This window comes from Artibeus jamaicensis, unplaced genomic scaffold (genome assembly GCF_021234435.1).
Source record: "Artibeus jamaicensis isolate MK-2021 breed Jamaican fruit bat unplaced genomic scaffold, CSHL_Jam_final contig_525, whole genome shotgun sequence".
Classification (NCBI taxonomy): Eukaryota; Metazoa; Chordata; class Mammalia; order Chiroptera; family Phyllostomidae; genus Artibeus; species Artibeus jamaicensis.
The window spans coordinates 4,384,124-4,455,538 of record NW_026521874.1 but is presented as its reverse complement, the minus strand read 5'-3'; the positions used below and the strand labels follow the sequence as shown (position 1 = coordinate 4,455,538).

The following is a 71,415-nucleotide window of genomic DNA, read 5'->3' as shown; positions in this document are numbered from 1 at the left end:
CAAATGGATCAAACTTACCTGAATAAAATGAATTTCAAACTTTTGCTGGAGCGGGAGCACTGCATCGCTGACTGCCCCCAGAAGGAGAGAGAGACCGGCTTTCGTTATCTCACCTGCATCTGTGTAGGTGAGACTGTACTTCACCTGAAAACAAAAGACACTTCAAATGCACCTGCTCCCGTGACCTTTCTGCAGCTCTACCCATAACTCAAATAAAACACACACAGGAGGGAGGCGCTTTCCCGCTTCGCCACTTGTGAAGCTTTTCCTCTCCTGTCCTGCTGGGTTATGGGGGTGCTCCTTCAGCATCACCCCTGCTGACACACAGGGTCCTTTGAGCCCGTCTGTACCCCGTTACGTAAGTTCCAGGAAGCTGGTCTGGGCAGAATAGAATCAGTCTGTCTCTGCAGAGGAAAGACATTACAACAATGGCAACAATAACAAATTTTGATGTCCTCTCGTAAGACGCTAGGTTTCTGGAGAAGCCACAGGATTATTTCGGAGACAAAGAGGTGTCCTCTGATGGGACAGCAGGAAGGCAGGCAGGAGGCCGAGTCAAGAAGAGCAACACCCTGGGTGGCCCAGAACCCCTTTCGGGGGCCTCAGTGAAACTCCTCAAGACCACGCAGTTGAGTCTGCCACGAGCAGATGGAGCTCTCACAGCCGAATTGGGGGCCTACCTCCAGAACCACGTGAGTGCAGATTTTAACAGCCCCAACGTCCACCAGAGCCGGCTTCCACACGTCAGTGCCTTCCAGTCGGGTGAGCGTTTTATTCAGCGACTGAACGATGACGGACTGAACAGTGATAGGGACCTGCGAAGTGCCAAAGTCCTGGGTTACTGGAGACACACACAACGATGGGGGCGAACGGGTTGAGTAACACTTGAAATAAATCTCCACTGACACACTGCCAGACAGGGACGAGCATGCTGCAGAAAAACAGGCACACTCTGTAACTCCACGTTTGCGAACATACAGGTATCTATATGTAAATACACATATTCACTCACAGAGAAAACACTTGAGAAGCACACAGCCGAAACTCGAAATGTTACCTCTGAAAACATGTTCCCACAACAACCTGTACACAAATGTCCACGGAAGCAGTTAGGAAGCCACAAACTGCAAGCATCCCAAATGTACATCAGCGGATGAATGGATACATAAAATGTGGTATATTCATGCAAAAGAATATTATTCATCCATACAACATACATGAACCTTGAAAACACGGTGCTAAGTGAGAGAAGCCTGGCACATATTATGTGATTCCATTTACATGAAATGTCCAGAACAGGCAAATCTACAGAGACAGAAAGTACCCGAGTGGTTGCTGGGGACAAGGGGGGAGGGGACGAATGAAGAGTGACCATTAATGAGCTCGGGGTTTCTTTCTGGGGTAATAAGAATGTTCTGGTGATAATGGTGATAGTTGCACTACTTTGTGAATATGCTAAAAACCACGAAATTGTACACTTTAAAATGGTGGTGAGTTTTATGGTAGGTCACTTGTGTCTCTCACACAAAACTCTCATCGCACCATCAAATGCATGTACACACTCACCTCCACAACACAACTCCTACCGATAAACGCACTCGCTCTGTACACACACGTGCATATCCTCCACAGTCCCGGGGCACATCCCCCGACCCCCACGGACTCCCTGAACATACACTTGGCCCAGTTCATACACAACTTCTGCCCCCGACACACGCACACGCAGCAGTGGGGCCGTGGGCACGAGAGAGCAGACGAGTCTGTCTGGCCCAACCAGGAAGCCCGGTGCGCCCAGTGCTAACGACTGACCCTTTTCATTTACAGCCCTCGCCCAGCAGAGTGGCAAGGCAGCGGGCAATTCTTTCAATGTGTTGAACCTCTAGGTAGCTGGGCCTCTTTGGGAGACAAATCTGACATTGGCTTTAAATCTGACACTGGCTCTTAGAAACCACCCTCTCCAGTGGTTTCTGTGGCTTTGAACTTTGCCCTCAATCATGTGCCATGCTGTTTATAATTCAAAATTACTAAATGTTTAAGCTGTCATTTTATAGATAAATATTTCTTCTGTGTCTGCTCCCATGACCAAGAATACCTGTAACTGTCCTTATCAGTTAAACTGCTCGTATAAGAACAGACACGGTCTGGAAGCGAAAGCAGGCTGTCACAGGACAGACTGACAGAAAGGTGACACCAGTGACCACAAGGCCCTCTGCATGACAAGCCACACCAGTGGGTTTAAGAACTACAGAGGGAGTCCCAAGCTACAAGTTAATTAACTTTTAAGTCAACAAAAGATAGCCCTGGATTCCTCTACGTGAACCGAATGACCCGATTCGGCAATGATTCTGGGTTCCGAGAAGTGCACGTGCTTCCATCCCAGCCTCTGAAGGAGCCGCTCCTGCGGTGTGCGGTGTGGTCGGCAGAAACCGAAGGGTCCGGTTTCAACAAGCTGTGGGAAGACCCACAGGCAGGGCGATGGCTGCACAGCCCATCCACGGCCACTGCAAAGCCACGGACTGAAAATGGCGGGGCTGCTCCAGTTTCCCACGTGTCCCATTCAGGGGTCGTATCCCACCCCGAACTAAAGAACTAACATGCACTTTACAAAGAAACTCCGGGGCCAGGACTTCACCTGTCACTGAGGGCCCCACAGATATTGACAATGACTCTAGAAATCAGAAGGGGAGTCACTTAACGGGGAGACTGGATCCAATATTTATATTCCTGATTCTCTAACAGACCTTGGGAGTTGCTTTTTAAAAAAAATGTAAAGACGTCTCTGATATCAAGTCAATAGTTTGTCTTTCAGAGCACAGACTTGAACTCCACACAGATCTGAGCTGGAAATCCCAGCCTAGCCCTTCCTGGCCGATTGCATGGCCGAGGGGTGCAGACAGGAAGTGCGTGGAGCTGCCCTCGATGCCTGGCACATGGAAGAGCTGGTCCAGCGCCGTGGTCTCTGGAGCTGCACAGCCTGGATTCCCATCCCAGCTCTACCATAGGACATCCCAGCGTCCTGCATAGCCTTGGGCAAGTAATTCATCTGTGACTCACAGGGCAGAGAGGACAATCACAGGACTCAGCTCCGGGGGTTGCTGAGATGACCGCAGGGCTTCAGACATGTGTAATTGGAATTACGAGCCTTACAGTAACACCCCGTTATTTGTCTCACAACAGGTCCTCCCTGCTTGACTGAGCCAACCCCCTCATCACCCATTCACTTAACACATAACCCACTGAGTACCCAACACACACGAGGCACCGCCCTAGTGCTAAGGACATATAAACAGGGCCGCTGCCCCCGCAGAACGGCAGAATCGAAACCCTTTGTAGTGACTCAGATGTATTTGAGAGCTAGTCCAGTGAATTTCAAATTGGGTTCCTGGGAGCCAGAGGTTCCGTAGAGGAAACAAACGGAAGAGATGGAGCGGCCAGGCAGACAGAGGACTTCTGGCCACCACCCTTGCTCCAATGGGGGCCTTCTGATTCAACCCATGTTACACACTAGGGAGACTTCTACTTGAGATTTCCTTTGAAGGAGCCCTGTAACTAAAACACATTCATAAATGCCTTCACAGATGAGGAAAGCCTGGCCCACACACAGTAGTGTGAAGTTCAAAGCCACATGAATATTTCCTTTCAAATAGCGACCTCGAAGGCATTTGTGTCCACGGATTTAATGAAATCAGTCACAGGAGCTGCCGCTGTCCCGAGTGCGTCCTGTGTGCCAGACGCCACACAGAGCACGTCATGTGCATCAAGGCTTTGCATCTGCTTGACACTTGTGGGGGCTGAGGGGCACGCTGCACAAGAAAGTACTGGCAAAGCGAAGTTCTGAACAAGGCAGACCGATCCCACAGGCGCTGGGAGAGTACAATAAGGCCATCGCCTGTATCCCGAGGCAGGCAGAGGGCACAGACCTGGGAATAAGAGCTTGATTCATGTTCCTTCTCTCAGATGTAGCCACACAGAGATGATGGCCCCACCAGAGCCTGACAGAGCCCCTGGGCTGGAGGCGACAAGGCTCGGGACAGAACTTACCGGCAACGCAACCCCTGAAGCTACACTGAGAATGCTCACCTCGCACCCGGGTGTGTGCGTTCGCTGGGGAACAGTCTGTGCCCCCACCCTGGGCGGACAGCACCCCGGGAGCTGGGCAGCTGTGCTGACAGCAGACCAGGAGACGTCAAGGGTGGCCGGGAAGGCACAGATGCCAATTGCGCTGATGTGGGGTTGCAGAAGGCTCATGTACTAAAGAGTTTCCTTATTTCATTTCTGCTCGCTCTTTAACAAGTATTTTCATTGTTGGCAGTAAGGTACCCTTCTCATCATAAGTATAGTCATTTCAAAGGGCTCAGAAATAAGGTAGCGTATCATAAATGAACTTTCTATTAAGAAATTTTCTTACCTTTGTTTGTGAATTAGGTACCTAGACAAAAAAAAAACACAAAATGTGTTCAATACAACAATAGCAAAGCATTTTTATCACTTTTTTTCAGTGTGGGTTGAAGGGCATAGTCTCACCTTATCAAAGATTTCACAGAGAGGAAAAGAAAATATCCTTAATCAAGACCTGCCATCTACACCTTTTTGTATCATCATAATCAAACAGGTAACTTGACATTTTTCCTTCTATATTCATCTCCTTCAGAAGGGGAGCTTAATGAGCCAGCCCAGCAGAGCTGGTCCTAAGGAAGGCTCTGCACTTCAGGGCGATTATTCGGGATTTTCCACATGGTCACCGGTGACACCGCCCTGCGAGGGAGATGTGGCTCCTGTCCTCCGGTCACGTGCACCATACTGTACTCGCTGGAAGGACATCGGCACTTTCACAGCCTCCTCAGAGGCCGTCCGCCCTCTCCACACAGCCAGAGCTCGCATTCCAAGGTCTCACCTCCCTCCTCTGATCACAAGACACCTGCCCTGTGAGGCCCATGGGAGCTTCGGGGAGGGAGGTGAGCAGACATGTCCAGGGAGGCTGTGCTCAAGATGAGGGCCTGCATGCCTGGGCGGAGACTCCCAGAAAACTGAGAATCAGCTCCCCTGGAAGAATTCGCAGGCCTAGGTGGCTTATGAGAAGAGGCAGAAAGGGACAGGGGAGGAAAATGTTAAATTTGATTCTGAGAACTGAAGCCCAGCTGGTGCCACGGGCCATCCTTCCCCATCCCCCAAAAAGGAAAAGCAGGAGATCCGGCTTTCCCAAGAATCATACGGCTCCTAATCATGAAAACACAGTTTCTCCTCTGGCAACCCTCCATGTCATCCACCATCTGGGCCAGTGGCCTCTCTCATCAATTGTTCAAGCTTTGGTCACTTCGACAGGAAGAAGGGAGCTTCGCTGCTCCGCGCTTTGCCTTCTGCATTGGTCCTACTTCCTGTCCTTCCCTGCTTGCTTATTTCATCTGCCAACCAGAAAGGGGATTTCTAATTTTTTCTGGTCTATTTCTGCAATGGACATTTTATAATTTCTAAAGCTTTTGCTTATTCATTTATTTTATTCAGGAGACAAACATCATTGATTGCCATTAAAATGAATGACAGCAAAAAAGAAAAAAAATGAAAGCAAAATATGAGCCAACTGTATAGAAATATAAATTATTAAGTGTGATTTTTTTCCCGGTATCTTTAGTATCAGCATACAAAAGAACTGGAGAAAAATTAAAAATTGCATGCCAACCATGCACTGAAATAATACTATACTTACCATTTTTAAAAAGGGTACAAAGAAGAGAAAACAAATCTCACAAATCTCTCAAACTAATTCTCACCCTCAGAATTTGAGGGCTGCTGTAATAAGCCATGCCCAGCGCTTCGGTGTCTTCGCACTGCTCCAAACTCATCCTTCTGGTGCACGTCACAGCTCGGTTCACCAAAAATGCTGGAAGTCACACCATTCCCAAGGGGGAGAAAATTAAAAAGAGAAGAAAGTGTTCGACCGTCCAATGGTGACTAAAAAACTGTCATCTACATAAAACCACAAAATGAATTATGACACAGATATGCCGCATGTTTAAAATAGGGTTTAAAAAATTATTCTTCAAATAGGTAATACATTCGCATGTTTCAAAATTCAAAAGGCACAAAAAAGCACTGAGAGACGCCCCTTTCAGGCCCCTGTCCCCCAGCCCTCCAGAGGCGATCAGCATGAAATTTCTTGTGTGTCTTTCTGGAAATATTCTATGCAAATGAAAGTTTGAGTATACATATTTTTAGTATTTCTTTCCCCTTTTGGAAACAAATGTACAATATATACCCTGCCCTTTGGTTTTTTTCACTGAACAATATGTCTTGGAGCTCAGCCTGTCTCAGTACATGAAGAGCTTCCTCCTCCCTTTTTGAGGAATAATTAGTATTCCACCATGGATGTGCCATGATTTATTCAGCCAGCTCCCCATTATCGGACGCTTAAAGTCGTCTCCAGCTTTGCTGTCGCAAACAATGCTACAGTCATTATTTTGCATGTGGGCCAGAGTGTCTGTAGTGCCAACTCCTAGAAGCAGAACGGCTCTGTCAAAGGGCATATTCATTTGCAATTTCCATACAAATTGCTACACTGCTCTTGGCTGAGGATGCTCCAGCTTCCAGTCCCACCAGCTATGCAGACGAGTGCCTGCTTCTCCACAGTTGGGCTTTGCCAATCCATTAGATGGAAACACTCTCCGTTTGGTTTTAATTTACGCCGGTCCTGTTGTGAACAAGGTTAAGCACCTTCCCACCAGAATACACTGGCCTAAGCATGGGCACGCCGGTGCCAAGAGGACTGCACCACCGTCCACGGAGCTTCTGAAAGGAGCAGCAGGGCCCATGGGAGGCAGCTGCGTGGGTTGCCTCCCACTCCTCCACCACCCACGCGAGCCTGAGCAAGAAACGGAATGTTCCTTGGTCTCCTCATCTAAATAATGACAGTAACTCTACTTTAGAGGCACTTAACCCACTTAACACACAGTAAGTGCTTAATAAAGGTCAGCTATGGACAAACGTTAGCTCTGGTGAGGAAAGACCTGTCCCACCGACTGGGCTGGTTCAGGTGGGGGCTCCCCACCACTACAACTACTCAAGCAGTGATGCCTTCGTGGCAAAGATTCCAGCTCTGAACTACCCTACCTAACTTTTGGAGCTTCTTTCAACTCTTAAGACTCCTCTGTTTCTAGTGATGAAGCCCCGTTTCATTAGGACTGCTATGAGGTTAAACTGAGCAAACTCTGTTTTAAGGGGAGAGAAAACCGCCCACTCTTACCTGCAGGGTTATTATCGGTGCACAGAGACGACGTGAGGGGAGAAGGAAACCTCAGAAACGAATCCGAAGTCTGCAGGACAACCCCATACTGCAGAGAGAGTCACCAACAGTCGTCGCGCTGCTGTTACGGCATTCACTCAACACTCACTGGACACCGGCTACGTGCCCGGCGGCATTTCAGGCATTGGGAGCACAGGGTTGAGCAAGACACGGATACGGTCCCTGCCGCCATGAAGCTGACCTCTAGCTGCCCCTCCTTTTCTTTTTCGGGGGTGCACATCTGTACCTCCATGTGACTGTGTTTAGGGGCCTCCTCATTAAAGAATTCCTCTGGCTCCAGTGCCTGCCTCCGAAGACAGGAAGTCGGTGGCCCGGGGCAGGGCTGAGAGAGCATTACTTTTCACTAGCAACACTTATTTAAATAACAGACACAGTATACACTAATATCATTATATTCATATATGCCTTCCTTGCTGAAACCAAACCCCATGAAAATTTCTGCCAATACCCAAAACAAAATATATAGCTATTGGGCATTCAGCTAACTTTTTTGATTTTAAAAAGAATATCCAGAGGCCTTGGCACCAGCCAGGGTGTGTGGAAGCAACCCCTCTTCTCCCCTGGAGCTGGGAGTGTAAACTCCTGCCATCTTTCTGCCGGGCAACCTGGTATCGATAGTTTAAATCTCCAGTCCTGTTGACCGAGTTAACACATTCATGGGAACATAATCTAAGGATTTAATCAAAGATACACATATCTATAAAAATGTTCATCTTGCATTACTGATAATAGTAAAAACTGGAGATGAATGTTCTATTATTAGTAGAATAGCTCAGTAACAAAGGCGGATACATAGAGAGAAGGAAGATGTATCAGTAAAATGTGCCCCCAACACTAGTTCTGACAAGTTCCTTGCAGAGCCAGCGTCAGGGATACTGAGTTTTTCGCATCAGGTGAGTAGGGGCAGTGGCGTTTGTAAGGTAATGCCCGCAAAGCTCTGCATTGTGGCTGATACATGGAAAATGCTCAAGAAATGGTAGCTTTTACGCTGACAGGGGAAGATGCATGAGATTTATCACTAAATGGAAGAGGAGGTGCATGGAACAACGTGGGTAACTAACTATACACCCCACTTCGGTACAATACTGTATGTATATTCGATGCACTTAAAATCAGGAGTCACACCAATGGGTTTACAGTGACTTGCAGTGTGCTTTTTAAAAAAGATTTTATTTATTTATCTTTAGAGGGGAAGGGAAGGAGAGAGGGAGAGAAACATTAATGTGTGGTTGCCTCTTGTGCATTCCCTGCTGGGGACTGGCCTGCAACCCAGGCATGTTCCCTGACTGGGAATTGAACCTTGATCCTTTGGTTTGCAGCCTGCACTCAGTTCACTGAGCTACACCAGCCAGGGCTGCAGTATGTGTTTTTAACGGGGATGGGGGCCTTTCCATGTCTGCTTATATACCTCTATACTTTTATCTTTTAGACTAGCCCATGTAGCTTTTACATCTATTTTTAAAAGATGCTTCTGCAAATTCTGAAGTTTAGTGGAAGTTCATGATGATCACACTGAAAGGGTGACCAGGGGAGAGAGATGAAACAGCACTTGTCTTCTCTAAGTCTGTAAAGCTAAACACAGCTTTGAGAAGAGCACGGGCACCCCGCCCCTCCGCTGCACATCCCCGGCAGCATGCCTCCAGCACTTTGCTGCATCTCCTGAAGTGGAGAAGAACAAAGAATTCTGCAAAGACAAATGCAAGCTTACCGCAGAATAAATTATGTTAAACCCCATGTTAGAATTCAACTACTCAATTTTAACTTCCATGATCTTTGATTTATAGGCACAAAATTAAGCTGTTTTGTCTATAATATGAATTCTATGTCTCAGGTAGCTGATTTTACTGGGAACATACTGAAAAATTAACTTGCAAGGACAGGATATTTGCAATAGGATGAACAGGCTTAGGTTCTTGGCTCACCTCATATTTAGGCGTATTTGGAGCATCTGATTCATCTGTGAAAGAAACATCTGCTTCTGCATTCAGTGAAAAACCATCAAATGTTTTCATCAATTTATCAAAATTGTTTTCATCAGGCACTTCTGGATTAATAAAGGACAATGCAGGTTTATCTGTTTTTAGGAAAAAAAGCATTTTAAATCAGTATAAAGCACCCTAACCCTAACCCCAAGATTCCTTGAATCTGATAAACAAACAGGACCCTCAGACCTGGCCTGTTTCTCTCACAGTGTGGAAGCAATGATTTCTAAAGCCACAGAAAAACAGCACCGCAGAAGCCAGTCACTTTCTCCAGCCCAAGGATGGTGGCATCTGTTCCACAAATCTCTAAGGGGAAGCTGTTCCCGGGTGGCCATGGGCATGAAAGACCCTGTTTCTACCCTCACACCACCACCTACGAAGCCCGTGCTGTTTATGGAAAAGGGAGAAGGAATCGGGCTGGTAGGTTCACTGGGCCGGTGTTATTATGTAAGAGACCGTGACAGTGACTGACCAGTCGTCACTCCCGGTTACAAGCCACAGTGCATTCACCTGAGTTTTCACTTACAAGGGAACAAAGCCAAAATGTGAATGTCTTATTTTGAAAAAGTGATAAAGCCTTAACTGATACAGCCATCAGTGTGTCTCTGATCTTTGATACCGATGGCATTTTACACCTTACTGGTGCTTGAGATCTAGACACCTATTTGAGCCAAACACTCAGATAAAAATAAAGATCCTGTTTTCATGCAAATATCCTAGGTAAAAATAAAAGAGAAAAAAGGAAATTGAAACCAAAGCTGAACCTGATTCTCAACCATTAAACCAGGAGGAAATAAAGGGGGGGAAAAAACCTCATATACTGAAATAAATCTATATTCCTATGCATGTGGGCATACCATAAACACTTTGAAATGAAGTATGAGATTTCAAAAGTCAACTTCAGTTTCTTTACTTCTAAAGAAAACATGCAGTTCCCTGTGAAATGACCTCAAAAGACACACCCAAGCCCAACCACAGAATGACTGCTTTACATCTTAACTATAACAGCACATTTTTCCACAACAGATATTTTAAAAGAGAAAAATTGTCAGACTTTCACAAAACATGTCACCACCAAATACTTACAGTTTGTAATGTGAATGCAGAAAATAGATGGATTGATCCGGTCAACAATTTTAAATACTCTCTGAGGTGGGTTTGCTGTGAAATTCAATGAATAAATGGCTGCTCTTTGGCTACAAAACCGACTATCACCCCTGAAAATTAAAAAAATAATAATAATACAAAGTCTTACGGCATGTGAACACAATCTTAGCAAGATTATTTTAAAGCTAGGGCCCTGGCTGGTGTGGCTCAGTGGATTGAGCACAGGCCTGCGAACTAGAGGATTGAGGTTCGATTCCCAGTCAGGGCACATGCCTGGGTTGCAGGCCAGTTCCCAGAAGGGGATGCATGAGAAGCAACCATACATTAACATTTCTCTCCCTCTCTCCTTCCCTTCCCCTCTGAAGATAAATAAATAAAATCTTTTTTTAAAAAAGATTATTTTAGAGCTGTCGGATGCTTGTTCTGTGTACCATGCTAACAACTACGGGGAGGTATTAACAAAAGTGTGGTGCTAGAACTGTACCCATTTTTATTTAGTTTATTTATTCAGTGTTAAAATGTTTGGCACTTGAAAGTTTTTCCTCTAACAGGGAAAACATTAAGACGAGTAGAATAACCTTTAAGGAAATCTTGTCCAGGATGAAATATAAATCAGGGTATAATTTTGATGTACATAAACCCTGTAAACTCAGACAGAATCAATTCTATGAAATCTTACAGGACTTTTATAAGTTATCAGAAGGGATCTAAAATTCCTTTTCTTTAGAATAAAGCGATCTTCAAAGGACAGTGAAAATAAGAAAATGTGACGTCATCTGGAAGTTTTGGGGGCTTAGAAGTTAGGGCACAGCCAGTTCTTCAACCAATCCCAGACTTCATAAAACTTAATCACTTTGACTCAGATGCAGGTATGGTATAGCTAGCGATAGAGATACAACGGAAATGGGATTGTATTCTACATCCTGCTTTAAAGCCTTTTCTCACTTAATATAGAATGCCCAATATTTACACCATCAAATATGTTTTTGCAATATTATACTAAATGACCTCATCATCCCATCTCTGGTCAGAGCCCATAGAAGAATCAACCAATAAGTACATAAACAAGCAGAACAACAAATTGATGTTTCTCTCTCTCTCACCAACTGAGCTACCCAGCCAGGGCAAGCACGATGATTTTCAACAAAGACTGAACCACGCTGTAGTCAGGTAGCCAGAAAAAATATTCTGACTGCAACATCCCATTCTCCAAGCATCTTTACAATATTAGAAGTAGATTTCATTTCCTATTAGTCAATAAAATAGTTTTTCATGGGAGAAACACATTGTACTTCCAAAAAGCATTCAATCTATCAAGTATCAATTGCTACAAATTGCTGCAAGGTTAAATTTAAATTAGGTCTCTCTGAATATGTTAGTCCCATCTGGAAAAAAATAACTTCTTTAAGTGCTGCTGCTTTCTTTCTTTTTTCCCAAAAAAGCTTTGAAATCTGAATTATAAGAAACAGATTATTCAGAAGAGATCATTTCTTTGCCTTGTAATAGACTGGGAACATCATCTTCCATTATTCTCCTATACAATATGAGCTGTGAGAATTCCTGGGAGACTTGCATGTCAGAAAAGTATAAACAAAGCTCTCCTGACTATCTATTTAATTTACTGCTTCAAGTACTATGTCCCAAACAAAAGCTATAAAATTAAACTGTGCCTTTCACCCTAGGCTATAAATAACACTAATTCACTGACACAAAAGTGTGACACATTATCTGTTTACAAATCAAAGTGAAATGTAATTGAATCTCTGAACACAGAGATGTCATTATACTCTTTTGTCTGCACTATCACCTGGCTGGATGCAAATAAGAGATAGATATTCTTCGACTTATGGTTTGGACAGCATGGCTTCCAAAGGATGCAACATTCAGGAAATCAGGTTGGAGTTTTTCAGCCTGGGGATGTTTTCACATTCTGCCTCAAAATTTTATAACCTTGGTCCAATTGTATCAGAACTGCCATGTGTCACAAACTTACGTGACAACTGGAATTGAGCAACAGGAGAAGACACTGAAATCCATGGAACTGCAGTCAGGATCACAACAGCAGTTGACGTCACACTGTGCTGGAGACAGGTCACAGCCACACAAAGAAGCGACTGCAGGAACGAGAGGTGAGTGGCACAGGCATCGCAACCAGCAGGTGGTGACTGCCCCCTGCCACGGGTGATGCACCACAAATCCATTTCACACAAACGTCCGTTTGATTTTTGCTATTGCACTTTGGGGCAAATGTGTGAAGTGAAAATTAGTCAGTTTGAGCATGCCACAATCTGGGGTTTCCCCAAAGTGGCTAATCATCTCACTATTCACTTGGAAAGTTGTTTATGCCCTACCTACAAAGACAGTGATTTGGTAAACTGACTGTGAAACCCAGACATGCATTGTTCAAAAATTTTTTAGATGCTGATAATGGAGACAGGTTTAAGAACCAGCATACTAAGGCACTTGCCTGACCATAAGAACTGCTGGTTTAATATTGCAGATCCCCAAGCTTCTCCTCTGGAGATTCTGACTCAGAGGAAGAACCCACTTAAGGCAAACCAGGAATCAGGGTTCTCAATCTTGCTCTTCTCTGAGATGTCATCTGCAGCTCTGAAGCTGAGCCCATACTCACAGGCTACTCTGGTCAAGAATCAAACTGGCTCAGGTGCTTCGTACTTGGAGTCCTAGAAATATCTTTGGTAATTTAGACAACAAAGCGTGGGTAAGTGTAGAACTCTCCCCACTTAGAAACTTTTCATTTTTAAAACTAATGACTATCTGGATTTTTTATTCCTTATTTCATTCTGGCAAACAGTGGGGGAAAACCCTTAAGCCATGCTTGCACGAGGTAAGTGTTAAAAAATGTCAACCATCATTATTATTACATCCCTACCCAGGCTACCCCTGCAGGGAGATTCAGGGGGATCACTGTGGATCCCCCGGAACTGGCACGTGGTACCCACCGTCCATCACCGGGGTAGGCCTGGGACTGGAGGGTCCGGGAGCCCTGGGGGTACCGGGGGGCCTAGGAGACAGGGCAGGTCGGAGAGTCGTCGGAGCTGGCTCCGCAGAGTTGAGGCCCTCCATCGTCACCGCCAGGGTGGCCCCGGCCTGGGCGCTCACGGAGACCCAGCAGTCCAGGAGCACCAGCAAGAGTGGAGGAAGGCCCGGTGGCCCCATCGCCAGATCGAACCCCGCGCGGCTAGCGACGGTGACCCGGTGTTGCCTGGCAACCGTGGTGGCCATGCAAGGGGCGTTGCCAGAATTGCGCCGCTAGGCCACGCGAGACTGAGGAGGCGGAGGGCGGGGCCTGGGCCGAGAGGGGCGGGGCCGGGCCTGGGCAGACCACTAGGGATTGGGACCAGCGGCAGTGTAGACCAATAGAGGTGGGGGGCGGGGCGGGGTGTGTATCTGGCCTCTGATTCCGGAGACGATGGCAGCTCTAGTTTAAAAAATTCGGATTTTCAGATTCAGAGGATTCAGACTCAGTTGTCTGAGGCCAGGAATCAATATTTTCAACAAATGTACTGACGCAATTGGTGGGGGAACAGAGATTTCGGAACAGCTCTCCCAGTGCTACTAAATAAGGACTTTTGAAGGAGGCAGAGATGATGACATCACCATCCTTGTATTTTCTCTTACCCACACTGTCAACACTTGCTTTGCCTTTTTTTTTTAGCTGTGTCGCGGGAGGGGGCTGGATAACTTTTGTTCAATAAGTCTTAAAAGTAATTTTACTGTAATTGTACAAGATGGCATAGAGACCTCAAGACTTAGGGAAGCTCCTCCATTCTAAACTGACTTATGTATAGCGGTTCCCCGGCCTGGGGATGTTAGCTATACACTTCACACTTAATCCTACAATTCAGAAGTAAATATCAAAATACTTAAACATAAACATATGGTATTTATTCAAGAAACACAGTTACAGAGAAAGACTCTTTGCTCTCCCTTCCCTGCACATCCCTCTGGAAATAAACCCTTTTCCAACCATTAGGAAAGCTAAATGTTAAAGCCAAGTCTTGGTGGGCTGTGTGACTCTCAGTCAGCCAGTGGGAGGGAAGAACCCACCAAAGAACCACCCAACAACAACCAAAATTACAACAAGAGAGCCCACATAAAGGGTATAAAGGGCATCCCGAGAGCATCCAGCCCAGGAGATCAAGGAGACTGCACCACTGAGTCCCACAGGTCTCCTACCACCCCATGAAGACAGGGAGTCAAACCAGATCAAGCTAATATGCAGAAACACATTTACAAATTCAGAAGAAAGAATGCCCACACAGTATATATACCAAGTTTATTAAATTTACACACCAAACCAAAATCATCCAAGGACATCTTTAGCACCTTCCTGTGGCACTCCAAAGTGTATACAAATATAACTGAATCAAATGTGTAATAAGGATATTTCCCTTTTCTTTCTACAAGGGATCGCTTTAGCAACTGTCTGAATTTCTGGATCACTTTATAAAAAAAAGATTTTGTTTGACATCAGCCTGCCAGTTCATTCATGCATGCAATCATTGGTTGATTCCTATATGTGCCCCAGCCAAGGCTACTCAGACGCAGCAGGACAATGCTCCAACCAACTGAGCCACCTAGCCAGGGCCTGGACCACTTTTAATAACTAATAAAATGCTGCCCTTAAAAAAAAACACTATATTTTCCAAACCTTCATCTCATAGCTTCTAAATCTAACACTTACTGTTGTTGTTTTTTTTAAACTTTCGTTCCAGGTACTTTCTTTTCCATTTCTTAGTATCTGTGAATCACTCTGTCCTATTTTCTGTTTTGAAATTTTAGGCCATTAGTTTAAACTTTGGTAAGATGCCCTTCAGCTCTAACATTTTTGTCTTTGTGCTTTATGGTTTAGGAACTAATCTCACCATCCCTTTTGTCTAATGTCAAATACTTAGTAGCTTACAAAATCCAAATGAGGGTTGCGTCAACTCAGATCCATTTTGCAGACCTCAGGAACAGCAAAACTTCGTGTCACAGGAGACTCAAATTTGCCAGGTTTTTTTCCTTCAGTCCAGGTGATCCTGTCTCCCTTCCTTCTTCTCTGGCCTTGGTAGGTTCCCTCATTAGAATGGAAGGACACAAGGAAGGGCTAAGATTTCCATATTCTGTCCAAAACTGCAGCATTTGGGTTGTGTGTAAATGTTTGTGATTAAAAATGCCCATCTGTTTCTCCACGATTATTGGCATTCTCGGTTTCTTATAGTTGGTGCCAAATGTTGGGAGGAATCAAGACAATTCAGCTTTTTGGAATTCTGCACTTGGAAGCTGCTGCCTATGAGGAGCCTGAACACCCAACGAACAGAAGTAGCCAGGAAGACAAATAGCTGAGGCTGACTTTACGAGGCAGTGTTAACCACTGTGTCTTGGTCTTTCCCGCAGTCTGGGGTGAATTGGTTATTGTTGTTACTAAAGGCATGGCTTCTAAACTGCCTAAAATTAAGTACCCAGGTTTTTCTATGATTAAATATATCCATCCATTTTTATTTATTCATCTGAGCCAAGTATTTTACAAATAGGGAGGCAAAATCATCAAGCTACGGGGACTGTTTAGAGCTACAGGTAGTTCAAGGCTGTGTGAGGACATCAAGGATTGATTCCACTGTTTTGACTGAAGTGAGCAGTCCAATAATTGATTTCTAAATCAAACCCAGAAGAAAATAACGCTTAACTTCTCTTCTCATCGCCCATGTGCCTTGTCAACTACCAGGTGCTTCAAATGTTTCCCAAAACATTATGGGGTGCAGAAGGGTTGTTTGAGCAGACTTCACATTCTTGAAAGGTCTCCCATTTACAAGTTGGACCTTTTCTAAAAATGAAGTAATAAATATGGTTGCAGACATACAAACAGAAATTTCAAAAAATCATTCCTTGTTTATCAGACATTTTAAAACTTGCATTTTATTATTGGATCATACTGAAGTTTGAATAAACTAGTTGACTTTTTTTTTTTTTTTTTGGGGAGGGGAAAGGGGGAGAGAAAGAAGTTGCTTCCCCCGGGGGGTTGCCAGCTGTTTGTCAGGGCGGTGGCCCCCTGGGAAAGACAGATTTTGTTTTGCGCCCCGGTCACCCTGAGCTACACCAGCCAGGGCTACTAGTTGACTTTTTAAGACTCATGGGGGTACAAATATCTCTTCAAGATCCTACTGTAAATTCTTTGGATATCTACAGGAAGTAGGATTATTGGATCACATATAATTCTATTTTTAAATTTTTTTAGGAACATCCATACTTTTTTCCATGATAGCTGCACCATTTTATATCCCCACCAAACAGTGCACAAGTTCCAACTTCTCTACATCCTCTCCAACATTTTTCTTTTTCTGCAAAAAAGCTTTATTGTTTCCATTTGGTCCAGTGCAAGGGAGAGGGCTCCAGGGTGGTAGGGTGGTTAAAAGGGTGTCTTGTGGTTTCAGGGAGAGGCTCAGGCAAAAGCCAAATGCCAAGGAAATGCAGAGGGGCCCCTCAAAGGCTTATGGGCTCCAAAGGCTTCCTAGTCTTGCCTGAGGGGGAGCCATTTGAAGACACCATCCAGCCCAGCACAGGGGCTGACCAACACTCAGGTGGTCGCCCATCTTCTAGATGAGTTTCACCTGCCCATCCAGGAAGTGGTTCTACAGGAAGTCACGAAGCTGAGGGCCTGTGCGGGCAGAACCCAGGGCAGGCAGGTCCAAAAGGGTCTGGGTCCAGTTCTTGTCCAGGACTGTGGTGGCTTCAGCCTGTCCTGGAAGACAATGGCACTGGTTTTGCATCTTTAAGAAACGCTGGGCATCCTCACATTTCAGTTCCGCCGGCTCAGGGAAGCAGTGGCCCAGGGCCTCCAGAGCCACATCATTGAGGTGGAGATAGAATCCCAGAGTGAGGTAGGTGTAGGGACCCTGCACATGCTGGGTGACCAGGTGGTTGAGGGCAGCCTCCACCTTGGTGGAATAATTCTGATGAATTTGGAGCTCATGGTTATTTGGTAATGAAGAATTAGAGTTAAAAAAAAAAAAAAAACGGTGTTGGCTGGTCTCAGAGGCTGAGGATGGCTGAGGTTCTGAAGATGGTGCCTGGAAAAGAGGTTGGAGGGTAGTTGGAAAGAAGGGGCGTCCCTGGGTTTGTTCCATCCAAACCCTGTTGAAGCAAGAGAAAGATCCTAGGACCACGGAGGGCACCGTCCAACATTTATTTTCTGTCCTGTTGACAGTAGCATCCTGAAGGGTGTGAGGAGGTAATGATCTCATAGTGGTTTCGATTTGTGTCTCCCTGATGCTTGGTGATGATGAACATCTTTTCCTGTGCTTATTGGCCATTTGTACATCTTCTTTAGTAAATCGTCTATTCGAGTCCTTTGCCCATTTGTAAAGTGGGTTTTTGTTGTTGTTGAGTTTTAGGAATTCCTTATATATTCTGGATATTAACCCCGTATCAGATATTTGATTTGCAGTTATTTTCTCCCATTCCATGGGTTGCCTTTTCACTCCATCGATTGTATATTGTAACCTATGGAAGTTTTTAAAGTTTTATGTAGTCCCATTCGTCTATTTTTTCTTTCGTTGCCTTTGCTTTTGGTGTCATTGTCATTGCCAAATCCAGTGTCCTGAAGTTTCCCCCATGTTCTCCTCTGGGAATTTAACAGTTTTAGGTCTTAATGTTCAGATAGTTAACCCATTTGAGTTAATTTTTGTATATGGCATAAGGTAAGGGTCTAACTTCATCTTTTGCATATGGATACCCGGTTTTCCCGGCACTATTTGTTGAAGAGACTGTCCTTACCCCATTGTGTAGTCTTGGCACCCTTGTTAAAAATTGTTTGGCCGTATATGCAAGCTTTATTTCAATTCACTCCTTCGGCTTGAAGGAGTCAACAACCTTGCTGATAAGTGTTCCATAATGGGTGTACTACAACTTCCTCTTTCATTTACATTTGAAGGAATTTGAGTTTTCTGGTTGTCAGCAATTACAGGTAAAGCCATTATAAACATTCACTCACAGCCCTGGCTGGTGTGTCTCAGTGGATTGAGTACCAGCCTGCGGGCCAGGTGCCCAGTAGGGGGCGCATGAGAAGCAACCACACATTGATGTTTCTCTCCGTCTCCTTCTCCTTCCCTTCCTCTTGCTCTAAAGATAAATAAATAAAATAAAATAAAAATAAAGTCAGTAAATAAGAAATACATTAAAGAACATTCACTTACCGGAATTGTGTGAACATACATTCTCATTTCTCTTGGGTACATACCGAGGAGAGAGATTTCTGACTTGTATACCAAGTGTATGTTTAATTTTACAAAAAAAAAAAACAAAAAACCAGCCCAACTTTTTTCCAAAGTGACTGTACATTTTGCATTTCCACCAACAATGCGTAAGCTTTCTAGTTGCTCCACATACTTGTGCAAACTTGGGATTGTCAGTTTTGTTTTCATTTTCATTTTTAGCTATTCTAGTAAGTGTGTGGTGGTATCTCATTGTAGTTTTATTAGGCAACTTTTCAGAAATTCAGTCATCTTGTAATGATGGTACATTTACACTGCACGTTTACATTGCATTTTAATCTTGGGCTGCCAAAAGCTTTTGTTAAATATTACATGAAGAAATGAATTCTTCCTTTTTTTCTGTAGACAAAGAGCCTCAAAAAAATGGAAGTTAGCTGGCCTCCAGGTACCACTGCGTGGCCCTGCTCCCCACCTTCCTCCTAGTTCTGTATTTGTGCCGTAAACATGTTTTCGTCATTGTGCTCAGGACCCACAGGTAGTTCTGCTTTCATTCACCCCTTCCTGGCAGCCTGTTAGTGAATCCTTTTTTTAAAAAAAATTTATTTATTTATTTATTTTTAGAGAAAGGGGAAGGGAGGGAGAAAGAGAGGGAGAGAAACATCAATGTGTGGTTGCCTCTCACATGGCCCCCACTGGGGACCTGGCCCACAGTCCAGGCATGTGCCCTCACCAGGAATCGAACCAGAGACCCTTCAGTTTGCAGGCTGGTGCTCAGTCCACTGAGCCACCCTAGCCAGGGCAGTGAATTCTTCTTGTGTCTTGAACCTGCTTCATTTTGCCCTGTCATGGAGTCAGGCATTTCTCCTACAGCTTGTTTCAAAGCATGTACCTTTCATTAAACCCAAATTGGTTGGAAAAAATGTGGAGATGAAAGAAAAGCAAATACAAGACTAGGAAAGCGTATGTCAAAATCATCAACCTCACACAGTCGAAGCATGTTTTCCATACCCAAAAAGAAACCCATGGTCTGACAAGAATTCCTATAGTTATGAAGAGAATGCAAAAATTGGAATGTCCTGAAAACTTCAGTGTTATTGTGGCCATAGTACAAAGAGTCTGCATGGACCAAACCTAATTCCAAACCCCCAGGATCCCTGACTCGACATTATTGTCAGTTTATTGGGGGGGGGGGGGGGGGGGGGAGAAATGGCCTGATGAGAAAAGGTGGAGCTTATCTAGTGGACAAAGACTCAAGTCGATAACTCTTGTTTTCTTTTTTAAAGATTTTATTTATTTATTTTTAGAAAGAGAGGAAGGGAGGGAGAAAGAGAGGGAAAGAAACATCAGTGTGTGGTTGCCTCTCACATGGCCCCCACTGGGGACCTGGCCTGCAACCCAGGCATGTGCCCTGACTGGGAATGGAACCAGCGACCCTTTGGTTCTCAACCTGCACTCAGTCTACTAGGCTACACCAGCCAGGACTGATACCTCTTTTTTTTTTTTTTTATGGAGATCATTTGTGAATTCCTTAAAAGAAACACAGTCCTTCTAATCTGAATCCAGCTCTGCTCTCTCTTTCAGAGGGCAGCTGCTTACTATAGTGGAATAATAAAATATTCGTCATATTTTAACTTCTTTCCCCTCCCAACATGAATCAGCCACAAATGTCCTCTTCAAATGTTCTCTTTTCTTCAGGACATAAGAAGCTGGTGATTGCTAATAGTTTGAGGGGGGTGGGGCAGGGCGGAGAAAGGAAGGAGAGTGACTTCAATCTATTGTTCAGCTACTTTTCCATTAAAAACTAATCTTTAAATGAAATAACCACAATAATAAAACAAATTTACAAAGTACATGTTACCTCTCTTAACCGTCTCATTCCTATGGTCCATGGGGGGTGGGGGGCGGCACTGGGAAATAGGGCAAAGTTCCTTCTCCCTCCTGCCAACCTCGCCCTACATCTACTGCTCACACTAGACTTGAAAGCAGATTTTAAGCCTTGGGAACACTTTTTGAGTCTAAAAAAAAAATTAGACTCAGACGAACACTGTAGTCTTCTACAGTTACTATAAAAAGTGTTTGTTTTGAGGAATTAGTGGTACATCTCACTTTCTTAAAATTATTTAAAGGGATGGGATAGGGAGACCAGTGGGCTACCTGGGTAAATTTCTTTTGGTCACTTGTCACAATGATTTGGAGGCTGGCCTTCAGTTTGGACATTTCGGAAACAAAATCTTTCCAGATCAGCCCAAGGTTACTGGGTCATGGTAAGCAGATCCTTCAGAGATTAAGATGGATGCCCAGTTATTGCTTCTACTCATCCTTCAAACTTTGTCTCCTCAAGGAAGCCCTTTTGGCCTGAACCACCTGCATAAATTTTGGAGCAAGACTAGTCTCTATTAATCCTATTTCATCCCTAATGAGCTGGGTGACCTTGAGGAAGTTACCTAACCTCTCTGATAAAATCCAGCATACTGATATCCCCAATGAAAATAAAAACTTTTATAGGTTTTACTTAACCATATTGGTCTTCCATATGTATTTCTTTTCTCCCACACCATGAAGCTTGCTTCTTTTTAAAAGATTTTTTAAATTTATTTTTTAGAGATAGATGAAGGGAAGGAGAAATAGAGGGAGAGAAACGTCAATGCAAATGTCTCACATGCCCCCTACCAGGAACCTGACTGGGAATCAACCCAGCAACCCTTTGGTTCGCAGGCTGGCTTTCAATCCACTGAGCCACACCAGCCAGGGCAAAGCTTGCTTCTCAACAACTTCAACATAATTTTTTTTTTGCTTTGTTCCAAAATGCCCACCTAGCATAGTGCTGAGTCTCAGAATAACAATAAGAATACTATCACCACAAGTATGAAAGACACAGGGATGAGGACTGGGGGGGGGGGGGGGAGGAAATGGGAAGGAGGTGGGGAGCGCAGGGCGGGAGGGGGCTGGGATGGGAGAAATAGACAAAAAAATGTACTTGAAAAATAACTAAATAAAATTTAAAAAAAAAGAATACTATCACCAAGCATGTGATTACTAAAAAACAGGTTAGACATTTTTTCACCTTCACACTTTCACTGAATCCCTTCCTCACCTCCACCCTTTTCTTTGACCGCTCTCTCCAAACCTCGAGCTGCTCTATTTCAAGTTCGCCTGATCTTCTGCAAGTACTAAGGCAAGGAGTCACCTGAGGGGTGTCCAGTGTGAACAGTTCCTAATATACTCGTACATGTAACAATTAATGATCCGTTTTCAATCCCACCTCTCACCTCAGGTACCTGGGATTTTTGATTCCTGTGTCTGGGCTTCAGCAGCTCCTTCTGCAAGACCTAATTAAGGTCTGTCTACTCAGTTAAACCATCCATCCACTTCCTGTCTTCCAAAAAGGATTTGACATCTCTGGTGAGCAGTCGCCTCCTCTCCCATCCTCTGTGGGCTCTCAGGCCCCTTTTCTGTCATTGCAGCAGCGTTTCAGGAGAGAGCAGTGTTAACTGCCCGTTTCTGTTTCACATAGCATTTCCCATACAGGCGTAGAGAGGTGGTGTCGTGAAATGACGAAAAGCATACCTTCTGGAGCCACGGCGTTTAGTGGGAAATTCCTAGTTCTCCTCCTCGCTAGTTGTGTGACCTCAGGCTTTCCGTACATAGACTCCTAATTTATGATACGGGGATAATAGTGGTTGGTATCTGTCACAAAATTATGGGCACCTAAAATGAATAGGTGCCAGGCACTTATTAAGCACGCCAAAGGCTTAAAAATGTTACTCAAGAAAGGGTGCTGGCTTCCTCAACTGGAAAGGGCAAAATGATGTTGACTGATCCTGCCTAAAGCCAAAGGAGAACAATTGGTTCTCGGGTCATCTTGCCTTGAAGTTGACTGGATTTTCCTCAAGTTCGAGTCCTGAATCTTGCAGTTCCACTTTTCCCCTGCAGGTGGCAGCCTTCATCACCGAAAATTCACACATCTGACTCAGGAAGAAAACCCTCTTACTTTCGTCTTTCATTGGTTCTATCATTCACTCAGTAAATGTATGTTGAGCAACTTTTACTGTCAGCAACCAGGGAAACAGCAATAGTCAAGCACACACTGTCATTGCCTTCTTAGAACTTAGCAGTCTGCAACAGATCTGAAATAATTCAAAGAAGCTTAGAGGACCTCCCCAACACCCTCAAAGAACACCTTTCATAAGACTGTTCTAGTAGGAGGCACAGCCCTAACTCGAGTCTTTACTCAGATAGAATGCCCTCTCGAGCAAAAATGAGTCTGGAAAGACCATTACTTAATACTAATAACTCTTCAGGCTTACTTACTCTTGAAGGGAGGTTTTTCACAAGCTCCACCTTCTGAGAGAAGGCTCAGTGGAGGCCAAGAGGCATCGAAATAGTCACCAAGGCAGAAAGGGGGTGTTGGAGTGAGTGGACAGGAGGATTTAGGAATTATAGACCAGAGATGACTCACAAAATGTCTCCCCAAGTTTTAAGCCAAACATCTTGTTTGGGGGAAAAAAACTACTCAAAATTTGGAAATAAGATGAAGAGAGGGCAAAGTTATTCTTTTGATGTTATCTAGGACATAAACAAGCCCACTCAAGAATTAATTTTCTATCCCTGGCTGGTGTAGCTCAGTGGATTGAGCGCCAGCCTGTGAACCAGAGGATTGCAGTTTGATTCCCAGTCAGGGCACATGCCTGGGTTGCAGGCCAGTTCCCAGCAGGGGACACAAGAAAGACAACCATACATTGATATTTCTCTCCCTTTCCCCTTCCCTTCCCCTCGAAAGATAAATAAATAAAATCTTTTAAAAAAGAATTAATTTTCTAGTGGGGGTTGGCAAATTTTTCTGTAAAGGATGGTAAATACTTTAGGCTTTAGGACTATATGCTCTCTGTCACTCTTCAACTCTATTGTCTTAGTACTTTGTCATTGTAGAGCAATGTAGACAATATGTAAACAAATGGGTGTGGCTGTGTTCCAATAAAACTTTATTGTAAATGCCAACATCAGTGCCAGATATGGCCCACTGGCTGTGTGCGTAGGCAGAGAAATGTGCCTTTGTTTGCCTAGCCATTTACTATTGGTGAAAGGCTCAGGTTTTTGTCTGGTAGAGTTTCAAATTATTTCTCGCCAGTACAAAGAAGAACCAGGAATCTTGATCGTTTTTATTACCCTGCAGAGATTAATCAGTTTTATATCTAAGTTTCCTGCTTCCTCAAAACACTCTCTGAATCAGCTTTACTGTTTCCTCTTCAACAAGCTGAATAAATTTTTTGACATGCTCATTCTCTATCTGAATGAGTCATGTTTTAACTTTTGACACTGTTAATACTTTTGTTTTTCCCTAGTAATTAGTAATAAAGCCCGTTAACTAAGAGCCCTACACTGTCAAGGAGGATAGCAAAGAAAGGAGGAACTTTTCAATTGCATCCCATTCTGCTGTCATAGTCAGAGCACTGAAACCCCCCAGTGGTGGGGACAGAGTATTTGTGTGTTTTTCCCCAGAATGCCCCTCCCCTCAGCCCAAACAGGCGTAGTTCTTTATATTTCAAAAAATGGAGCATGGGAGGAATCATTCCATATCCTTGGTAACATTTGTTATTTTCTATTTGTTAAAAAATTATTTTATAGTGATCATACTAATGGGTATGAGGCAGAATCATTTGGGATTTTGATTTGTATTTCCCTAATTATTAGTGATGCTGCCATCTTTTCCTGTTATTGGCCATTTGTATATCTTCTTTGGAGAACTGTCTATTCAAGTCCTTTGCTCATTTTTTAATCTTTTTGTTGTTGTTGTAGGAGTCCTAATACATTCCGCATATTAATCCCTTATGAGAGGTATCATTTTGAATAGAATTTCCTGGAGTGACATTGGTTAATGAACAACTGAGGTCAATGTTTCAAGTGCACACACTGCGTCATGCACTCACCACCCAAAGTCAAGTCTCTTTCAGCCGCCAGGGATCTCCCCTTCGTCCTCTTCCACCTCTCCCACCCCCCTTTCCCTCTGGCAATCACCACACTGTTATCCGTTTTTTGTTTTTTTTTTTCTTTGTTTTTTGCTTAACCCCTTTACCTTTTCACCCGGGGAACTTTTTCTCAGAAGGAAAACCGCTATCCTCATACCATCCAAAAAAGAACTTTACGAATCTGTAATATTACCTCAGTTTCTTCTCCAGTTTCCATATATGTGTGAGTCTCTTTTTCCTGTTAATATCTGCCCCTGTGAGCCTTCCAAAATTCATCTCTTTCCATCTGTCTGGTCTGTCTACTAACATCACAGTTCTAGCTTTTAAAAATCCCTGTCCTCCCTCAGTTCAGTCAACCAGTCTTCGTTTATTTCTTTCATTCTTCCACTGGTTCTCATCTGGTACGATGATGGAAGCATGCTTTAAGACTGGTTGCATGCCTCCTTCCTCCCTGATTTCCTGAGCAAATTTCCTGCTTCCCAGAGACAATCTCTTCCAGACAGAGCTTCATCTTAGCTTGGAACGTTTCATTAGCTTTCTCCACCTCAACCCACACACCAAAAAATACATCTTTTGTATTAAAGACCCTGTTCTTTCTGTATTTTCATTAGTAAACTACAACCCATTCACCAGTCAAGTCAGAGTCTGGACTTCCCGAATCCAAAGCCATGATCAAGGTTTATGCAATTAACGTATCAGAGCCCCTGCTCCAACCCCAGGGATCTCAGCAGTGAAGTGAGCCTTACCAGCCCATGACAAAAGGAGTTGGGATCAGTCCCCTCCATGGGTCCTGTTTGTGGCCCCGAAGGAAGCTCAGAAGAGTCTACAGAAGTACGGATGATGGGCTGCTTACTTTGCAGCATCCACCCCGCACCCTGTGTTCACACTGTAAGAAGGCTACAATCTCAGAGACGTGAGCTCAGTCAAATACGAATGATTTAGATATCTGTGCTGTATAATGTAAAGTCCAGCCTAAAGCTTTGCCAACAGGTGTACTACAAACAAAAACCTTCTGCCTCAATGTCTGAAGGCTAAACTCGCCCTCTTTAAGGTAAGCCTTCCCTGGGACAGAAAGGTTTTTTCCCCCCAGTAACCTAATCCCTGTTCTAGCCGCCTGCTGAGGTCAAAGCTGTGCTCACACGGGTAGGTCAAGGCCAGGCCCAGAGGCCTTTGTACTCAGGCCTCTGCCGGTTAAAAATCCTGCTGACTATACTACCTGTCACAAACTGCCCAGGTGAAGAACCTGCTTGACCAGCACTTACCTTTCAGCCTAAACCTTGACTGCATCAGAAACTTGATTTCCACATGTTATTTCACTTCCCACATGTCTGTCCTCATACCTTCCTCTCAAAGTTGTCTAAAGAGCAAAGTAACATGTTGGGGTGGGGAGCAGTTATGGAGGTAATCAGCCTTCCCACATTCTAAATCCACTGAGAAGTAGCATACAATATGAATCAGGCAGCTAGAGCTTAAACGTATCAGCTTTATTGACAAGGCTGACTGGAGAACATGGCTTCGTCATGCACTCAGTTCCCCTGTGGATCTCACGATCACCCAGTCACGGGCTAGGTGACTGCAAGGCTCCTCCACGGGGACACGCTCCCCACAGTGGAAGAGGAAACAGAAGTATCCAAAGGTCAGGCTGCAGCAAGAAAGAACAAAGAGAAAAGGACTGGGCAACAGGCTTAGCATCTTTCCCCAAACCCACCAGACTGATTACTCCTCATCTCTTGAAAGCATGAAAGGAAGAGGTCAGAAATTTTCCCCCAGTCGTTTTTCCGCTAAAGAGTGGAAGTTCCCTCTTCCTCATGTAAATAAGCGGAGGGTAAGTTCCCTTCTAACAGCTGCCTTTGGTTTGGGGACTTAGTCTTCTCTCAGTCATTGTAGCCATGGTACCTGGGTCACATGATGTTGTTTGTCAGGATTCACTGCATTGTAAGCCAAACTGAGAGCAACTCAGGCAAAACAGAATTAATAGGGGTTCAGGGGCTGATCTTCTTCAGGTAAAGCTGGAAGCAGGGGCGTTTGATGGATGTCACCAGGTCTCTCACCACCTCCAGGCTCTGCTTCTCTGTATTGCCTTCCCTCTCAGGCTGGCTCTTTCCAAGTAGAGGCAAAGACGGCCAGAAGTGGGTCCAAGCCTACATTCTACCATCTTACTAACAACCCTAATGACAATTTCTCCTCCCAATTTTCAGCACAATCCCATAATGGAGTTTCACTGGCCCAGCTTGGATCGGGCCTTCTCTCTGGTCCAATTACTGTGACTGTGATGAAGAGAATGCCATGCTCTGATTGGTCAGACCTGGGTCATCTATCCACTTCTGGTTCAAATCCACCCAATCTTCATGAACCAAGGAGGTGTATGAATTATTCATTTCTCCAAGGAAAATTAAAATACTACTATCAGAGAACAGGGGAACTAGGTTCTAGGTGGGAGAAACATGGCCATCACACATGACGCAAAACAAGAAAGTTCAATGGATGAACAGCCTCTGGCTGGTTCCTTCCGACGGGCTTTCCAGGTCAGTCACCAAGAGCAGCTAAATACCCTTCCAGTTCAGCCCTCTCCACCCACTAACCTTCTGCGAGATGGACACGTCACTCACCACTTTTCCTCAACTGGAAAGATAGGATGCTTGTTCTATGTGATCTCTAACGTTCTTTTATTCAACAGCATTCACTTAGTAGGTATTTGTTTAGCACTAACTATATACCAGGCACTATTCCGGACACTTGAGATAAAGTAGTGAATAAAACAGACAAAATCCTCTGCTCTCGTGGAACTTACATTTTACTCAGGGAGACACCAAAAAATAAACAAAATAAATAAGTCCGGTATGCCACAAAGCAAAACGCAGTGAGACTATTGGGTGGTCATGTGTTTAAATAGGTGGTGGGAGCAGATGGTCAGGTACAGCATGTGCTAAGGCCTCTGTCCATGGTATCTATCATTCTCTCTCTCTTTCCCGTCCTCATTATCACTATTACTATTTTATTTTTAATTATTCTATAATGTTATTCATTATTTTATTATTATTACTGGCATATTAAAAGCTTTTTGTGACTGCCCCTCAGTGACTTTAGCATTAAATATCCTCCACTTAGTACCTAAGGCCCTCTGCAATAAGTCCTGAACTGTTTTTTTGAGATGTAATTCACATACCACAGGGTTCACCCTTTTAAAGTGTACAGTTCAATGTTTTTTAGTATATTTATAAGGTTGTGCACCCATCACCACAGTTGAATTCCAGAACATTGTCACTACCCCCAAAAGAAACCCCACACCCATTACTAGTCATGACCCATTCCCCTTCCCCACAGCCCCTGGCTAACCACTAATCTGCTTTCCGCCTCTGTGGTTTTGCTTGTTCTGGACATTTCATATAAATCGCATCATACAATATATGGTCTCTTGGGACTATTTTCTTTAATGTAGCATAATGTTTTCAGGGTTCATCGATGCCCAGGTATGTATCAGTACTTCACTTCTTAACAATTTTCCTAGCCCCTTTTCTCATTATTCCTAATTCATACCCTCAGGTTGGGCTGCGCGAGACTACTTGCTCTCTTACAAACATTCTGCATCCATTGAGTTTCCATTTCTTTTTCTTGGAATGGTTTCTCAGACCTCCTTCCTTTCAGGTCTCTCACAAATGTCACCTCTTCATGAGGGGCCTTGTGTTCTCCGGCCCCAGTGGGCCCCATTCCGCTCCCCACACTCCTTTATTTCAATCTGTGGTGCTTCTATTCTCTATATATTTACTTAATTTTAACCCTCCTATGACACTGTGATGTCTGTGAAGGTACCAACTGCTGTTGTGTCCTCAGCCAAAAGCCTCAGACATAACAAGTGCCCTGCCAAATATCTGTTCATTTGTATGGCATTCGTATAACCCACTGATTGTAACTTGGGGTGGTTTTGTCCCCTAGGGGACTTCTGGCAATATCTGAGACATTTTTGGTTGTCCCAACAAGGAGGTGAGGCATGTTACTGGCATGTAGTGGATAGAGGTCAGGGATGCTTACAATGCACAGGACAACCACCTGCCCCCCCTGCAACCAAGGATTATCTGGCCTAAAATGTCAGTAGTACCAAGGTTGAGGAATCTTGCCATAAACTAATTAGTTCTCCTATTGAACAGGCTAGCTAATAGAAATCAGAAGAGTTCAGTGTGCCAGTCTGTCAGAAAATCTCACTAGGGAATTCATACTTTTTTTTTCTTGCTTTTTTTAGGACCTGCGGGTAACTCCAGTGCAAAGCTCTTTTCTAATGTCATAGAGGTGCCCTGGGAGCACAGATGGTATTTTCAACACCTCTTCTCAGCTGAGAGTGACAACTGACCTCCCAGGAATCTTTGAAGTGTTAAGAATGTAACTTTGTTAAGGAAGAAAACTCCTAGGGCTTTTTAAGTCTAGCAAAATGTCAAGAGTGAATTTTGCTCCTGGGAGAGGACAGGGAAAGATGATTTTTTCGCAAGTGCCCTCTCCTGGTTTCCCCGTGCTGGTGAGACTTTTAAAAGCTGGCTCTAGAATAAATGATTCAAGGGAACCTGAGGCCCCGTCTCCTCTCCTTTCCAAAAAGGGCAACAGAACTTTGAGAAAGGATTCTGTTCACATTGTGCTTCAGTGAGCAACTCATTTGCAGGAAACTCATTTGCAAGAAATTCAAGGCACCCGTATCATTTAACGGTTAAAACAGCAGCCCCATCAGAGCAGAGGTGACCAGCTTCAGAGTCACATCTTATGTTCCTGCTCATCTCATCCAACTGGTTCTTGTTTCTTCTGAGTAACGCAGAAATTAATAATATGTTCTGAAAATGAAAGGCAGGGACAGTCTGAAGGAGTCTGATGAGGTAAGGGATAGAGGTTGACACACGATTTTAAAAAGTTTGTCCTTGGGGTAGAGTTACCTGACAGCCTGACTGGGATTTGATAGTGGTGTGTGTACTTGAAAGAATGAACTTTAGCACAGCTGGCATAGACATAAATGCCAAGTAGAGGATCTGCAAGGCTCCACCCCCTCTTCTGGGACGTTCTCCAATTCTTGCAGGCCATAAGAAATAGCAAGGTGTGATTACATAGTTTCTATCCAGCAAATGAACTTTTTGAAAAAATGCCACTCACTATGTGAAATGATTTATTCGTCCAATTTTGATGAAAACCCTTAAGGACAGAAACATACAGAGTACTAGGCACCTTGTAAATTGCAAAAGTGTTTAAATAATGATAGTAATTAGGGTAACAGAATAATGTGCTTTGAGTGAATGGTTGGCAGGACTTTATATGTATTAAGAAAGGTATAATAAAAGAACAATTTAAAGAATAAGTTGGGAATCACAGAAGTAACTTCAGCTCTGTCAAAAGTGATCTGGAAAAGAACCCATGCTTCTGAATGATATATATTTATGTTTCAATAAATCTAAAAACTTCCAAATTTGATCAGTTGCCTCAAATCTCAATTTTTTAATTTGTGAACACCATTCAATCATTCCTTTATTCAGCAAACATTATTTTTTATATTATTTATGGTTCCTATTCAATTACTCCTTCTTTCATTCCACAGACAGTTATAAGTTTTCCTGCTGTATGCCAAGGACTGCATTAGATTCTAATCATACAATGGCAATGATCCTTGCCCTTGGGGAGCTTAGGATCTTGTGAAATATTCATTCACTTTTTCATTCATTTAACTGTGTGTTTACTGTGTGCCCAAATGTCCAGATGATGGAATTACATTCTAGGGGTTTGAAGGAAGAGCAAGAACAAAAAGAACAAAGGCCCCAAGGAAGTTGTGAGCATGGCTAGAGCCATTAGTGAAGGGGTCATGGCACCAAATGGAGTGCAGAGGTGCGCAAATGCTAGATTATGTACAGCACCCCCAGGCATGGTATGTATATGAATGTACATTTATACTCATATACAAACATGTTACACACACTTGGTGAGCTAATCTTCCCACTAGATTACAAAGTCCCCATTAAATTTAGTTATTATCCAACTTAATTTCAGAAAAAAAGTTGATTAAAATAATAGCCAAATCTGGAGAAGGACACCGTGATGTCTTTGTTAGGGGTGGGCCTAGAGCTTAAAAGAAACTAAGGGAGCTATCTTTCTTGCCAAGAGCTGTCTTTCGACAAGAAGAGCTGGTAGCTGTGGAAGCAGAGAGGAAAGGGTGTCATCTCTGCAAGCCTTTAGTACTGCATGAGCTCTCTGGGTACCTAAGCCAGAGATAGGGAGACCTGCAGGTGGATCCTCAGAAAATCAAGATTTGCAAAGAAATTTGGGGCCTGAAATTTTTTATTCTCAATTTGGTAGAACCATTTACAAAGTCTGAAATACTTCTGTATGACACATCTGCCAGTGGCCCTGCCTGAATCCCCATCACTACCTGCTCCATTCACCTCCCCCTATTCTGATAGGAACGTATAACAATTTCTCAAATTTTTCTAAACACTATGCAAAACGGCTCTTCTTTCTCGATTGCCGGCCCTAAACCCTTCCAATACATACATTCTGGAGATGTCTTTAGATTTGTGTACTTCAGTTTCTTAATATACATACTACCGAAAAATACTACCTGACCTGATCTTAGCTTCTTTCAGGTTTTTCTTTAAAGAAGTGGTGGCGTTACTTGAAATAAGAACCTTTATAAGATATGGTTGAAACGGTAGAAAAATTTCAAACAGCCACCTTAATTCTCACTAACTTCGGTCCCAAGTCTGGGGAATCCTCTGAAGTCCCAGATACCAGGCAGTGAAGTAAAAAACGACTACAACTTCCAAGAGACATTGCGTCTACACCCTCCGCGCCCACTCGGCTTCAGTGACAGCTTTGAGCACAGAGCCTAGGGGGCGGGGCTTAGACAGAACCGTGAATAGTGGGCGGGGATAGGGGTGTGACCAAGGAGGGGCGGTGCTCCCCGCACGGCCCGGAACACGCTAGTGGAGCGGAAGATGGCGGCGGCAGCGGTGGCTGCAGCCTGGACCCCACTCGGGCTGAGGCGGAGGTGCCACTGGCTTTGACCTCGCTCTGGCTCCGGTGCGAGCGGCAGAGCGTGTGCGAGGCCCCGCGCGTCGGGTAGGGGCGGTGGCAGCGACTGCGCGCCGCCCTGAGGAGCGCCCCAGCGGCGGCGCTGCTGCGGCTGAGGAGAGAGCCGGCTCCGGGCCTCCGCGTCCTCCTGCTCCCCGCGCCCCCCGCCTCCTCGGGGGGGCGGCGGCGGCGATGTTCTCTGTCCTTTCGTACGGGCGGCTTGTGGCCCGCGCCGTGCTCGGCGGCCTCTCGCAGACCGACCCCAGGGCCGGAGGCGGCGGCGCCAGCGGCGGCAGCGACTACGGGCTGGTGACGGCCGGCTGCGGCTTTGGCAAGGACTTCCGTAAGGGCCTCCTCAAGAAGGGTGCTTGTTACGGGGACGATGCGTGCTTCGTGGCCCGACACCGTTCAGCGGACGTACTTGGTGAGTGCTCTGGCCGGGGTCTCTTACCCCAGCCCGGGACCCGCCTCTTCAGGACTCCCCCGCTCCGGGCTTCCCCCTTTCCTTTGGGCAGCGAGCGGAGCCCGAGAGCCAATAGTAACGCACACGTAGGGAGCTCTTACTATGTGCCAGGCGCCGTGCCAAGCGCTCCGAGGTTCATTTTCCGCTTGACCAACCCCCATTTTAGAGATGAGGAAACTGAGGCGCAGAGCGGTCACGCCTCGTGCTCAAGGTCACACAGCCTGAGAATGTGACCAGTTCGAGTTCAGAGCCGCACTCTTAGTCACTTGGCCGTGTCAGCCCCGGACGACCTCGTTCCCTCTCCCGCCCCCACTCCCGGCCCCACGACACCTGCAGGCTCCTAACCTGGCTCTTGTCCTCTTCCTCCTCCCTCCCTCTGCGTGTCCCGGAGATCCCTGCTTCTTCGCGTGTTCCTGACGCCACAGCCCGGCCATGGGCTGCAGGATCCCCAGCAGACAGCCCAGCGGCATTCTTTCGCCGCCCCGATTGTGACCAGATCTCCATCCTTTTCCTTCCTGAGTCTCACAGTGGGGGCCCCAGGCCTGGTGCAGAAACACTCGCAGTGCATTATCCGAATCTGATCTTGGCCCACTTGAGGTCACCTGGGAATAGAAGACGGTCTCCTTGACCCAAAATATAATGGTCACATCTTCTAGACTGCAGCCAGGGAAGCCTTGAGAATGGGTTAAAGGCTTTCAGGCCACAGGTGCTTCCCAAGGCCTATTCCAGTTACGCCTTTGGGAGTGGGAGCTTGCAGAAAGGGCGAAATATAACTCACAAACTTTACCATAATGTACATCTTTAGAGACAATGTATACAACATAGAATCGTATGCCATTAAATCTCTTTTAATAAAGCACTTTGAAGTTGAAGGACGTGCTGTCATTGAACTTGGATTCAAATGTCATTTTGGTTTCACTTCTCAGGTGAGACTGAGTTTTTGATTACTTTAAATTTCATATACTGAAACAAAGTTTGGCAGTGAAACAAATGGTACTGTAACTTTTTATGACAATAATTACATTTTAATTTGATGTCAGAGTAAGTGCCTATTATCTTCGCTTCTACTACATGTAATGTGGACTGGAAAGGTTGTTCCCAGTTTAATTTATGAATGATCCCATTACCAAAAGAAACACAGACTCCTTGGAAGGTTGAGGAGCTTGCAGATTGAAATCCTACAAATCTGAAGTCAGTTTGACCCCGACTTGGTATCTTTTTAAAAGGGCTGTCAGTGGCTGCCTTTTCCATTACATTTAGGAGCACTTCACTCAATGAGTTTGTAACCTGTGCTGTTTTCAAATAGTAGTCATAGTGCAATAGAATAGGGGATCATGGGCCACTGAGTTCTCCCTTATAAAACTGCTGCGTGCTGGCTTTTAAAAAAGATTTGTGAAATTTTGGTCAAAGTCATTCAGGAAAAAAAGCATAAACATTCCACCCTGATGGAAACCTGGCCTAGTTTGGTGGTCAGCTTTGCAACTTAGGAGCCCTGTGATCTGTGGTTTTGGGCAAGAGTCCCTTAGCTCGTTTTCCTCATCTTGACTAGAGGATGAAGGGAGTGGATTCTCTGACTCTTAAGGACTTCTGAGGGACTTCTGACCATCAGATCATATTTTTTTGTTTTCTTTTGATTTGAAATGACAGCACCCTTTGTTATTTTGCACCTCAAATAACAGGCATTACTTCCTGTCTTATTCATATGGGCACCTCCAACAGATTTCTTCTGTTTTGCATCTGGCTGTAAACTAGTGGTTCATAGCTTTTCCTGGTTCATAGCCTCTGAGAATTTTCGAGTGCCCAAGGGCTCATTCAGGGACTTCACTGACCCCATAAAGGCCATCCATGTACTGTCGAGATGCCCTTGCATGGGGAGCAGTTAACCACAGTGCTGTACCCCTCCCGAAAGGCACGCTATGAGACATCTTCGACCACATTTGGCAGAGCCAGTGTGTGTGTGTGTAAATCAGGGGGACATGGGTTCTGTAGGACTGTCTTGTTGTTTTGGAGGAGCTCTTCTGGAAGGCCATCTTGGAAGCCACCTGAAACAACTTCTGAGTTGGCCTCATTTGATCTTTGGCTTCCACAAACCAGAACATATGATGGTGACTTCTGTCATCACAGGTCTGATTATCTCTTGCTATGAAAGAGGTTATGAGTCTCAGCGAGTTTTGTTTTTGTTTTTTTTTTAAGATTATATTTATTTATTTTTAGACAGAGTGGAAGGGAGGGAAGGAAAAAAGTGAGAAACATCAGTGTGTGGTTGCCTCCTGCACACCCTCTACTGGGGACCTGGCCCACAACCCAGGCACATGCCCTGACTGGGAATCGAACCTGCAACCCTTTGGTTTGCAGGTCAACACTCAGTCCCCTGAGCCATACCAGCCAGGGCAAGTCTCAGAAAATTTTTAATACTGCTTTTTTTACTCTGGAAGTTGGAGTTGTAACCTTTATTCAAAAGGTTATGTTGAATAATAATGTTATGTTGAAACAGTGTTTTGAACCTTCTAGTTCTATAGATAATTCATTTTCTTTGGATTGACATTGTTTATTGCTAAATATCTGTGGCGCTCACTGGTCATCTAGGGCTACTCGACGGTGGAATGAAAGTTGTTATTTCTTTACTAAAGAAAGCTGTCTTATTTCTTTAATTTAGAATTGATCTATCCCATTAGTCATGCAGCAACTAAAAGTACTTGGTCCTTGACAGCATTTTTGTAGAGTTCCCACTGGATTTCTTTTAGTAAAAACCAACTGTGATGGGTGTGGTGAGACATGGGAACCACTCCTATCCCCTGGAAAATTGGCCAAGGTGCTTTCTCGTTATTTGGTCTAAACAGGAGTGAACCAGAACCAGCAGGAACTATGTGCACTTCTCTTTTTCCTTCTTCCGGGTGGTTAGTAGTCCTCTTACTCTTTAGGTACGGATGCCCAAGTCCACAAAAATATCAGAGCTGCCTGGTGTGTCATTGCTAGGCCTCCTGCAGCCCTAAGCTACTTAACGATAGAATCAAAGCCTGTTGAGAGTTGTAAGACTTAGTAACCTTGGAGTCCAGTTCTTTCATTTTACTGGTGAGAAAACAGAGGCCCACAGAGGGTCAGGTGACATTGCTAAGGTTACTGCACTAGCTAATGGCAGAACTAGGACTAGCACCAAGACTCCTATTCCAGTCCTTTCCGTTGTAACACTGGTTAAGTTTTCTTGACAAGATAGGTGGATTCAAAACCTGTCTCTCTTCCGGTACTATTTGTCCTTCTAATCCTTTTCCCCGCTTAAGGGTGTGTGTGTGTGTGTGTGTGTGTGCGCGCTTACAACTTCTTTATTCACTCTGTGACTCATAATCAAAATGCAACAAAGCTCCTGCATACTTAACTGCAGTTTGCTGAAACCACTTCTTTAAAAAGGCATCATGGTCTATGCCATGTTAATATTGAGTTGTAAAGTAATTCTTACAAAACTGTGGGGTATTTATTTAAGCTTGATAACTTGAAACCTTGAAAAAATGAAAACAGTTTTGTATTCTAGCCTTTGGATCTGATTTTTTTTAATATTAAATTTTATTTAGTTACTTTTCAAGTACATTTTTTTGGATCTGATTTTGATGGTTGCCAGGATTGTGGCCAAGTGTTTTTGTGAGTAACTTCAGTCTTAAAAGTAGGTGTTGTATAAGGATTACATGAACAATGTCAAGGTCAGAATTTTATTTAGGAAGTGAATAGATGAGGTAGAATTTGGTGTTTTCCAACAGTCATGATGATTTCAGTGTATTAGGTAGAACCTCTAAATCTGAAAGTGAGTCGTCCTTTTAACGAAGTGGTCACCATGGGAGAGTGTGTATGGGCACTAACTTCAGCCTTTTAAGAAGTCCTCTTTGGAATTTCCCTCAGTTAGATTTCAGTCTTATTGTTATTAAATTAAGATATATAATTCAACTACCATGCACTCACCTTTCAAAGTAAAAAAATTCAGTGGTGTTTAGTATATTCACAAGGTTGCACAACCACAACCATTAACTAGTTTCAAAACATGGTCATCACCCCAAAAGAAACTCCCTACCCATTGGAAGTCATTCCCCAGCCTCCCCTTTCTCAATCCCTGGCAATGGAAAGTAGATTCTGATTCAGTAGATATTTGCCTGTTTGGACATTTCACAAAAATGGAATCATATCATATATCTAATGTATTGCGCCTGGATTTTTTCCCTTAGTATATTTTAAAGGTTCCACCTACATTGTAGTATATATCAGTACTTCATATCTTTATATGGCTGCATTGTATGGATATACCACCTTCTGTTTATTCATTTATTAAGGGACATTGTATGGTTTTCACTTGCTGGCAGTTGTGAATAGTGCTACTATGACACATTCATGTACAGGCTTTTATGTGAACATATATTTTCAATTCTCTTGGGTGTATCCTTTACAAATGGAATTTTCCAGTTATATTGTAACTAACTTTATGAAGAATATAGTTTTAAGTACATTTTTATAGTTCTTATGTCAAGGGAAATATTTTTAAACTGGCAACAATCAGTTAAGTAAATTCTAAGATTGGCAGTACTTAATTTTTTAATTTTATTTTTTCCTTTTTATTGAATGTGTTGGGGTGACACACCAGTTACCAAAATTCTACAGGTTTTAGGTGCACTGTTCTACAGTACATCATCTGTAGACTGTATAGTATGTTCATCACCCCCAGGCAACTCTCCTCCATCACCATATATCCCCGCCCCCCATGCCCTTCTCCGCCCTCTCCTACAGTCACCTCCCACCCTCCTGCAGTCACCTCCCACCCTCCTTCAGTCACCACACTATTATCTGTGTCCATGAGTTTTTTTCTCTTTCTCTTTTTTGCTCCATCGCTCTACCCCCACCCCCACCTCAGTTTCTGTGTGAGAATTGTGGGTTTATTAAAAGAGCCTTCTTGGATTCATAGAGACAGCAGGGTTTAAGAACCTACTGGCTGAAAAAAAATGTTACTAGTTGCTGGCTGACTTTTCTAATTGTTTTGTCATTCTGTAATAAGTAAGATTACAGAGTTGATTGATAGTGGAATTTTGCTGTTTATTTTTTAAACTTCTGCTCTCTGATATTTTTCTCATTTTACTATATAGATATATTGTACTTTTTGTAGGTTCTTATGAGGCACATTGTTTTTAAAGTCATTTCTTCATTTATTATACTATCAGAGCCACTTTTCCTTGCTTACGATTTTTAAAAAGAAATCATACTATGAATGAGAGTTATTCCCTTTGCAAGTTTTCTTTTTAAACATTTTTTTAAATTACAGTTTACATTCAATATTATTTTGTTTTGGTTTACAATCTTTAGAGATTCTCAAACTTAGTTTTAAATTTTTCTAAATTCAAGCTTCTCTCTCAGTGTGTTAATATATTTTTAAAAGATTCTAGGTAAATATTTTTGTAGAGGAAGTAGTTAAATTTTAAAAGCATGACTTTTTTTTCTTTTCAGAAAATACATTTTTGTAAAAAGGCTATAAATTATAGCAGAAGGTAGGAAGCAGATGTTAGCTGGTTGTGGTGGGACCACATTTTTGGTGGAGGGGACTTGGAAGGGAGGAGGCTGCTCCCTGAACTTTAGCACTGCTTTTTGAAACTGGGCAATAACATAACCTGAATGGTTGCACCATGTCCAACTGGAGTTTGTACTCCTGTGTGACTCAAGAGGCAGTACACCAGGTCAAAGTATTTGACCTACAACTGTGTCCTTTGAATAAATGCTTATGTCAAATGCAAGCTAAATGTCAAATTCATTTTACATAGGTCAAATGCTTTTTAGAGAAGCTTCATCTGGGGCTTTAGGTTCAGCATTTTCAGGAAAATGCTTTGGAAAAGTAAGTTAAGAGTATTTTTTTTCCAAATGAATTTGACATTTCCAATCAGAAGTTCTAGCCAGTTGAAAAACGGTGTGCCTTGTGATTTTTCCAATCAAAGTTAGTGTTAACTTTTGGTGTCATTTTAAGAATTGGTGCCCTGGATTTTTACATATATCACAAATATGTATATTTAAATATATGAAAAACATATATCATTAGTAATAAAATCAGTGATCTGTCTTGTTTGGAGTTGTTGAATATTTGAAAAAATCTGATAGTTTTCTATCTCCCTGAGATCCAAAATCATTCATTTCCTGTTATTAAACAATTCACACAATTCAAAGAATTGCATCATAAATCAAAAGTTTTTGCAAAAGCTGACCCACCGCAGAGGGTATGGGGCTGTTAAAAAAACACTCATTTAAACATGAGTTGGCAAGAGGCACAGCTCTTCCCATTTAACTTAAAAATTTAAGAAAGATCCCTAGCCAGGTAGTTCAGTTGGTTGGAATGTCGTCCCATTAACTGGAAGGTTGCAGGTTTCATCCTGGTTAGGACACATACAGGAGGCAAATGATTGATACTTCTCTCCCAATGATATTCATCTCTATCATGGATGTTTCCCTCCCTCCCTCCCTCCCTCGCTCCCTTCTCCTCCTTTCTAAAATCAATGAAGATGTCCTGGGGTGAGGATTAAAAACATTTTTTTAATATTTAATTAATTTATTTTTAGAGAGAGGGGAAGGGAAGAAGAAAGAGTGGGAGAGAAACATCATTGTGTGGTTGCCTTCCATGTGTCCCCTACTGGGGACCCAGCCCACAACCCAGGCATATGCCCTGACTGGGAATCGAACCAGTGACCCTTTGTTTCACAGGCCTGTACTCAATCCACTGAGCTACACCAGCCAGGTAAAAACATTTTTTTTTTTAAATTAAAAAAGGGGAAAGATGCCTAATGCTTTGGAATAAAATCCCAAACAGGATTTTGGGTGGATTGGGACACAATACACACTTTTATTAATTTTTTTAAAAATTTTTATTGATTTATTTTGAGAGAAGCATCTATTTGTTGTCCCACTTATTCATGCATTCATTGGTTCAGAAGCTTTTCTTAAAGAGGGAAAGACTTCACTCTGTTTCTCCTAAGCACTTACTCAATATCTGACACAAAATATGCTTCATCTTATCAGTGCTTTAATAAAGTGCTTTAGATTTTATGACACATTTTTATGTTTTACCTTATTTAATCTTTTATTTTTTAAAACTATTTATTTTTTGAGAGAGGGGAAGGGAGGGAGAAACAGGGAGAGAAACATCGATGTACGAGAGAAACATTGATCAGTCACCTCTCACACTTGCTCCAATCAGGGATGGAGCCTGCACTGCAGCCATGTGCCCCAACCTGGAATCCAGCTAGCCACTTATCAAGGATTTACAGGATGACACCCAACCAACTGAGCCATACTGGGTCAGGGCCCTTATTTAATCTTTTAACTATGAAATAACTGCTCTTATCTTAATCGGTGTCTGTTTCCTCATCTATAAAATTGACTCATCGGTAAAGTCAGTATAGCTAGTATCATAGCAGATACTTGAACCTGAGTTTCCTGCTTCCATGTCTACTGCCTTTAAATAAATTGTTTTGTGTGTAAAAAAGTAACACATGTTCAGAAAAGCACAGTATAAAACACTGGCCCTGGCTGGTGTGGCTCAGTGAATTGAGCACTGGCTTGTGAACCAAAGTATCACTGGTTCAATATCCAGGGCACATGCCAGGGTTGTGGGCCAGGTCCCCAGTTGGGGGCATGCCAGAAACACACATTGATGTTTCTCTCCTTCTCTTTCTCCCTCCCTTCCCCTCTGTCTAAAAATAAATAAAATAAAATCTTTGGAGAAAAAAAAACCCACCTCTAATTGGTAACAGCTGTAATTGGTGTGGTTTCCTCAGCCTGTATGTATATACAATTGTATGATACACTTTGTTAAGTGAAATTGAGTTAATATCTATTCTGCTCTGTGATGTCATTTTATGTGATGTAAGTTGAGTATATTTCCATACTGATAAGCATAACTGCATCATACTTCACTGCAAGTATAGTCTATAATTTATCTAACTATTACTGTATTTTTATTGAGATTATTTCCAATTTTCTGTTACAAGTAACACTAGAGTAAATAGATCTGCATCTGAATATTTCCTTAGGGTAAATTCCTTGAAGAAAAGTTCCTGAGAGTCAAAGGCTATGAACATTTGCAAAATCCCTGATATAAATACATATTTACATAGGTTCCTCCAGAAAGGTTATGCTAATTTATGCTTTCTTATTGCTGGTGAAATTGCCCTCATCAATGAGCTTGTTGATTTTCAGTCTGTCACATTTGACAGTAAATTTATAAATTTACTTAGGTTTTTATACAGTTTTTTTTAAGAAGATTTTATTTATCTTTTAGAGGAGAAGAGAGGGAGAGAAACATCAATTTGAGAGAGAAGCATCAGTTGGTTGCCTGTCATTCATGACCCCAACGGGGGACTTGGCCACACAACCCAGGCAGGTACCCTGCCTAGGAATCGAACTATTGACCTATCAGTTTGTGGGATGATGCCCAGCCCACTGAGCCCCACCAGTCAGGGCCTTAAACAGTTTTTTTAAGTCCTTACACAGCGATATGTTTATTGATCTGAAAGAGAGAGAGAAACATTGATATTAGGGAGAAACATTGATCGGTTGCCTCCTGTACATGCCCCAAGCAGGGATTGAACCGTAAACAGTTATTTTTGAGGTGAATAAGTTTGAGGTGAACAGTTCTAGAATTGATTAAATTGTTGGTATGAATCCCAGGGACTACAGAATGACTGCAAAAACTTTGCCAGAGACTACAGAAGTGACTTACTACAAAGAGTGCTTTCTGTTGAAGGACCCAGGACTATTTTGACTCAGGCCAATTCCAACACATTTTTGCACTGATTCTTCTTTTGCTCATTAACAGACTATTTTGAAAACAAAGGGAATTTCTTTCTTTTTGTACTACTATGATTGTACATTTTAATCTTTCAACGGTGCCATTATCCAACATTTTTTTTTGTCTTACCAGGATTAGTTTGTGTTGTCATTCGAGGTAGATGCAAAAGGTTAGCTGTGCTGAATAAAGCAAACAAAAATTGCTTCTGTTTTCACATCGGTGTTTGAATAATAAAATAGATTTGAACTATTTGCATAAGAGCAAGAAAATTGTTTGTGGTCTCTAGGTTGACCACTAATTGGTAATATGGTCATCAGTATTTCTATGAAATGAGATCATCTAAACAGCAATGTCTTCTGTGTGCATTGTTGGAAAAAATCGGCTTTTCTCGGTTCTTTTGCTGCAACTTTGATCTTGTCATTGTTTTTCTTGTTCATGTACTCTGAATTCGCTGAAGAATCAATCAGTGGCCTTTGGATAACAAGGTTATTGTGTTTTTGTGAATACATTCTACACATAAAAATTACTTTATTTACAGATCATTTGAATTCACTGAAGTCAGTTAATACTGATCTATAACTTTTATAAGAATTTCACATTGAAAAATGGTTGGCTTGACTTTCTTTATAGAAAAACTTTTACAACATCTTCGTGGTTAAAACAGGCTCCCTTTTCTTGCAGTGGGACTTAGAATCCCAGAATCTTAGATGTTAGGAAAAGGTACTGTTGAGAGAGTTTGTTCTTCTGCCCCTTATTTCTCAAATCAGGAAGTTAAAGCTTAGAGAAGTGTTTTTTGGCCAGAGTTCTATAGCCAGTTAGTGGCAACGGAAGTAGGTAGTTGTGTTATCTCCAGACTGCTTTTCAAGGCTCTTGTCATCCAGCCTTCTTTTGACTGAGTGGAGCGTCTTGTAGCCATCTTCCACCATGGAACAATACCTTGTGCTACTCTAAAATGAGATTACGAGTTCATTCTCTTTTTGCAGTTCTCGATGCTGGTTGGTTGGTGTATCAGAGGGCTGGTATTCTAACTCTTCAGTACAGTCAACTGAATTCATTGTTTACTAGTTGTTTCCTGTTAGTCCCTGACAGGTGCTGTGGAGACCAAGAACAAAACAGACTTTAGCCCCGAAGTTTCATAGTCCTGTGGAGAAGGCACATATACATAGGAATAGTATTAAAGAATACGCACACATTAGGTGTTGTAGAAGCATGAGTCAGGTCTTGAGAAATAGGTAAATTGAGGCAAGTGAGGAGAATTGTAAGGCTCTCCAGATTGAGGGATCAGCAGCAGCACAGAAGAAGAGTCCCCAAACTATAGCTGTTTATGGGTAGAGAGTAGTTTGAGCTGGTGGGTTGGGGGTGGGAGGGCAATTGAGAATTGATGTTAGAAAATAGATTGAGATCAAATTGTGGAAGGTCACAATTGCCATGTTAAGGAATTGGGTGTTGTTTTGGTTTTTGGTAGGAAGATATAGATGTTTTTGCCTTTGTTGTTTGTGGTTTGGTTTGGTTGTTTTGAAGAGGCAGCACGTTCAGGTGGCACAGAATTCAAAAGGTATTCAAAAGTCTAAAGGGTACACTGAGTTTTTCTGTCACTCAGGTCTTCTAGATGCAAAGTTCTTTTCCCCAAAGAACCAATGTTACCGATTTCTTATGTATCCTTCTAGAGAATGTTTTTATATGTATGAGTATAGATATATATATGGAAGATATTTGACTAGAAGAGTAACATGGACACAGCAATCTTGTTAGAAAAACAAAACAAAACAAAACAGAGGGTGTAATGGGAGAATGGGAGGCAAAAGACCTGTTAGGGAACTACTGAAATAGTCTTTGCTAGAAAGGGCTTTAACTAGGGCAGCGGAAAGTAGTTGGCCTGCAGACAAAGAATCAACAGGACCAAGAAAAGAGTAATTGAAGTTGATTTTGAGATTTTGCATCTGAAAGCTTCCTTAAAGTTTCAAGCCTTGAGGTGTGGGTGGGTTGGACAACCATTAATGCGATTAGGAAGTGCAAAAGAAAGATCAAGTTTGGGAATGGAAAATGGGGAATTGCTTGGTGCTACAGGCTTTTAGAGACAGAATCACCTGGCTCCTAGGATGCCTGCCTCCAGCTGGCCTTCACTACATCCTGAAATGTTCCAGCAGTGATCTCATTACAATCACCTGTGAAGTTTGGTTTTTAGCATTCTTTGCTAAAAAGCCCTGGGCCCTCTCTGGGCATTCTGACTCAGGAGGTGGGGCTTGGGTTCCTCAAATAATCTCAACGTGCGGCAGAAATTGAGAGCTGTTGTGCCAGGTACCGGGCCAGCACTTGGGGAAGAAACTCAGTCCCGAAGGGGGCCACCATATAGAGAGGCAGAAAGACAGCAAAGTCATGCTGCGATTATTGTAGTGACCTAAGGAAATGGTTGGGCCCATATATGTATTACTAGTTTAAGATTTCCCATTTTAAAGTGAGAAATTTCTAAATCTAAACCATAGTAGGCAACAGGCATTTAAAAGATATTTGTTAAATAAGGTTACTGCAGAGTCAATTTTGGGAAAAGAAAACTAATTCATTTCTTCAGAGTGCAGATTAATTGTTTTGTCCTTGTGTATTTTTTGGAGGCAAATATATGTCTCTTAGCACTTGAAAAATGGTTCCGTTCGATGTTTAATGGATTATTGAATGATGGTGGATGAGTGACTGGGAAAGATGAATGAATGGACAACTCGTATCTTTTATACACTATCTGTGAGTGGAAATTGTCTTTTGGTTGTTCCTACAGACTAGTGATTGCAGAGCTTGCAGCCTACAAACACTGGTCAAAGACTTTTTTTCTGATTACTACAGGCTAAGTTAAGTCTACATGCTGTTATTTGGTCTTTCTTAAGGACAAGGGTAACCTTCATTTATTACATACTGGTTGCCAGTCAAGCACTGTGGCAGGCACTGTTAACACAGAATTCCTGTTCCTCACACCACCCCTGTGATGTCCATGTTATTAGTCCCATTTATGAGTGAAAATACTGAGGCTTAGAGAGCTGCCTAAGGACACCTAGTCCTGGAGCTAGAATCTGAACCTAGATTTGACTCCAAAGTCTGTCTACTGTGCCCTTGCCCAGTGTATATACACTACCTTTCAAGTCAGAAATGATCATTTTAAACTTTGTTTTACTGAGGTGATCGTTGTTGAGTCTGACTGCTACTTAGTTATTAGCTATTCTTAGGCTAATAATTCAGCAAAGCCCCTTAATTAAAGCAAATGAAGGCCTCATTAAGCCTTGTTGAACTGGCCAGTGGCAACAATGACTTTGGTGGCCTTAGGCCAGCCCTTTCCTTCTGGGGACCTCCTAAAAAGCCTTAACTCATGTAGTGTATTGTTTGGGCTGATTGCTGGTGAGAAGTTCCTGGCAATGGTGTAATAGACATTACCTGGCGGTCAGGTTTCTCTGCTCTTAGAGCTCATGTCACCTTTATTACTTGTGTTTGTACTGTATCCATATTAGTCAGAATCACAGCGGACTGCCGGAAATGCCTGTCTCTTCAATCTCTTCCTCCACAACTCAAGTTTCTATCCTTCAGTACTTTTCTGATTCTTTTAGCTAGATGTAATCTGATCTTCTTTGCTTTTGTTTTTATTGATGAATATTTATTATAGCCATTTATCTTGAACCTCTCTAAACCCCCTTCACTTACCACAATCACTACCACTTGATTTTAAGTTCCTGTGGGCAGGAAATCTTTTAAAAGGCAAAAGATTTATACTATCTAAAGAGAAACCAGAGTATAGGAAATCTTTTATTACATGTAAATCTCTTAGCTGCCTTGTGCTACAATGTCTTGCACATAGGAAATGTTCAATAAAATGTGTTGAATAACTTTACTATTTTGAATGTAAATGTAAAATATATTTCTAACTGGATTTATAGTTTTTGATATCCCTTCCATGAAGGTAACATGTACTCATTACCATAAAATGGGAAAGTGGAATATAAAAAGGACAAAAATTACTCTTCCTGCCACTCAAAGATCATTAGTTAATTAAACAATACGTGAGGAAAATATAATCAGTGTCCAGAAATTAAGTGTTCTACACTTGGATGACTTATTCAAAGAAATTGTGTTCTCATTTGAAAAAGAAGAAGAAGCTTTTGAGCCAGGGTAACATGTGACTCTTAACCTCTTCCAGAGGGTGGTATTTTAGTAAAGGCCAACTCTTATTTTTATAAAGGGAATGAAGAAAGCAGGGGGTAAATAGTGTCCTCTTCAGGGTTAGGTCAAGGACATGCAGTTTAATTTTTACAAATATTAGACTAACCTTTAAGACCAGAATTCTAGATCTAATCTTATAAACAGGAAAAATTTTCTAAAGAGCCTTAATCTAAAGGTCCAATACAAATAGGCACCTATCAGATAGCTAGACTTTAATTACTATTGCTTTCTTATTTAAATGTTGAGTTATTAGGTGTTATATAACATTGCCTAATATCTAGAAACTAACAAGCCTCAGTGTTTGTTAATAGGAGCCCCTAATTCTGTAACACACTTGGTTTATAACTTTACATACATGTGACCCCTGGATCATTTTTCTGTTCCTCCTGTCCAGGAAGGCATCGTTAACAGCATTTAGCATTTCAGGAAGATGCTATTGCATCTCAAGGGAATGAAGTGACCTTTTCTGTGACTTTACCTTCAACTCCACAATTTGTGTGGCAGGGAGGCAGTGATTCATATCTATATCTCTAAGATAACCAAGGTCCCCAAGCCACAGTTGAGCTGGAACAGGTTAAAGTTAGAGCTAAAGCCCTGGATGGTGTAGCTCAGTGGATTGAGCGCCTGCCTACAAACCACAGAGTCGTTGGTTCGATTCCCAGTCAAGGCATGTGCCTGGGTTGCTGGCCAGGTCCCCAGTAGAGGGTGTGTGAGATGAGAGGTAACCACATATTGATGTTTCTCTCCCTCTCTCCCTCCCTTCCCTCTGTCTAAAAATAACAGAAAAAAATTTTTTTAAAAAAGTTAGAGCTAAAGTTAGAACACTTTTATTTTTAAAAGGTTGACTTTGAGTTTCTTTGCACACTATCATTTCTTAATCCTCTTTACAGTATTTTCACTACTTTTTAAGATAAGGCAACTACCCAGAATAGTCTGGAAATTACTGTCTCTAATTAATGAAGTATTCTGGACAGTGGGTATGAGTGCGTATGTATGCATGTGCATTTTAACTTGATTATTAAGTAATTTCATGTTTACTGAGCTAGCAAGGGATAGCTATTTTGTTTCTAATTCTAAATCATAAAATGAACTGTTCATTCCTGCTTTGAACCCATAATTGAGTTTTGTTAACTGTCCTGGACAGCATTTTGTTTTGTTTTGTTTTAGAAGAATTTGAGTTTTGCTTATGGGTTTCATTTTCATATATTTTATCACAGAGTTGAACCTTTCTTCCTTTCCATCCTTTCACATTCATTGTCTTAGTTTTGAGTTAGCTATACCACTGAGATCTTGAGTTCTTGACATAGACTTGGTCTCCAGAGAATGAGAAGATGTAGGCTTCGTTGTGATTAATGCAGAGTGGTTGTTTTGGAGAAACTTCTCTCAAAGGAAATGTATCACTTGCTTGTTACAGCAGGAAGAACATAATTTATAAAATTTCACCTCTAGAGGACTGAAAGGACTGTTAGTCAAAGCAAATTGTACTTTTCCGAATAACTCAACTTGTTGAGTATATATTTTTTCAGTAATCCTGCTTTTTGTTCCCTTTGGGATAATTATTTGCAGATACATTCACAGTCCTGAATCACAGAGTGAAATAGCTGAGGCTTCAGAAATGTTGATACAAATGTGATCAGATAGAAATTGAGTTTATACTCTGATCTCATTTTTCTCTAGTTATAAAGCTTCATGTTGTGATGCCTCTAGACAAATAAGGTTGACTTTGAGAACACTAGAATATAGATTTGAAGAAGATCCTCGGCATCTGAAAAGAAGCCAGTTGTGGCATTGCAGTAAATATTGCTTGACCAACTGCCTCATTAGACGAACACTTGCTGCAGAAAGTGTAAAACCAGATTCTTATCCCTCTGTGTAGAGAGAGTCTCATGTGACTTTTACTATTCAGCTCTTGTGATCCAACCAGATTCTTACTCAATTTCTTCTCTGGAGTTTCAGTTCACCATCAAGTACCTATCCTAGTAGATATAGGTGTTTCACTGATGGAAAAACAATCCCTGTAGAACTGTCTTTCTTCATTAGAGGGTGAGTCTCCATGTAAAATGCTTGAAGATCATCAAAGATGCAGGAATAAAGCTGTTACCTTAGAGTACTGCTTAATAGTTGAAATTATGTCAGCCAAATTTTTCTTCACTGATGCTTATATAAAATTGAAACAGTATTTACTCTCCGGGCATCACCTTCTCCTGGAAAGTGTTGGCTTTGTAACTAATGCATTTCAATCCAAGAATTTCAGAAGAATGGAGACCTCACAGTGATGGCTGATAATGGGTCACAGTGCCAAAGAGACTCAGGGTGGTGCTTTTGCTTTTGCTTTGAAAAGAAGTCCATGGAAAACATAAAATATTACATAAAAATCATAAATATTTTCTAGCTAATTATTTCATAAAACTGACATTTCCACATAAATGGTACAATTAAAGGAAACTTCTGTGCCTTATAGTTTCCTTTAGGCCTTTTGTCTTAACTGTTTAGGATAGGTAATCATTATCTTAATCTAATAATGGTTTTGATTGGATTTTGGGTCAAAGGAAACACTTAAACTAGATTGTGTGCTGACAGAATGTTGTTAATGGAGACATAAAATGATTACAGTAAATCAAAGGAAATAGCTTCTCTATTCAATGCACACTCTTTGTCTTGGCTTTCAAAGCCTTTCCAGTTAATTCAGGCCACCTTTCAGTTGCATCTCTGTTCACCGCTAAAGAAATTGTTTTCTTTTTTTCTTTTTAATTATATTTTATTGATTATGCTATTACAGTTGTCCTGGTTTTTCCCTTTTGCTCCCCTCCACCCAGTTGCCCCTACTCCCTCAAGCAATTCCCCCACCACTGTTCATGTCCATAGGTCATGCATTTAAGTTCTTTGGCTACTCTATTTCCTGTACTGTTGTACTTTACGTCTCAATGAAAGAAATTGTATCATTTTGACAAACTAGATCCTTAAACTTAACCAGTCATCATATCTACTACTGTAATTTGATGTGCCAAGTAAGAATGCAGTTCACAAATGAGCTTTTGGGCCAGGAACTCTCATTCCTAAGATAAGATGTCCTTGAATTCACTTCTAGAATTTATTGCTCTCTCTACTCTCCTTGAACATCTCATCCACCCCTCGTGTCAATTTCAGATCTTTGTCAGAGATCTGGCTCTGATTGCCTTTTCTGCTGTAGGCACTGTAATCCCCAACTTTATACAGAACATTTCCTCAAAAATGCCCTGCTAGCACCTGAAACTCAGAGCACTGTAGAAAGAATTCAGTGTCTTCTGAAGGCATTTCCACTCTCTTTCTAATTGGAGAATCATCTATTCAATACTGATTCTTGAAATTCACGAACCTAGTGATACAAAGCTTATTCATAATTGAGCCCAGGTGTCCTTTGTATTTCCAGTGATTGTCTGTTCTACTTTTCTCAGTACCTTTAACCTAAAATCATGCAGCTGACTCTACCTCTTATCTCTCCCACCCATTCTCTCCACTGCTGTCAGGATCATTTTTCTAAACTATAGAGTGGACGCTGAGCCAGGTAGCTCAGTTAGTTGAAGCATCATCCCATAAACCAAAAGTTAGCAGGTTCAATTCCTGGTCAAGGCACATACCTGTATGAGTTCAGTCCCCTGTCAGGGCACATGTGGGAGATGAGCAATCAACGTTCTTCTCTCACGTGAATGTTTCTCTCCCTAAAACCAATGAACATATCCTCAGGTGAGGATAAAAAATATATATGTATATTGGATTCTATCATTTGTACCCAAAAACCTTGTTGATTTTTTATTGTTAATAGTAGCTCTGTCCAGTAGAAATATACTATAAACTACATATGTAATCTTCAATTTTCTAGTATCCACATTAAGAAAATACAGTTAATTTCAATTTACTTAATTTAACCCAATATATCTAAGGTATTTCAGCCTGTTCAGTATAAAACTTTTACTGCCCTGGCTAGTATGGCTTAATGGATTGAGTGCCAGCCTGTGAACAAAGGGTCACAGGTTTGATTCTCAGTCAGGGCACATGTCTGGGTTGTGGGCCAGATCCCCAGTTGGGGGCGCCCTAGAGGCAACCACACATTGATGTTTCTCTCCCTCTGTTTCCCCCTCCTTTCCCTTCTTTCTACAAATAAATAAATTAAATCTTTCAGGAAAAAAAAACTATTACCAGAACATTTTCTTTTCTTTTTGGACAGGAGGAGGCAGGGTGTGCAGTTTCTGGAATCCAGAGTGTATTTTATATTTAACAGCACATCTCAATCCAAACTAACCATGTTTCCAACTCAATAGCCACATGTGGCTAGTGGCTCCCATATTGGATAGCACAGGTCAGTAGCACAAAGCTTCAAGTTCTTGGTCTACAATTTTGGGCCCCCCACAATTTCAGCTACTGCTCTCCATATTCCAACTTCTCCCCACTCACCCAGGCCCCAGCTACACCTAATTGTCTGCCTTTCTTTTCCTTTCATTACTCTTCCCTGTCTTTGGAGATCTAACTTACCTTCTAGGGCCTAATCTAAAAGCCACTTCCTCAGTGAATCACAGCTTGCTCCATTTCTGCAGTGCCCATAAGCATTAACCACTTGCTCTTGACCCTTCTGTTAGCAGCACTAATGGGAGCCATTTGTGAGTGAGTGGTCTAGCTGCCCACTAGAAGGTGAGCTTCTCAGAGATAGGATGTGCCTCCCTCAGCTATTTCCTAGTGTTCTCTGTGGCCTTCATTTGCTCTTAGGGATATTTTTTTACCTTTGCTGTTTGATATCCTTGGTATCTTAAGCAATCTTTCACTTAACAGTGGTTTTCTTTATCTCTAGATGAAATTTCCCTTTATATCTGGATCAGTTCCACTGTTGAAAAGGTGTTCTCTTTGTGGATTGAAGCTTTTGCTTGTGCAAAAGAGGAAACATAAATTTTCTTGTAGAAATAATTACCTAATATGAATTAAACTAGGTTTCAAATGTACAGGTGGAAAGTTATCTAGTTTTAGCCTGATTCTAATCCCACATGTGACTCTTTGTGTTATATAACTTGTTTTTTTTTTAATAAATTATATATATATATATATGTTAAGGCCCCCCCCAGTTTTATTAAAAAGTTTATATGCTTTTTGACTCTCCTTTTACCCTAAAGAGATTTAGCCAAAGGAGTTTTGCCTGAGTTCTTTTTCCCTTATAAAAGCAAACAGGTGCCTGAAAGGTTGAGCTCTATTCTGGGAGAAATCTGATTATGTCGAAGGGCTGTGTCAGGTCAAACTCTATAACCTGCTGACAGATTATTTAGTGAGTGCCAGGATCAACTCTCAACATTATCTCAGATTTTAATGGTTTTCTTGTGAAGGGCATTTGTAGATAAACCAGTTTGTATTTAAAGTTAATTGTGGCTCTTAGATGATCAGAGACTGGTTAAGAATAAATTCTCAAGCAGGCAGTATGAAAAGAATGAATGATTCAGCAAATGGAGTTGCAAGGATTATGATTGCATTCTGTTCTTTAACACAAATTGTTGTGCTTAAAACCTTGGTGAAATCTTACCCCTAATGATACAAGAGCTCCTCAAAAGCAGTGTCTATTAAATAAACTACCTTGAATTCTCTTAAGCGTTTCCACCCAGTTGCTTCAAAAATGAAAAAAAAGTGATACTACTTCATGGTAAGGTAGACCTGTCATCCTTGATGCTTCTCTCTCCCCATTACTGTGGCCCCTAACCCCCACCCCACCCAGTTCACTTGTCAGTCCTTTCGTTACACTGGATCCTAAGTCCCTGGTCTGTTAACTGTACTACTGCCATTTCACAACTGAGTGGCTGGGACTCCTGACTCATCCCTTTTTCTCCTCTTGCTCTCCACAGTAGGCAGAAGGATCTTTTTTCTTATTATCATTATTACTATTTAAACTTTGTGTAATGAAACTTTCAAATATATATGAAAGTAGAAAGATAAATTACCTTTTTCAACTTCATTTATCTATTCTTGGCCATCTTGTTTCATCTATTCCTCCATTGTTCTCCCCCCAACCCATCAACTCTATTATTTTGAAGTAAATCCCAGACATCCATCTAATCAACTGGTACAGAATTCCCCAGATTGAAATTTTGCTTATTGGTTGGCCACATAGGGTGGGGGAACCAATAGTTCCTATAGTAATGTTCTTTGCTACCCACTTTGCTCCTATAGTAATGTTCTTTGCTACCCACTTTGCTCCTATAGTAATGTTCTTTGCTACCCACTTTATTGTCTTACAATTCGGTTTTCTCTTATTTTTTCTTAGGACGTGTTTAATTTCTGTGTGATAAATGCCATCATCAGAAAAATGCCTTCATGTGTTAATTGGCTTCATGTGTTAATGCCTTCATGTGTTAATTGGCTTAATTTCACATTAAGCCAGTTTTTCAGGAATGCTTATGTAGGTACTCTCCTACTTTTGTACCAAATATGTTCTTTAAAATGTGTGTCAGAGTTGAATGTGTAAAAGATTTAAATGTATATGTAGGGAGTATGTTTTATGCTCAGAAAGCCTTAAAAGATATAAAATTCTTAATTAATATTTTAATTATAAAAATACATGCTCATTATAAAAATAAAATGCAAATAATATAGAACAGTTGAAGTAAAAACTAAAACCTTCTAGTTATTCATCGATTGCTTTTAGCCCCTTATTTCCAAAACAACTACTATTAATATTTCTTTTTTTTAATAAAAGATTTTATTTATTAGAGATAGGGGAAGGGAGGGAGAAAGAGAGGGAGAGGAACATCAATGTGTGAGACATTGATTGGTTGTTTCTCACATGCCCCCAGCCCACCTGCAACCCAGGCATATGCCCTGACTGTGAGTCAAACCAGCAACCTTTCAGGTTGCAGGCTGGCGCTTAATTCACAAAGCCACATCAGCCAATGCTATTGTTTATTATAGATTCCTCCAGAAAGATTCATATATGGTCTTTCAAAATCTTAATTATATCTCTGACATTTTTTTCTCTCAGTTTTTTAAAATTCAGTACACGGATGACTTTAATGTTGAACAACTAGTTTAGTGTTTTGCAAAGGGCTTGAATAGGAAATGGTATGATGCTGACTTTGACGTCTTACTGACTTTCTTGAATACTAGTTTCCTCTTGATAAAGGAGTCTCACACACACTGACCTCATCAACAGCCCTAGGGGCCCGTGAACATCTCTATACCAGTGCTGTCCAATAGAAACATAATGTGAGCCATACATTGTCATTTTCAATTTCCTACTATACACATTAATTAAAAATAAAAAGATACAGGTAAAATTAATAATGTATTCTCTTAGCACATTATGTCCCAAATATCATTTCAACATGTAATCAGTATAAAAATTAAAGATATAGTTTACCCTTTTATTCATACCAAGTTTTCAAAATGAATTGTGTATTTCATATTTAGAGTACATCTCAGTTTGGATCAGCCCCATTGGAAAGCTCAGCCTTGTACAGGGTAGTGGTTGTCTCTCAGGGAAGAGGAAGGTGAATGGGATATATTCTTAATTTTGTTCTTTACTTTAAGTTATTGACTAATATTCGAAGTTGAAAATTTGCCACTTTTGGTAGCCTTAATTATTGCAAACTCTGAGTCAGTTGCATTGTCACTAGCATCAGTACTTTAAAAAAACATTTTTTCATTCTTATAAAATACAAGAAAGATTAATAACACATGTTTCAATACAAAGATGAGTCCTGCTGAAATTGAACTCTTGGCTGGTAGGCAATGCCACCCTGTGGTAGCTCACATGTTTGTTTATCAATATATGAAAAATCAAATTCTAAGTAGAGAATATGGCTTAGGAGTATTAGTATATAGTACATTAACCTTGAGCACTTTTTATTCTGAATTTTAGGGTATATATGTATATTGGTATGTAGTAAAATGAACTGTCAGGAGAAGATGAGTAGGGATTCCTGAGAAGTTATTAAGAACATTATTTAAATGTAATTTTTTTTTTTAGGGGTTGCAGATGGTGTAGGAGGATGGAGAGACTATGGAGTTGATCCGTCTCAGTTCTCAGGGACTTTAATGCGGACATGTGAACGGTTAGTAAAAGAAGGACGGTTTGTCCCGAGTAATCCCATTGGAATCCTCACCACAAGCTACTGTGAGTTGCTGCAAAATAAAGTACCTTTGCTTGGTAAGTAGATATCCTATGTGTTTTCTTCTCTAAAGATGCCAGGGAGATGGTTAACAACAAAACCAAGAAAATTACTTAACCAACCTAGCTTTAAGCATGGTTTGAGAGAGAGGCTATGAAATACTTAGTACTTACTTACAAAATACTTAACCACTGCTTTTGGAAAGAATATAAATAGGTACAGCCACTTTGGAAAACAATTTGGAATTACAGAATAAAGTTAAACATGAACAGTATGCCCAGCAGTTCCACTTCTAGGTCTGTAGACTAGAGAAACTGTTACACATCCATGTATCAAAGAGTAGGTACAAGAATGTTCATAGTAACATTGCTTATAATAGCAGAAAACCAGGAACCACCCAGAAGTCCATTTATAGTAGAAAAACGCGTTTAGAAAAGGAATGGTTTTAAAGCTGCATGCAGTACTCAGGAACATGTTGAGGGAAAAGAAGACATTGCAGAATTCCACCTGAGAGTCTGATTCCATATTAGTTTATGTTTAGAAGAATAAAAAAGTAAAACTCTATTGTTTGGGATTCTAAAATATGATAAGAGAAGAAAGAAAAGCAAATATTGTGTAATTCAGGATAGTAGTTCTTCTAAGGGAAGAAGAAAGAGATGAGGACTGCTATGTAAAATTCAGGTGATTACCTCTGGGGAGTTCAGGTTGCAGATAGATATCCCAGACTAATACATAGCAATTAGCTGATTAGTCAGTGAAATAGCATCGAACAAAATAGATCCCTGTTAATCTTGTATTAGAAAATGTACAAATACCTAGTGTTTATCTGGTATGCTAATGGAACATCCTTTGGCCAAGCTTCTACATTTATTTGTTAAATGGATTCCTGGAAACTTACCCAACAGTTTATCCAGCCTTCTAAGCAGACTTTCAGAAAGGGTGTTACTAAGTTTCTGCCAATTGCCAGCATCTTTCTGGTTACTAGAAGGCCCTTCCTCCCAGTCATCATCCACATTTAAAATCAGTCTCTTGCCCTGGCTGGTGCAGCTCAGTGGATTGAGCGCAGGCCTGGGAACCAAACAACCGTGGTTTGATTCCCAGTCAGGGCACATGCCTGGGTTGCAGGCCAGTTCCCAGCAGGGGATGCACAAGAGGCAACCATACATTGATATTTCTCTCCCCCTCTCCTTCCCTTCCCCTCTAAAGATAAATAAATATAAAATCTTTAATAAAATAAAATAAGCCTCTGTTCAGTGTTAATGGAGAGCTCCACACTGTAGAATTTTGCCTTCAACTTAAATACTTTTTAAGAAGGGGTTCTTTTCATCATGTTGCTGCCATCTTCTGTCTTCTTTGTGCTGTGATTAACCAGCTTGTTTTCTTTCTAACTGAAGAAAAATCTTGGCCTTTAGGTTTCAATATACCACTTCATCTTAATCTGCTATTTTGGACATGCAATTTGGAGCTCGTTTGGCATAGTGAAACATCCCCGATTCTATTTCTAGCATCTCTGCATCAACTTGCCATATGACTTAGGCAAGCCACTTAACCTCGGACCCCCTTACTTCATATGTTAAATGGAAAGACCCTGGTAGTTTTGTTTTGTGTTCCCTTCCCTCCCTCCCTCCCTCCCTCCCTCCCTCCCTCCCTCCCTCCCTCCCTCCCTCCCTCCCTCCCTCCCTCCCTCCCTCCCTTCCTTCCTTCCTTCCTTCCTTCCTTCCTTCCTTCCTTCCTTCCTTCCTTCCTTCTTTCCTTCCTTCTGTGTATATGAAAAGGAATGGACTTAAAGCTTCCTGAGCACTCAGAAATATGTTAAGGGAAAAGAAGACATTGTAGACATTACCATCTAACAGACAGCCTTCTGCAAAGGTAAACTGAGTTTTACTGAACCTCAGATATAATTGCAAATAATGATAATTTACAAGATTAGGTAATATTTTTTAACCCAGCAATTGCTAAAAAGCCTATAACACTACCAATATAAAGGGCAAACTGATAGCACTAACCACGTACATTTTGAGAATATCTAGCTGCTTTTAGAATTGGGTTGGCACCACAGGCTAATTATTGACATATGAAGGGCATACCCCAAATACCCTGGAATTTATTTATTAAAAAATTGTGTATGTATTCTTACATGTTTAAACTTCAGTCACCTTCACAGTACTCTCCATTTGATGCAATACACCTATTGAAACTTTTCCCCACTGCTCAGAACAGTTTTTGAACTCAGCGAGGAACAGTTTTTAGTGTTCCTGCTATTTTTTGTTTCACCTCTTCTACATCAGCAAAATGTTTCCCTTTAAGGACTTTTTTTCATGGGAGAAACAAAAAAATTGCTCGGGGAAACAAAAAAAGTCACTTGGGGCGAGACAGGGTGGGGCATGGGGGGTTGTGCTGTTCTTTGGTGAAAAACTGCCAAACACTCAACATGGTGTGCGCAGGTGCACTCATGCATGCGAGTGTCACCCATCACGAAATGGGCAAAGCATCCATCATGAATCACCCACCATGAAATGGGCAAAGCATCAAGAGTCTTCAAAAAAATTCTGTAAAGCCAAACACGGCCTCTCACAATGACACCAGCTGGTGCACTGATGCAGATGGGCTCCTAGAACACTCACCTAGTCGGGGAAGCCTGTACTACAAGGGGCCCACCCTCCAGAAGATAATTCCGGATTTTTTTGTGTCCCTCCTCATATATTTTCTCAGACACCCTTAAGTAGATGTAGGTCTTACGAAGCCAATGTATCTTAAGAATTTGAGGAGTTATTCCATTCTCTGTTTGCTACACAAAAGGCTTAGTTGTAGTTTATAAGATAAAGGACCAGGTGATAAAAACATTTCTATGATAGTGTGAAGGATTTGCTTGGGTGCCTGTGTGGACTGGTCAGTCATCTGAACACTCACTGCTGTTGTCTTCAGCATCTTTTCTTCTTTGCCTACTTGTTCCTCTCCAAACACCTAAGAAGGATAAGCTCTTCTCCCAGTATCAGGCTGTGGGAGCCTGTGCCACATGCACTCAGCAGTGATGTGAAGAGGCAGAGGAGGAGCGTTGCGCCAAGCCCGGATGATTCTGTAAGGCTGGGCTTGCCTTTGTTGGTATTTCTTTGCATATTAAAGCTCCTTCACTGGTGAAGACCCTTTTGGTTCTCACTCAGCGGGTTATGGACACAAGGGTAGCAAAAAATGATGGCCTCAGTTTATCAGTGAGTAATAATCAACATGAGTCCTTACTGCAGCAAAAATTTCAAGGCTGTGCTTCTCCTCTGTCATTTTTTTTGTTCTCAGATTAATTCCATTAGCTTTCAGAAGATCTTTTGTATGATGATTCTGTCAATGATAAATGTTTCTCTCCGTTGAGTTAGGAAGGAAGGGTAATTGACAGTCTTAGCACCGATGTAAGCTATGCAGTAGGTTGTCTGAAGCACTACCAGTTAATTGTAGTACTTGTGTTTTTCTTTCACACTTAATGGATAAGGACTAGATAGCTTAGCATTAAAGTGTCGGGTTAGTACCTGTGTATATACTGTAGAAACAAGGGAATAGAATTTCTGAACATTACGATGAAACAAATGCTTATACTTAAGTGTTTTTAAGTTATTAAGTTATACATTTTCATTTAGAAAAAATTAATAGTAAAAATTAAATTAGTGATCATTCTCCCTGATATTTTTTTTTCTGTATGTTCGTGAATAGAATAACGGTAACAGGAATTGAATCTATAGTGTGCTTACAACAGCACCCTGAGCTAGGTTTGTAGGTACTTTTATCCACCATTATGTTAGAAAGAAACTGAGGCCTAGGCAGAATACCATATTTTTTGGACTATAAGATGCACCTTCCTCCCTGCCCCCACCCCCAAATTTGGGAGGAATAATGGTTGTCAATGCTGCTGTTGAGTTCTGTTTACATTTACATTGGTGAAATATTATGTTGTTTATGTCATTAAATATTTTACCTTTTTTTTGCTTCCAATTTTTTTTCCTATTTTCCTCTAAAACCTAGGTGTGTCTTATGGTCCAAAAAATATGGTAAGAGACTTGCCTACTGGCAGTCAGTCACACAGCTAGAAAATAGAGAATGATGGAGTCCTGATATTTAACATAGCTAGTTCAACACCTTGTTTATTTTGTTTCATTTTGCTTTTTAACTGTCATCTTAACAGTTTGGCCTTTATTAGCTTGTAACCTACTTGTCTGACTCATCATCTTTCCTCTTTTTTTTTTTTATCTTTCCTTTTTGAATATTTCTCTAACAATATAGTGGTTGTCAAAAAGCTAACACTTATTATATGTTATTAAGTGTTTGACATGATTTAACTAATTTTATCCTCATAAACACTGCTATTAGGTAATTACTGTTATCCCCATTTTTATAGATGTGGGAAACTTAGGCACTGAGAAGCTAAGTAATTTGCCCCAGGTCACACAGCTAGTAAGTGGCAGAGCCGTCATTCAGACACAGGCAGGCTGACTTACTTAAGAGAATACTCTTCACTTCCACCAAGATGGAGGCGTAGGTGGAAACACTGTGCCTTCTTGCACAATGAAGTTTAAAGACAACAAAGTTTTAGTAACAAAAAACACAGCCAAAACACAGAAAATTGAACTATACAGAAGTCCGACAACAATGAACCCTTCAGCCAGACCAGTAAGAGGGGCGGAGTCAGCAGCAGAGCGGGCAGGAAAAATCCCCCAACCCAGGCATGCAGGCGTGCAGGAAGCCGTGGGCAGATCCCAGGCGCGTGGTGGCAACGGGCAGACCCAGCGAGGGTGCAAGGTGGCAGGCCATGGTCACACTTTTGCGCACAGATAAACCAGCAAAGGAGGGAACAGTGAGACAGACCATGCAGGCCCCACCAGCGAGAAGCAGCAGAGGGGACCACTATTGCCCCTCTTTGACCCCGCCCCCACATACAGCTCACAACCCAGCGACCTGGGTGGCCCCACCCTGGTGAACACCTAGGGCTCTGCTCGTCATATGTAACAGGTGCAAACACACCAAAACATGGCTCAAGAAGAACTGAAAGCCCCAGAGCTGATAACTCTAAGCGACCAAGAAATAGCCAAACTTTCAGATGCACAGTTCAAAACACTGGTGATCAGGATGCTCACAGAACAGGTTGATTTTAGTCACAAATTAGAGGAACATATGAAGGCTAAACTAATTGAAAGGAAGGAAAATGCACAGGAAACCAATGGTGATGGAAAGGAAACTGGGACTCAAATCAAGGGAGTGGACTAGAAGGAAGAAAAAAAATGACCAAACAGAAAAATATGAAGAAACAAGAATTCAAAAAAATGAGGAGAGGCTTAGGAACCTCCAGGACATCTTTAAACGCTCCAACATCCGAATTATAGGGGTACCAGAAGGGGAAAAGAAAGAGCAAGTGGAAACCTTATTTGAACAAATAATAAAGGAGAACTTCCCCAACTGGCAAAGGCAATAGACTTCCAGGATATCCAGGAAGCTCAGAGAGTCCCAAAGAAGTTGGACCCAAGAAGGAACACACCAAGGCACATCATCATTACATTAGCCAAGATTAAATGAAGGAGAGAATCCTAGAAGCAGCAAGAGATAAGGGGACAGTCACCTACAAAGGAGTTCCCATTAGACTGTCAGTGGATTTCTCAAAAGAGACTTTACAGGCAAGACTGGGCTGGAAAGAAGTATTCCAAGTCATGAAATCCAAAGACCTACAACCAAGATTGTTCTATCCAGCAAAGCTTTCATTTAGAATGGAAGGACAGATAAAGTGCTTCTCAGATAAGGTCAAATTCAAGGAGTTCATCATCACCAAGCCCTTATTATATGAAATGTTAAAGGGACTTATCTAAGAAAAAGAAGATAAAAAAATACGAACAGTGAAAGGACAGCAAACTCACAGTTATTAACAACCACACCTAAAACAAAAGCAAACTAAGAGGACAGCTAGGTCAGAAGCAGAACCATAAAAATGCAGATCACATGGAGGGTTAGCAACAGGGCAGTGGGAGGAGGAGAAAGGGGCAGAAGGTACAGAAAATAAGTAGCATAGACGGTAGGTAGAAAATAGGCAGGAGGGCAAGAATAGAAGGGGAAATATAGAATCTAAAGAACTTGAGACACGTGGTCATAAACTAAAGGGGGGTAATGGTGGGGGAGATGCTGTGCAGGGTGGAGGGGAATGAAGGGGGGGAATAGAACAACTGTAATAGCATAATCAATGAAATATATATTTTTTAAAAGAACACTCTTCAGGTACTATGTGACAGCGTATAGGCTGCCATTATACCAATGAACTGTAATTTATTTAACCAATCCTTTAATTTTAGATGTTGAGGTTGTTTCCCGTTCTTCCTGATCTTAAACAATAGTTTTGTACTCAACTCTTATTTGCATCTCTAATTACTTTCTTAGAATAAATTCTCACTGGTGGATATGCACATTTTTCAGGGCTATATTGCCTTTAAAAGGTTGTTTAGTTTTACCCTTTCACTACTGGAATGAGCAGTGACCATGTTTGCTACACTCTTAATAACACCATGCATTTTTTTTTTTGATTCTTGTTAAACTAATAGACAAAATGGTTAGTAGTGTGGTGATAATTTTTCATATAGTTCTTGGTAAACTGCTTAATTTTCTATTTTGCCTTTTCTTTTTCGGTGTAGGTTTAAGTTCTAGTGCTTGAAAGTGTTCTTACTAGATTTACTAACTGCCTTTCATTCTGAGAAAGGTCATGTAAGCTGTATGCTACAAAGGTACACAGAAGCTTTTTGCTCTCCACTTAGAATGTGATCTCTTCTGTCTGAACATTAGTAGTCTCTGTAAAGCAAACAGGTTGATTCTACAACCTACCCGGGGAAATTAGTCTTGTTACTTCATAGCGAGTCAATCCCCAATAAAAGTTCTTCGTGACCTCAACAGATGGAGATCTGGTTAAAATTTGTCATTGTGTGCCCTTTCTTAAATGTTAGTGAATTTTGTGCAGGTTTCCTGCTAGTTACTGAGGAGAAGTTTAGGGGAAATGTAACATTCTCATTCTGGCATTTAAATATTAAAGCTTAATATTTCAACAACATGCTTTTGAGCTTTTGGCATAGCACTACTGAAATGAAATAATGCGGTTAGCCCTGGCTGGTGTAGCTCAGTGGATTGAGCACGGGCCTGCGAACCAGAGGATTGCGGTTCGATTCCAAGTCAGAGGACGTGCCTGGGTTGCAGGCCAGTTCCCTGCAGGCTATTTCCCAGCAGGGGAAGCACTAGAGGCAACCATACATTGATGTTTCTCTCCCTTTCTCCTTCCCCTGTAAAGATAAATAAATAAAATCTTAAAAAAAAATAATGTGGTTAAATACCAACTATCTTTATTGTTTTCTGTCTCTGCAAATGGAAGAATTCAGATCATCAGTGACCCACTTATTATGTATAATAAATCTCTTCTTTCCCACCATTTGAACCCTGATCAGGCTATGGATGACATTTGCTGGTAACATGGATCATAATTAAGAAAGGTCCTTTTTAATTAAGCAAAAGACATTCAAATTATGGCATGTTGCTCTTAGGGGTAATTTGATTAAAAATATGTATACAGAGGCAGCCTGGGAAGAGAAAATAAATGGAGACCATTTTTGTTTCTAGGTAGCAGTACTGCCTGCATCGTGGTGCTGGACAGAACAAGCCACCGCTTACATACAGCAAACCTTGGCGATTCAGGCTTTCTGGTCGTCAGGGGTGGTGAAGTTGTACATCGATCAGATGAGCAGCAGCATTACTTCAACACTCCATTCCAGCTCTCAATCGCACCACCGGAAGCCGAGGGAGTCGTCTTGAGTGACAGGTAGTCTCTCCTTTCACCATTAAGTGTGAATAGCACACGGCCCACCCACAGGTTCCCTCCCACCCCCCTTAATCACAGTGGAGATAAAAGGTTTTCATTCTCATGTGAGAAAAGAAGGCACACTGAGAATGTTCTTAAACAGGAGGACCTTTAATTTTTTTATTTCTTAGGATTTTATTTATTTATTTTTAGAGAGAGGGGAAAGGAGGGAGAAAGGGAAGGAAAGAGAAACATCAGTGTATGAGAGACACAAGGACAGGTTGCCTCTTGCATGCCCCCTGTGGAGACTTGGCTCACAACCCAGGCCTGTGCCCTGACTGGGAATTCAGCGACCTTTCAGTTCGAAGGCCGGCACTCAGTCCACTGAGCCACACCAGCCAGGGCAGGAAGACCTTTTAGATTGACTTCAAAAGATATTTTGTTTAGCCCTGACTGGTATAGCTCAGTGGGTTGAACATGGTCCTACAAATCGAAAGGTTACAGGTTTAATTTTGTCAGGACACATGCCTGGGTTGTGGGCCGGGTGCCTGATTGGGGGCCAGTGAGAGGCAACTGATTGATGTTTCTCTTGCACACATTTGGGAGAATATTGGATTATGGGCCCTTCTTCAGTTGGCTGTAATACACATTAATATTAAGCGTATTGGACTGGGGAGAATTCAGGACCCCAAAGCCTTGGTAGGTATCAAGGCAGCTAACAGTTTTTAGAGAACAGTGCTTTCATTTTCCTTTATTTGATTCTTCTTGTTTTGACTTCTGAGAGCTAGAGCAGCCCTGGCGTATCTCACACACTATCTTTGGGAAAGTCTGGTTAGGGCAGCACTCGGCCTGGCCTGCCAGCGAGGTGGGGGTTGCTTCCCCTGGAGCCCAGAGACAGCTTGCTAGCATGTGACTTCAGCTCGCGTTTCAGTGCAGGCAAAGTTTCCAGCAGCACAGTATGTTCAGTCAAAATGGGCAGAACTGCAGCTGGCAGAACACCAAGCTCATGGGTGGGAGTGTTGGGAGAAGAGGACAAACTGTCCAATGGTAGCGAGTCTCTCACAGGCAGAATAGCAAAGGACACTCCTGGGGAAAGAACAGCCTCAGCGTAAAATAGAGCTTCAGGGCCAGCCTGGTCATTGATCTAAACTTCTAGAGTCTGATTAGCTTCCCAAGACTGAGCAAATGTGAAGGATCTTGTATAGTTTCTCTTCATTCTGCAGAATAAATCAACCCGGTTTCCACCAGTTTTAGTCATATCCCCCACTGATGTATCTTATCTCCTTAGCTCTTAGTCGATCTTCTCTATGAATTATTATTTTAACTTTAACTTACAGGTTTTCGTTTAGTAGCTGTTTTTACACACTATTTGCTATATACATGTATGTTAGTTGATTCCTTGACAGACCCTATCCCAGAAGTTGTAGATGTGCTGCTGCTTTCCTCAGTCAGAAGTAGATGAACCAGAAGTTTCCTCAGTCCACTCGGTATAAATCCCGAACAGGGTGGGTTGTTAGTTTTTATGTTTTCTCTTCACAAATTTATTCTGTGTCGCTTACACAGGTTTGGGGGGTTTTCTGTCAGGCTTAGGGTGCTTTGGTTCTGGCCCCTCCCTTCTGGGTCAGTGTATGAGTTTTTCCTGGCTCTCGTCCCCTAATCACAGGTTAAGGCGGATTATTAGGTATCTCTCTCACCCTTCCTCACTTGGGAGGCCCTGGAAGCAGGAAATCCAGCCTTTGGAAGAGGCTGAGAATCAGCCACTCGGGGCCATTGCTTCTTTGAATGTATGATCTTTTCTGTTCTCGCCACCTGGGTTTTTTTCCCATTATGTCTGTGTTCATCAGGTTTTGTTAGAGGAAAAAAAGTCTCCTATCTTTCTTTCTAAAAGTTCTATACAAAAGGATGTAGTGTAATATCTACCTCCTGTCCCTGCCCCCAGCCACACATCCTCTCCTCAGTGGCGGCCACTGTTACCTGTTTCACTTTCGTGTCTTCCTCTCTGCATTTCAGAATGTTTGTTTTCCCCCAAGTTTGGAGGGCCAGCTACTTTGTTTCTTCATTCATTTAGTCACTACACACAGAAGACCTGCTATGGTCCAGGCACACTTTTGGGAAAGCTGCCACCAGCAACAGAACAGTTCAGACTTGACTAACATGGTATTACCAGTAATATACTAGCAATTACTAGTACTATAGTATTGTAGGTATTTCCTATGAATGAATTCTTACAGGATTTGCCTGCTTTCCTCCATGGTGCTCGATTAGTGGTTCCGCTGTAACAGAGCCTCCTAGAGCCAGATTCAAGTATGCTGGGAAATGGATGAGTGGAAAATGAATAAGAGAGGATGGAATGTGGCTCTAAAGAATTAGGAAATAAAGAGTCATTTGCCCTGGGATTTTAGAGGCATGTTAGTATCTGACTCAGAAAAGAAGGCCTCTTCCTTTTAAACCAAATGTGACTAATCACCACACTGTGTTTTACTTGGTAGTTTCAGTTAAGCTTTTGAAATATTTAAATCAGAGTTTTTGATGAATTTTTTTAAGGTTAGGAGTTCCAGAATGATTAACTTCTATTATTTACTCTTATTATAATTTAGTTTTTCTTAAGGCCTCATTTCATTGTAACATGGTGCCTATTGAAAACTTTGCACAGTATCTCTAAAGAGCTCTCTCAACTTTGCCCCTCCCCTGTCCTTGTCACAGCCCAGATGCTGCTGATAGCACATCTTTTGATGTCCAGTTGGGAGACATTATCCTGACAGCCACAGATGGACTCTTTGACAACATGCCTGATTATATGATCCTGCAGGAGCTAAAAAAGTTAAAGGTAATTAACTCAAAGGTTGTTCCTTGGAAAAAACAGCCCTCTCTGGGCAGTTGAATTTTCTTTTTTCTTTTTTTTAAATATTTTATTATTTATTTATCTTTAGAGGGGAAGTGGGGGAAGGAGAGAGGGAGAGAAACATCAATGTATGGTTGCCTTTTGTGCGTCCCCTGCTGGGAACTGGCCTGCAGGGAACCGGCCTGCAACCCAGGCATGTGCCCTGACTGGGAATCGAACCGCGATCGTGTGGTTCGCAGGCCCGCGCTCAATCCACTGAGCTACACCAGCCAGGGCCCAGTTGAGTTTTCTTGATTCAATTGCATTATCACTTTTTATAGTTTTAAAAAGGACTATTTTGTGAATATAGGAAAGTAACAGTTCTAATCTTTCAAGCAATTGTAAATGGAAATATTCACAAATGGATCATGTGAGGGAAAAAAGGCTTCTTCCTGCCTAAACTTTTAGTAGGGTGGTAAAGGTAGGATAAGTCTAGCTAAGAAATTTATTATTTGTACTTTTTATTGTATTTTAATGGTATTTAATAGTGGTTGGCTCCTGGTCCTTTTCTCCTTTTGTTCTCATAGCAAACCCAGCTGGCCGTTGAGGCTGGGAAAAATAGGAAGTTGTCGTACGAAAGCCAGCCAAGACAGCGGCCAAGGACAGCAGGCAGCTGGGGGCCTCGATGTGATCTGAGCTGCCACCAGCAACAGAACAGTTCAGACTTGACCCATACAGAGAGTGGAAGTGAAAATCAGTCTCTCCACATTCTCTTGGCTTTGTAAAAATACTAACTCTGGGAAAAGGGAACCTTTTCTCATGCTTTTATCACTAACCCGTATAGCTTTGAGCAAGTTTTTAAATGGTTTGAGCAATATTTTTCTCACCTGTAAATGGGGGTACAGAAGGTCCTGTTTTAGAGGGTTATGATGATTAACTGAGACCGTGCACATGAAATCCTTAGTCCAGGTCTCATCTGTGAGGTCCACTAAAGACCAGGTGCTTACAAGTAGTGGCACTGCGCTCCTGTGTGGTGGCTGGGTGGTGAGCAGAAGTGACATATTCCCTGCCCTCTGGAGTTTATCTTCTACTGGAAGAAGACAGATAATACACGAGAAACTCAGAGTTTATTCTGAATCTGATATTATTATTTGTTAATTATTGTATTATTTTCCTTATGAACAACTAGAAACCCCCTTTTGCCCCTCTCTGTAATGTCCTTAGTAAATAAGGACAGAAAGCAGGGTGAAGGGACAGAGAATAGAGAGGGGCTGCTAGGGTAGAAAGATTGGTCAAGGAAGGCCTCTCAACGAGGTAGCATTGAAACAGAGGCCTGTTACTTATACTGAAACCATTCTGAATGTTGGAATGTTAGAGCTAAGATGGGTCTTGTGTCCCATCCTGTTTTATTGACGAGGAAGTTGAAGCAGCAAGGGTAAGGGTGTGACTCAAGATTCTATAGCTAAGCAAGCATCTTGCATCAGGGTGCAAAGTTCCGAAGGCATTTGCACCAGGGTAACTGGCAGCTCTTACTTAGAGAACAAACCGGGGTTGGCAAGGGGTGCGTTCCTAAGAAAGGAAATTGAACTCATCCCTTAAGTGCTATCAAAATTTGCCCTTTCACTCTCATCTCATTTTAGCAAAAATACCTTTAAGCATTTGAAATGGGGGAAAAATACAGAATTCAAAATCCAAACTTTCTGGGCCCAAGGCCATCTAGCAAAAACTTTCTGATTTCACATTGTGTGCAGGCAGCACCAGGTCTCATTTCATTTAGTCGGGGTGTAGCGTTTTAATGTCTTCTCTGGCTGGAGTGAAACATGAAGTGGTGGAAACTGTGATTAGGTAAATGTTACTGTTTTAAAAAGTGGTATTTGTAAGTTTACTTCAATACAGAAGTCCTGTGAGATATTATGGTAAAAATAACTCCCTCATCCTTCATCTTAGAATTCAAATTATGAGAGTATACAACAAACAGCAAGAAGCATTGCTGAGCAAGCTCATGAGCTGGCCTATGACCCAAATTATATGTCACCTTTCGCACAGTTTGCATGTGACAACGGACTGAATGTGAGAGGTAAGCATTCTTTAGGAAGGTCATAGAGACTAATTGGGAACATAGTAAGAAGGGAACACTTGGGACTGTGGGGGAAGGTAACCTAGAGCATGGGGGTGGGGGAGAGCGGTGAGACTATTGAGGGTCCTTGCCCAGCTCTGAGCCAGTGGCTTTATGCCAGGTCATCAGGTCTTTCCACTGGAAGACAAGAGCAGAGCAAAGTGCATGTTGTCTCATCTTCTCCACAGAAGATGCCCTTCAGAACTGAACTTCACAGGCTGCACAGGCAGGCGGAACCTGAAGCCCTGTGTTGCCACCACTGCACTGCTTGGACCTGAGCCCAAAAGGCCTCCAGGCTCTGTCTGGAGGGACTGGCCATTCCCAGCAGTTTAACATTGTGCCCTTCACGGGTCTGACATTTCACTTCTCCCTTCCTCTGGCTTTGCGGGACTCATGGACAGTATTTGCCTGCCAAACTGCCACAGCAGGTTTTGAAGAGGGAAGCAATGTTACACTGTCCTTGCTCGAAGAGTCCTTCTGGCTACTGAATGATATATATGTATGACATGGAAAGCATTTCTTAGCCCTCCAGGAAATATTAAAATAGAAAAAAAGCACATGCCATAGCTGTTTGGCAGATTAGAATACAAGACTTCCTGGTTTCAAAACAGTGGGTATGTTTGTCCAAATTAGGCTTACGGGTAGAAACATGTTACTTCTCGCCAGACAGAATTTATCTTACCCAGCTTTTGTCTTCATTGTGATTGCTATAAACAGAAGATGTGGTGGCCTTTTTAACAGAGCTCCTGTTTTAAAGAGCAAGGAGTGTTTTTTTCTTTTCAACTTCAGTTAAATTACATATAATCTCTTGGTGTTTTTGTTTAACCTCTCTTTATCAAATTTTTTTTCTTTTCTTTACTAGAAGATACTGGATTGCAATCATTAGCATCCTAATACTTTTTTAGGCTTACAGTTTTGATTGACACTTCCTTTTAAGATACATGAATACCTTTTCATTTTCATTTTAGGTGGAAAGCCAGATGACATCACCGTCCTTCTTTCAATAGTGGCAGAGTATACAGACTGACTCACCTAGGTGTCAACTCCTGCCTTTCCTTTCGTTCCCCCAAATTCTCCCCAGCCGCATGTGCGGATCCTGCTGGCGGGACCACATTTCTTTGCCACTGATCTCAATGGCCAGTGATGTAAGGCTTTGCCTGTCTCTGAGACCCCGTTGAGATCTTTGTTGAGAACCACTACTGTCATTCACTAGCTCACATCTGCCAGCAACTTGGAAGAGAATCAAGATTTGAAGATTGACCTTCACTTCTCATTGTCCTTTCCATGGTGGGGTGGAGGTTTTCAAAGCCAAAATGGCTACTACTTTTCAAAAATGCTTGAAGTATTGAAGAAAATGAGTAATGTTGGTAAAGTGAATTCAAAATTACAGTGCATAAAAGGGATTTTAAAAGTCTAACACAAATTATATGTTATGGTACATCTACTAAAAACACACATTATTCATCAAAAGAAATGTTACATGTGTACTATACAAGTCTTTGTTATGATTGGGTGTGGCTTTGTGTTTTCATTATAAACTCCTATTTTTCAGGGGCTTATAATTCTGCTATAAAATATTGTTCTGGATTATGAAATCTTGATCCCAGGATTTTGGGGGCAGGGTTTATTACAAATTGGAAGAAAAATCCAGTTTAATTCTATGGATGTAGATGTTTTCATGGTTTTTAAAAGATGCTTAATTGTGGTCCTGTGATCAGCATTTTGGGAGTTTATTCATTAGTCCAAATCACAGGCTGGTGGCCTAATCTGCAGGAGGGGTGGGGGAACTCTTTACCGAAATTTTTTAGTGGGACTATTTATTACTCAAGAGTGTAAACTCCTCAAAGCCAAGAAACTTAATGTTATGGCCGAAACTCCTCCCAGCCGTCTGATGCGATGCCCCCACATGGAAGCTCTAGGCCTGTAGGCCTTATGGATTGAAAACGGACAGCCGTTTCTTTGAGTTTGGGGACTTTTGATGGTCATGCTACTTTTGGTTTCACTCAGACCTTTTGTTAGTAGCCTGCTTTCTGCAGACGAGCATGCACCAAATTCAGGAGTCCGTGCAGAAGGGCGCCGTGGGCAGCAGCGGCAGCACAGACGTCCACGAGGAAAACTAGTGATGATCTGAGGTTTGCATTTGCCCTACACAGAAATTTAGGAGTTTCTGAATCAAGCTTAATGTTTACAGTTTCTGAATAGCCATCTTGCAGTGTATAGTTTAAGTATCCCGCATTCAGTTTTCTCATTATCTGCAAGCTCAAACTTATTTTTAAGGTTTCTGTACAAGTCAACTGCTGTAAAGATATATATTTTGGGGTCAGTTTTTTTCCTTCATTAACTTGGTGGTAGAAAAATATATATGCTTAGCAATCCTTAAATTAAAGCCATGTTTTATATATAAGTCAGGTAACATTGGTATATAGATGAGAATGCAATTAAACCTGATGAGAATCTACTTGAGGAGAATATAGAAAGTGTCTCTAAAAGAGATACTTACTCCCTGGTTTATTGCATCACAACTTATGTTTGAGGTTACCTCAACTTGTTTTAAAGATTTTGTTTTGTGAATTTGTACTGTATATTTGAGTAACTGTTAAGCTTTTGTTTTATTTAAAATTGTTTAACATGTACCATGTACATGTCATTACTATATTTCAATGCATCATGCTTGTAACAGGCATTTCATTTATAATAAGAATGAGTTATTCATTTGTAAGCTGTTCCGTAATTTATCTACTATTCCTAAATTGGCATAATGTTAGATATCTATTTTGAATCACCTTTTAATTACATGTCAGAATGCCTTAACTACCCTGACTTGACAAAACAGTTCTTTGGTAGAGGAGACTGGGCGGGGAGGGGGTTGGTGGAGGGAGACTGTTTAAATGACGAGACCCCATCGAGCTGTGATAAAACATGGAAGCCAGAGTGGCAAGTGGCGGGGTATTTATTTTGCACAAACTATTTGCAGTCTCTGTATACTTAGAGAGTAAAGAAAGTTGCATCCAGAGGGTTTTGTTTGAAGGAGTATATTTATACTTGGGCTGACAACATTTGTTCTTTTATTGGGTTTTTAATTATTTCTGGTCAGAAGTTTGTAGCCAATGATCTGGATATGTTTTGCATTAATTTTGCAATGCCTACATTTGGTTCCTGGTAGAGCTGGTTAAGTCAGTGGCTCTTCTCTGCTCTCATTTAACTCGTCAGACACAATCTTTGTAAAGCTAGATTGGTGGTGTTTTGACACAACTCATTTAATCAACTTACCTTTTTGAGAAATGATCGTAAGAAATCGACAATATATTTGTTCCAGTGACATTGAAATTAGTGGGACAAGAATTGAGTTTCACAGTGGAACTGACTTTGGACCGGGCCTGTAGATTTGTACACAAAACAGTCTCTCTTCTCCCAGTCCTTTTTGTGTTATGCACTTAATTTTATGACTGCCAGTGGTCAGTGGGAGGGCTGCTGACCAAGTAACTCTCCTTCCACTCTCAGTGTCAGAGGCTGTGTGGGACCCATGTGGAAATTTTCCAGGTCACAGGACCCAAGTCTCTGTGGGGTGTGACTTGAGATATGCCACTGGTGTGTCTGATTCTGAACTTGATGTGTGTGTCAATTGTATTTTAAGTTAAGCAGTATAAAGCAACACGCACACATGCCTCATGTAATGGACTTTTATAACAAAAGAGAATTTGGATTTCTAATTTACAAATGGCAAATTATTTATCCCTCTCTGGATGCACCAAAGACCAGTAAAGTTTATAGCTTTTCCATCTATATTTATAAAGCAATACTGTATTATAAAAAAATCAATATTTTTATCACATGCTTGAAATTTTTATTTTGTTCTGTTTTAAAATGTGCACTCTAAACATATCAGAACCTTATTTCTTCCTGTGAACTTAAGCTGCCTGCGCACAAAAGAAAATTTACCCAACAGATAAGCAGTAGAGTCCATAGGCTCTTAAAAACTGAAAGAAGAAATGAGGGGGGAATCAAGTTATTTGTCCTGAATTACTGTGCTGGCTTGACATGGTTGATGAGTACTATGTCACAAAAGAATCCATTCCAGGTGTGCACGTCTGGGGGTCAGGCTGTGTTTAGATTAGCAACTAGATTTCAAGCTTTGCATGATGGGAGTGTCTCTCCTATCAGCCACATTTGTTCTGGATAGAACAGTAGCCTTCAGGACCACCTTCAAGTACCACCAACCTACCACATCAAGTAACAAAGCAGGAATTGTAGGAATTTACTGAGTCAGTTTTGAGCATTTTAGAGATTGTAAACAAGATTGGCTAGAACGGTAATAAGTTCTTGGTTCCTTGTCACCTTATACCAGCTATCTTTGGTGGAAGCTACAGCATCCAATTTTCCTAGAAATGATACATTTTAGCATTTAACAAATTTTACAATACCAAAAAAACCCCAAAATCTGCTTATAAAACTGAAATTATAAAGCCAAAAAAATTAGATTTTATTCATAAAAAATTAAATCCTTTGTGAAATTGGACTTCTTGACTAAAAATTGACAATGTCCATGTCAAAATTTTAACTGTTAGCAGGTAGTTTGTGGCAAAGATAGCTAAGTAATGAAGCAGGTTTGAATTTGTGTATATTAATGAGCTGCTTTTTTCTGTTTTGAGACTATCATTATTTGTCTTACCGAAGAGGCAATGATCTGAATTGGATGTCTGAAATATAACTTATGCAGGAATAGTTCTGTAAATACATTTAAATAAACTGTAAAGATATTTAATAAATATAGTATTTATACTAATCTGTGTACTCCTTTTAATTTGAATAGTAACTAAGTAAAACACCAGCCCTTGACATTGAGTTTGTTGCTCTCTATCAAGTCCACATTTCCAAGCCCCTTAGTCAGCTAGTCTAGCAATGACTGTACTTTATAGCTATTATTTTATTCTTTTACTAGTTAATCTGCCTTAGTTCTTTTCACCAGCTGGTTTATTACATCAGTTTGACTTCCTCAAAAATTCATCAAAATGGACTGATAATTGAATGTAAAACATACCTGGTTTCCTAGCTTTTGTATCATCCACATGGTATGAAGTAAATCACAGAAAAATCTAGTGTCATTTAAATTTAGCATTCTGAAATCCAAAATTCTAAAATCTAAAATCCAAGTTAAATACAGTTTAATTAACAGTGTGACTATCTTTTACAGACTAGTGCTGCATCCAGGCAATTACCGATGGTGTCTCCAGGCATTAGCCCCCAGCCCCTTTCCCTGGGCAAACCAGAAAGTTTCTTCCTCAGCAAGGAGACTACAGTGACTCTCATAGGTCAGTGTGCTCCGGGTAGTCATCTGCAGTTGCTAGGGGCATGGGAAATTCAGTGTTCATCATCAGTGTAAGCATAAGATACATTATATCTTTAGCCTACATGTGAAAGGACCTCTTGAAGTTATGTGGGCATTGCCAGTTTCCACAAAAAGCTTGGTGAAAGCCCATTTTCATTCACTGAGGAACATTTT

General features: G+C 41.6%; 3 protein-coding genes across 5 annotated transcripts in view; 1 reads left to right on the top strand and 2 right to left on the bottom strand.

Moving 5' to 3' along the window:
• Window positions 1–13,634, bottom strand: part of TCTN1 (tectonic family member 1) — a 20,834-nt gene extending 7,200 nt beyond the window's left edge. The window contains exons 1-9 of one of the 2 annotated variants that reach the window (XM_053669755.1): window positions 13,350–13,634; window positions 12,380–12,500; window positions 10,366–10,496; window positions 9,220–9,371; window positions 7,238–7,325; window positions 5,769–5,878; window positions 4,409–4,429; window positions 681–815; window positions 19–144 (exon numbers count right to left, since the gene is read on the bottom strand). In XM_053669755.1, the coding sequence (XP_053525730.1) occupies window positions 19–144; window positions 681–815; window positions 4,409–4,429; window positions 5,769–5,878; window positions 7,238–7,325; window positions 9,220–9,371; window positions 10,366–10,496; window positions 12,380–12,500; window positions 13,350–13,632 (1,167 nt within the window). In that variant the 5' untranslated portion in view covers window positions 13,633–13,634. The remainder of the gene's footprint in view (window positions 1–18; window positions 145–680; window positions 816–4,408; window positions 4,430–5,768; window positions 5,879–7,237; window positions 7,326–9,219; window positions 9,372–10,365; window positions 10,497–12,379; window positions 12,501–13,349) is intronic. The other variant, XM_053669756.1, reaches the window with a different exon arrangement.
• A 2,895-nt stretch (window positions 13,635–16,529) lies between these two features.
• LOC128628088 (uncharacterized) lies at window positions 16,530–22,116 on the bottom strand. Of its 2 annotated transcripts, none has more exons than XM_053669868.1 (2): window positions 21,872–22,116; window positions 16,530–18,510 (listed from the first exon to the last, which is right to left on the bottom strand). In XM_053669868.1, the coding sequence occupies exon 2, from the start codon at window positions 17,853–17,855 to the stop codon at window positions 17,022–17,024; it is 834 nt and encodes a 277-aa protein (XP_053525843.1). In that variant the 5' UTR covers window positions 17,856–18,510; window positions 21,872–22,116; the 3' UTR covers window positions 16,530–17,021. The 2 variants fall into 2 exon arrangements, with proteins under 2 accessions (XP_053525843.1, XP_053525844.1); XM_053669869.1 differs by having other exon boundaries at window positions 21,881–22,116.
• Window positions 22,117–31,490: 9,374 nt separating this feature from the next.
• On the top strand, window positions 31,491–70,671 carry PPTC7 (protein phosphatase targeting COQ7). The gene is made up of 6 exons (XM_037133469.2): window positions 31,491–32,024; window positions 53,036–53,215; window positions 60,801–60,999; window positions 63,682–63,805; window positions 65,747–65,876; window positions 66,884–70,671. The coding sequence occupies exons 1-6, from the start codon at window positions 31,793–31,795 to the stop codon at window positions 66,940–66,942; spliced, it is 924 nt and encodes a 307-aa protein (XP_036989364.1). The 5' UTR covers window positions 31,491–31,792; the 3' UTR covers window positions 66,943–70,671.
• The last annotated feature ends 744 nt before the right edge of the window (window positions 70,672–71,415 follow it).

Excerpts from the sequence above, each read along its gene's own strand:
- PPTC7 (XM_037133469.2), top strand. The coding sequence starts at position 31,793 with ATGTTCTCTGTCCTTTCGTACGGGCGGCTTGTGGCCCGCGCCGTGCTC. Across the intron at positions 53,216-60,800 it reads AAATAAAGTACCTTTGCTTG|GTAGCAGTACTGCCTGCATC; the intron begins GTAAGTAGATAT and ends TTTTGTTTCTAG. Across the intron at positions 63,806-65,746 it reads AGGAGCTAAAAAAGTTAAAG|AATTCAAATTATGAGAGTAT; the intron begins GTAATTAACTCA and ends CCTTCATCTTAG.
- LOC128628088 (XM_053669868.1), bottom strand. The coding sequence starts at position 17,855 with ATGGAATGGGAGAAAATAACTGCAAATCAAATATCTGATACGGGGTTA.